This window comes from Cladophialophora bantiana (genome assembly GCF_000835475.1).
Source record: "Cladophialophora bantiana CBS 173.52 unplaced genomic scaffold supercont1.26, whole genome shotgun sequence".
Classification (NCBI taxonomy): domain Eukaryota; kingdom Fungi; phylum Ascomycota; class Eurotiomycetes; order Chaetothyriales; family Herpotrichiellaceae; genus Cladophialophora; species Cladophialophora bantiana.
In genome coordinates this window covers 1-69,257 of record NW_015971600.1, presented here as the reverse complement: position 1 = coordinate 69,257, position 69,257 = coordinate 1, and the positions used below count along the sequence as shown (strand labels likewise).

The 69,257-nt window shown below is 47.1% G+C and overlaps 19 protein-coding genes across 19 annotated transcripts; 9 read left to right on the top strand and 10 right to left on the bottom strand.

The window, feature by feature from the left end:
* Positions 1–7,829: 7,829 nt before the first annotated feature.
* On the top strand, positions 7,830–8,285 carry Z519_12111 (uncharacterized protein; the record flags this gene model as incomplete). Its single annotated transcript, XM_016769819.1, has 1 exon — positions 7,830–8,285. The coding sequence occupies one exon, from the start codon at positions 7,830–7,832 to the stop codon at positions 8,283–8,285; it is 456 nt and encodes a 151-aa protein (XP_016613878.1).
* Positions 8,286–9,992: 1,707 nt separating this feature from the next.
* On the bottom strand, positions 9,993–10,523 carry Z519_12110 (uncharacterized protein; the record flags this gene model as incomplete). Its single annotated transcript, XM_016769818.1, has 1 exon — positions 9,993–10,523. One exon carries the CDS (start codon positions 10,521–10,523, stop codon positions 9,993–9,995), a length of 531 nt encoding a protein of 176 aa, XP_016613877.1.
* Positions 10,524–14,433: 3,910 nt separating this feature from the next.
* Z519_12109 (uncharacterized protein) lies at positions 14,434–14,637 on the bottom strand (the record flags this gene model as incomplete). The annotated part of the gene is made up of 1 exon (XM_016769817.1): positions 14,434–14,637. The coding sequence occupies one exon, from the start codon at positions 14,635–14,637 to the stop codon at positions 14,434–14,436; it is 204 nt and encodes a 67-aa protein (XP_016613876.1).
* A 121-nt stretch (positions 14,638–14,758) lies between these two features.
* Z519_12108 (uncharacterized protein) lies at positions 14,759–15,634 on the bottom strand (the record flags this gene model as incomplete). Its single annotated transcript, XM_016769816.1, has 1 exon — positions 14,759–15,634. The coding sequence occupies one exon, from the start codon at positions 15,632–15,634 to the stop codon at positions 14,759–14,761; it is 876 nt and encodes a 291-aa protein (XP_016613875.1).
* A 615-nt stretch (positions 15,635–16,249) lies between these two features.
* On the top strand, positions 16,250–17,531 carry Z519_12107 (uncharacterized protein; the record flags this gene model as incomplete). The annotated part of the gene is made up of 3 exons (XM_016769815.1): positions 16,250–16,472; positions 16,520–17,109; positions 17,190–17,531. 3 exons carry the CDS (start codon positions 16,250–16,252, stop codon positions 17,529–17,531), a joined length of 1,155 nt encoding a protein of 384 aa, XP_016613874.1.
* Positions 17,532–19,204: 1,673 nt separating this feature from the next.
* Positions 19,205–19,459, top strand: Z519_12106 (uncharacterized protein; the record flags this gene model as incomplete). The annotated part of the gene is made up of 1 exon (XM_016769814.1): positions 19,205–19,459. The coding sequence occupies one exon, from the start codon at positions 19,205–19,207 to the stop codon at positions 19,457–19,459; it is 255 nt and encodes an 84-aa protein (XP_016613873.1).
* Positions 19,460–32,016: 12,557 nt separating this feature from the next.
* Z519_12105 (uncharacterized protein) lies at positions 32,017–34,534 on the top strand (the record flags this gene model as incomplete). Its single annotated transcript, XM_016769813.1, has 4 exons — positions 32,017–32,276; positions 32,371–32,578; positions 32,638–32,993; positions 33,085–34,534. 4 exons carry the CDS (start codon positions 32,017–32,019, stop codon positions 34,532–34,534), a joined length of 2,274 nt encoding a protein of 757 aa, XP_016613872.1.
* Positions 34,535–36,648: 2,114 nt separating this feature from the next.
* Z519_12104 (uncharacterized protein) lies at positions 36,649–37,683 on the bottom strand (the record flags this gene model as incomplete). The annotated part of the gene is made up of 1 exon (XM_016769812.1): positions 36,649–37,683. The coding sequence occupies one exon, from the start codon at positions 37,681–37,683 to the stop codon at positions 36,649–36,651; it is 1,035 nt and encodes a 344-aa protein (XP_016613871.1).
* A 685-nt stretch (positions 37,684–38,368) lies between these two features.
* Positions 38,369–39,547, top strand: Z519_12103 (uncharacterized protein; the record flags this gene model as incomplete). Its single annotated transcript, XM_016769811.1, has 2 exons — positions 38,369–39,185; positions 39,273–39,547. 2 exons carry the CDS (start codon positions 38,369–38,371, stop codon positions 39,545–39,547), a joined length of 1,092 nt encoding a protein of 363 aa, XP_016613870.1.
* A 3,486-nt stretch (positions 39,548–43,033) lies between these two features.
* Positions 43,034–44,406, bottom strand: Z519_12102 (uncharacterized protein; the record flags this gene model as incomplete). Its single annotated transcript, XM_016769810.1, has 2 exons — positions 43,034–43,925; positions 43,991–44,406. 2 exons carry the CDS (start codon positions 44,404–44,406, stop codon positions 43,034–43,036), a joined length of 1,308 nt encoding a protein of 435 aa, XP_016613869.1.
* A 2,138-nt stretch (positions 44,407–46,544) lies between these two features.
* On the bottom strand, positions 46,545–47,135 carry Z519_12101 (uncharacterized protein; the record flags this gene model as incomplete). The annotated part of the gene is made up of 1 exon (XM_016769809.1): positions 46,545–47,135. The coding sequence occupies one exon, from the start codon at positions 47,133–47,135 to the stop codon at positions 46,545–46,547; it is 591 nt and encodes a 196-aa protein (XP_016613868.1).
* Positions 47,136–50,373: 3,238 nt separating this feature from the next.
* Z519_12100 (uncharacterized protein) lies at positions 50,374–51,964 on the top strand (the record flags this gene model as incomplete). The annotated part of the gene is made up of 2 exons (XM_016769808.1): positions 50,374–50,811; positions 50,867–51,964. The coding sequence occupies 2 exons, from the start codon at positions 50,374–50,376 to the stop codon at positions 51,962–51,964; spliced, it is 1,536 nt and encodes a 511-aa protein (XP_016613867.1).
* A 27-nt stretch (positions 51,965–51,991) lies between these two features.
* Positions 51,992–52,261, bottom strand: Z519_12099 (uncharacterized protein; the record flags this gene model as incomplete). Its single annotated transcript, XM_016769807.1, has 1 exon — positions 51,992–52,261. One exon carries the CDS (start codon positions 52,259–52,261, stop codon positions 51,992–51,994), a length of 270 nt encoding a protein of 89 aa, XP_016613866.1.
* Positions 52,262–55,061: 2,800 nt separating this feature from the next.
* Positions 55,062–55,702, bottom strand: Z519_12098 (uncharacterized protein; the record flags this gene model as incomplete). The annotated part of the gene is made up of 2 exons (XM_016769806.1): positions 55,062–55,574; positions 55,628–55,702. The coding sequence occupies 2 exons, from the start codon at positions 55,700–55,702 to the stop codon at positions 55,062–55,064; spliced, it is 588 nt and encodes a 195-aa protein (XP_016613865.1).
* Positions 55,703–58,582: 2,880 nt separating this feature from the next.
* Positions 58,583–59,146, bottom strand: Z519_12097 (uncharacterized protein; the record flags this gene model as incomplete). Its single annotated transcript, XM_016769805.1, has 1 exon — positions 58,583–59,146. One exon carries the CDS (start codon positions 59,144–59,146, stop codon positions 58,583–58,585), a length of 564 nt encoding a protein of 187 aa, XP_016613864.1.
* An 811-nt stretch (positions 59,147–59,957) lies between these two features.
* On the bottom strand, positions 59,958–60,917 carry Z519_12096 (uncharacterized protein; the record flags this gene model as incomplete). Its single annotated transcript, XM_016769804.1, has 1 exon — positions 59,958–60,917. One exon carries the CDS (start codon positions 60,915–60,917, stop codon positions 59,958–59,960), a length of 960 nt encoding a protein of 319 aa, XP_016613863.1.
* Positions 60,918–61,286: 369 nt separating this feature from the next.
* Z519_12095 (uncharacterized protein) lies at positions 61,287–61,790 on the top strand (the record flags this gene model as incomplete). Its single annotated transcript, XM_016769803.1, has 1 exon — positions 61,287–61,790. The coding sequence occupies one exon, from the start codon at positions 61,287–61,289 to the stop codon at positions 61,788–61,790; it is 504 nt and encodes a 167-aa protein (XP_016613862.1).
* A 554-nt stretch (positions 61,791–62,344) lies between these two features.
* On the top strand, positions 62,345–63,217 carry Z519_12094 (uncharacterized protein; the record flags this gene model as incomplete). The annotated part of the gene is made up of 1 exon (XM_016769802.1): positions 62,345–63,217. The coding sequence occupies one exon, from the start codon at positions 62,345–62,347 to the stop codon at positions 63,215–63,217; it is 873 nt and encodes a 290-aa protein (XP_016613861.1).
* Positions 63,218–64,460: 1,243 nt separating this feature from the next.
* Positions 64,461–65,306, top strand: Z519_12093 (uncharacterized protein; the record flags this gene model as incomplete). The annotated part of the gene is made up of 1 exon (XM_016769801.1): positions 64,461–65,306. One exon carries the CDS (start codon positions 64,461–64,463, stop codon positions 65,304–65,306), a length of 846 nt encoding a protein of 281 aa, XP_016613860.1.
* Positions 65,307–69,257: the final 3,951 nt, after the last annotated feature.

Below are 69,257 nucleotides of genomic sequence, written 5' to 3'. Positions count from 1 at the left end.
AGAAATCGGACCATGACCTCATGTACTCGCTGTTAGGGATTTCTTGGCAAGGAGGCAGAATCTAGCGACAAGCGTATATATAAGGTACCCCTGTAGTATATGGTTAATACTGTGCACGACTCTAAGCATGAGAGGCAGAAAAGGACATGCGTCTCTCATGCTGGGAATACGCTAGTCATAAGATTCCCCTAAGTCATAAAACCACTTGGCTGATGGCCTGATATCTTCGCCTTTGGCGTTGGTTGATCGTCGATCCGATCTTCAGCCGAATCCGTAACAACTTTAAATAGATACAGCTGGAGAAAGTGACACTATATCTTCCGGTTTGTGACGATGCTCCAGTGAGTCGGTGTCGAAACCATTTCAACAGGATGCAGTCTCGCGAAGCCATGATCTCTCTTGACCGACTAATACTATCCCCACCTAATCTTGGTCAACGAAGTATAGAAAATGGCTTTTTTGAAGCAAGGAGAAAGAATTTGCAAGAATTCTGTGACCATATGCCTGCTTCGCAATCGGCGCTTAGACACCTGGAGGTATGTCACCGTTCAGTTTCAGCACTCATGCTTTGAGAATTACATTGCCCTTTAGAACCCTTTGAAATTCAAATTCAAATTCGTGGAAATTCAAATTCAAATTCGTGGAAATTCAAATTCAAATTCGTGGAAATTCAAATTCAAATTCGTGGAATAAGCAGGCTGACTGTCACATGACTTTCCTCTCACCGCCTCCTTGCCATGCTGAGGTCATGGAATATTTGGTTCATTAACCAACGAAGAAGCATCACTCTGACCGCCTTCTAAGTCGCCGGATCGTGAAATAGTTCTGCCATCTCCCAATCGGGACTCTTTCACCTCTTGGTGACATCCCGATACGTGAAAAATGACCGCCATCTCCCAATTAGGAAAGTTTGGTTACACAAGTTAACTTGCTGAATCACGGAAACTTTAATTTACTTCTGAATTAGGAAATAAATATACCGAAAACGGAAATCTGAATCAAGGTCTAGAATATTTCTTCGATCTGCCTTCGTTCAGGAAACCTAAGAGACTCATTGCGTCATCCATTAAATGTTTTCAACCCTCCCAGCATCTAGGGGAACCGCAAGCCAGACTCGCGGCTGATTCAAATCAGAAAACTGGGTAGGTAGAGCACACATCTCCCGAAAATGCGGGTTCAAATGTTCTTCCACAGCATTTTTGGTGTGCTCCGGGACGCAGCACCCGAGAATCATAACTCTCCTCCACAGCGAGCCTTGCCAGCAGTTGGAAACGGAGAGAATCTCGCGGAACGTCCTTCTTGCCGGTGCAAGGAAAGTGAGATCTAACTAATCACAATTGTCACCTATATGCAAATAGCGGGCACGAGCCCATTTTGAGTGATTTTCTCAAGATATATATCTGTTCCAGAACGCTGCACAGCTGCAAATCTCCCCAAACAACCACAGCAACAGTTACTCTCCATATGAAATTTTAGACAATTTTTTGCTGCCGACTGCGGACTTCATTTTGAAGCTCTTGAATTAAAGTATGAGGGATACCAAGGCCCGGTTTGACCCCCGGATAGACTGCAAGGAAACAAGTTCGCAAAGCTGCGCATGAGATCTCTAGCCTTCCCCTTCTAGAACTCAAGTCCACTACCGAAGGGTCCGGTCGTGCGCTGCTGCTCGCTTTATCTATCCTTACCAACGCCTCAATGAGCTGAGAGGGAAGATACTTGACAGTGCGATGGACTGTGCAGGTGCTCGCATCCTCACGCCAAGAAGTAGGCCGGCCGCAAAGCACAAGGACATTCTCACCAGAAAAAGGGTGAGCATGAATGGCTGGCAAACCAACAACGTCCCTTCCGCAACCCCATTACCTTGGTTCTCCATCTCTGGATCCTCCCAAACATTCACCCCATTTGACAACAACCGATGTGCAGATATCGGTGTGAATAAGACACGACGTAGTTTCGTCGCCTGAAACCTGTACAATTATCGTCCCATTTCCGAACCAGGCCAGTCGATTTCCGCCCGAGGCTTCTAGATGCTAAAGAAAAGAACTCAAACTGACAGGCTCCAGGGCGTTTTGTGTATGGACGGAAGTGCCTGGCCACAACTGTGATGACATGGCGTTCGTGTCTTTTCTCTCTCCAAAATTCGCAGGTTGGGCGCCCCTTTTCTTCAAGTACAGTCTTTGTTCGAGAAGTGTGTACCTGTATGCTTGAAAAAACCTCTCGTTGCTTCTTGACTGCGCATCACAGCCAGAATACACGCCAGAGCAAAACTGCTTTCATATTCCCGGAGCCAGAACAATACTCTACTCACGACAATTCAGGAACACAAGGGATAGGCCTGAGGGAATGACTCCCAGATGTCGGACAGAGAGACGTCTTTCAGTCCGCTGACTGGTGGTTTCTTAGTGGATGGGTCTGTTGACCTACAGTTGTCATTGATGCCCATTTGAGAATTATCCGGACCATATCCCACTAGCGACACCAAAGTTTCGCCTTGCACATTTCGGTTGAAGTAGAGGAACAATTCAAAACCCTGAAGAGCAGCCGCTAATGACTGCGATCTGTTTCCCTTAGGGTTCGAAGGAGAGTCACAGCTATTCGTGTCCCCCGAATGAAGAAGGACTCCTTTGAAATTCTGAAGCCAGGAGATATCAGGCACATTGACATCTATCGAGAATTCCGGTTGCCGCATTCTTGATTCTGGTGGATGACGATGACGGTTAGCATTCCAGATTTCACCAGTTCCAATATACATCACTCTGAACATCGTCGATTGACTTCTCTGCTGGCTTCGACTAGTGGTCCTGAATGCCGGCGGTAACAGCCTGGCTCGCGTTCCTGAACATTGGACTGTCCATGAGCGCCTAGGGCTTCTAAAAGCACATGGTACCCAAGCATCTTCGCGGTGGCACAAGTCAAGTATCTCGAGACGCAACAACTGGTGTCGTGGACACACAGCGAGTGGTGTGAGAAGATCGTCTCAATGCCACGCCTTGTCCTCGGATTTGGTACATCTTCACCCTACTACCGAATGCAACGCATGGCGTAGAAAATGATCACCGCAATGGAGGAGAATTGGCTGTAGTCGCTTCTCCGACGGTCAAGTATCGGCGCCCGTTCAGGTCCTTGTTGCTGATGGTTCTGAGCATTCAAGATCCACCTCTTCTCAGGTGGTTGTGTATGTATACTCCCTCTCTCGTTTTCCCTTGCTGATCTTGCGTTTGGATATCTCACAGGTGTTGTCAGGGGTCCGCGACTGTGTTAGAGAAGGCAATTAGAGAATAGACAAATCAATAGAAGTATTTAGCAGTAATATCCTTCGTAGACTCGATGTATATACAGAGACTCAAAGCCTTGAAGAGGGTTTGAGTAGAAAAGGGGGAGAGTGTGCGGTCCTTATACGTTCCTCCCACGTCAGCGTCTTAGCCTCTTTGCTGTGTTTGTTCTGTAGGGCTCTAGGATAATCGTAGGTATCCTAATAGACTGGTTCATCTTTAGAGAGCGTACAAACCCTCCGACAAGGGAACACGAGTTCCGTCTCCAGGAGCCGGCAGCCCTAAGACAATAAAGCGCCGGACTCTCTACTAGACCTTGTCAAGGGGTTTGGAGACGGTTTGGAAGGAGCTCGATGTCACAGAGGACGTTGGGATCATCCCAGTCTGCAATAAAATCGGGATGGAGGATGCGTAGGAACCGGATTGTAACAATCGAGCAGGGAAACGACCGCAATGGCCGAGTTTTGGTGGTAATACCTGGAATGGCTAATGTTCAGGTGGCAGAACCATGGGGCAGAATAGCATAATCTCTGTGACTGGAAGTAATTCTGTCTTTTTGGACTATGGACTCATGGCATAATATGATTTCCCTTAGTATCGTGCTGTTCTATCTTGAGAATCAAGTCCCAACCCGAAAGCCATTCAAAAATCTTGGCGAAAGACCAGGCCTGATGTGGTCAACTTCAAAACCTCCGTATAGAAGAATCTGGCATTTCATCATCTCAGACGTGATCATCCATTCTTCAATCTGCTGATCATCATATCAAAACTTGCCGAATCGCGGATCAGAGGCATCCAGCAAACTCACAAGCATTGCGCCCGTCGAGAGGCGTCAAGGATTTCGAACCCATCCAGGCTTGTCTGTGTCCGCGGCACATCCGCAACTCTGAGACTCGAAGTCATAGGTTCGGATCAGCTAACCATTCCCTTGTTTTGGCCCAAGTCATTATCGGTGAAGCTAACCCATTTTCTGTCTTGCCAAAGAGAATTATGAAGACGTATTGCTGTAAATCCCAGGGAATGTACCATTCCAAACATTGCACAACGTCCCGAGCATAGAATGGATACTCAATGAGTCCGACCGATCTGCTGCTGGGCAAGATAGTGTTTACAGAGTCATTGTTTCCCTACCATGAATGTCTTTCGAAATTGACCGTGAGTTCCTCTCCGTCTTTGATGTCCTTCCTGGTCACAAGCATTGCTCTCACCTTTCCGGATACTCTCATTGTCTCGCGTTTTGCGTTTGCGGCAGAATTGCAAGCATAGTTGACCAGCCGGAGCGGATTCCTCTGTCTTTGCAGTAGGCCGAACAGACACGAGGTTTATCGGTGCGATCGTGTGGCCAGGGTGTATTCTCTCTTATCGCATCTAGGTCCCCTCTATCTTAGATGAGTCCAATGGCGCCAGATCTCCGGTGTAAACCCCGATAATGTCATCTTTCTGGTAGGCAAAGCCCCCCAATGTATCTGCCACTGCCTGGAGGCCTCCGACCTTTCTCTCCGTAGTTCATGATTCGGGGCATAGCTTTTAGAGCGAGTTTGGCACAGTCACAGGTCTCCTTCTTACACACTTCGCATTGCAGCTGATCAGATTGTATCGATGTTGGGTCGGCGGGCCTGTCCCATGGCCATCGCACCGACAGGTTTGGCTCAATAGTGTCTCTCCGAGTCACATATTTTCCCTCAAATGCCCCGGCATTAGTTTCAGGTACTCGAGGAGTTTTTTCTCCGAAACTTTTTCCAGATAAATGTTTTTGCCCTCCTAGCAAAACTCAGCGTCCACTGTAGTGGGATTCAAAGATATTGAAAAGCTATTCTAGCAAAGCAAAGAAAATCTGTATAATCATTCCTGATGTTCGCCAGCTCCTCGGCCAAGTAGCGTTGACCGAGTCGAATTAATAACACCTGGAACTTCGACTTTTAGTGAGAGTCGCTGATATTCGCAGTGATTTGTTGTAATCGATTTCCGCTGACGCCCAAGCGAGCCACATTGAAGCTCTAGTCCCTCTTACAGGAAACAAGGTCGCGGAAGTGAACGATCGCTCCCCGGCTGTGGATTGCCGCTACCAGACTAATAACCTTTGGAGTTGGAAGAAGCGCTTCGACTGGTGGGAATTTTACAACGGGTCAGTCGTTCTGATCTGTCGTTCGACTTGTTCTAGATCTTCGGAGCTTTCAGGGGCGGGCTACCCTCGTTGAGCCTTCAGTCTCTTCGATGCTCTGTCCTGGAACAGTTTGGCTGGCAGTTATTTGTTTTCTTTTTGCCGCCTTTCCCGTCTGCTTTTTGAAGTAATACTGCCCGCACCCCAGGGCACATTCGCAGATCTTTGGGTGGAAATAGCGTGCCCAGAGGGGCGGAAATTGGTTGGCATCGCCACACAGTTAGTGACGTGGAAGACTGCGTAGCACTGTCTCCACGTGTAAAGAACAAATCACAATGTCCGGCGATATGGATGTCAAACTCAACTTTGGTTTTTGTCAGTCTCTTCGGATTAATCAGCAACATGCTGTGGCGAACAAATTGATCGCGACTATTGCATTCCCAGTTCTTTCGGATAAATCCTTCAAACTTCTGAGTTGACATCTCTCAAATCAAAATCCAGAGCTTCGGACCGTCGATCACGAGGTTGTAAAAGCCCAAATGTGGATCTTCACAATGGAATGTTGTTCCAGAGCTATGGTAGGCAGCATATAGCTAGACTGTATTCACGCTATCAATGCATTCAATTCGTGACGGCTCCCGGCTCGGAGGAAGTAGAGACCCGAACTTGGACTTGAATAGGACCATGAAAATCAAATGCATGATCCGCCACAGTAAGAAATTGAGCCGTTTAGAGGACTTTTAGTCACCTGATCGAGGTGGTTCGGGGCTTCCTGCTGCGAAGGTTTTGGTGGCGTCACCTGCGACGTGTCTGGAAACTGGAACTTACTGTGAGCTATCAATAACTGGACGACTCCTTCGACGCCTTGGACTTGAGCTTCGGAATATATCGTCCCTGGAAATGATGGTCTTTTGGTGGAGAAGCAATTGCTTCCGTCATTCCATCCCAGTCAGGTTCGTCCAAATCCATGATTGAAACCATACTGGGGCAAGTCTCGTTCTCCCCCAGCCGGGTAATATTCGAGGCAAGGTTAACAATCAGTGCTCAACGTGGTTGCGGACTCCTTCGCCCCTCTAATATCATGCAGAAGAGTCCTGCGTTCGATACGAAGATGCCACAAAAACATTCTCGCCGGAGGATTGAAGACCCACATCAAAGAAGCCGTGGTTCCGAATGGAGGATACACAAAGCGTAGGCGAACTGAACTCGTCAACCCTGCGGCCACAATCAACTCCGAATCGCATTCCACCGGACGACGACCGAGTAAAGGATCAGGACGACAGGCAAGAGGAGGGTGGCAGGGCATTCAAATGACCAATGCTGAGATGGAACAGTGGGAAATTTGACATGGATTTGTTGGCAATGCCAATGCGTTCTGATAACCGGTGGTGGTGGAAGGGGATACCGTACCTTTTGACGATCAGAGTAGAGCATCTGAATAAGCCAGTGTCCGAAACTAGGGGTCCGTCGGCAGACGTCGTCAATGTAAGCTATTAAGCGATGGTTTTAGCCTCTGAGCCGGCGTACGGGGAAGAAATCTAGTGCGAGGCCGAAGCACGCACAATCTCGGAGCTTGCGAAAAAATGCGGGACCCCAGTCCTCCAATTCACACTCATCTATGTGATCTCCTGTCCCCATCATCCAAGGCCAGGTCGCCCTGCTGCAAACTTCCTCTCTAGCAGTCCTCGTTCTCGATCAGTCCTCCACGCCGCTCGATGCGTTCCCAACAGGGAAGGTTACCCTATGTCTTGGCACTGAAAATATTTTCACACCGCTTGCCACTGGATACGCTGCTCTGCCAGACTCGATCAATCAATCACGCATCTTTCATGCAACGCATTCTCCGCCATCTGTGGGCTGCGTGGTTACTGCTCACTCATCTCCCTCGCTCCATCTTCTCCACTTCCCTCATCTCCTCCGCTCCCTCCGTCTGCTCAGGACTGTTTCCTCGAAATTCACATTGGGTCTATCAAAAACGAGTGAATATGACCACTCGAACTCTCAATGGGCTCCCTGTTGACGAGCATGGGCAATTTTACTTCCCTGTTGATGAGCACGGCCACTATTACTGTGAATCTTGTGCATTTGTAGGGGAGAGCCGAACGTTCAAACTTATCAGTGATTGGAGAAGGCACATGAACAAGCACGAGAGGCCATACAAATGTCGCGAGCCAGGATGTGAACTCCCAGGATTTGAACGAAAAGCCGGATTGATCAGGCATCAGAGGGAAGTGCATAACCTACACTTGTCAATCTCTTTCTCGTGCCCGTTCCTGGACTGTGAGCGCAGTTGGCGGCCTTTTAGCAGGAAGCAAACCCTAGATCGTCACCTGCAAAAGTGTCATGTGTCAATGCCACAAAGGAACCTTAGTACACAATGGACGCTACCTGTGGAATCAGCAAGAGTCACAACATCAACCGAAGTAGCAGTTGGGTACCAGTCCCATATCGAAGTAATGACCCAAGGAGAGTTTGGACAGCAGTTCCGCGTCGAGGCAGCGACTGGTCGAGAAAACCACCCGACTTGGCACCCCGGAGAAGAACTTTGGCGCAGACAATATATATTTGAGTTGGAGGACTCTATAGGACAACTAGCACAGGCAATGACACCCACCTCCTTCCAAGTCCTGAAGGATGATACGCCGACCGTCATGGACCCTGGTCAAGGGGTGTACTGGACCGCTCAATGGGATCTCTCTGACGACACAAGCGCTTCTACATGTTGGGATTTCACAGACTTCGAGGCATCCATTCTGTGTCCGCAGACCTTCCACTTTTATCAGCCAAGTCTATATGACACAACGAATTCTCTGAGGACTGAGGAGGAATGGACTGAACAATACATGCCAGATTGTACAGGGTATAGAATGGGCATTCCAACTGGGCGAATAGAAACTGAGACACTTGTATAGATCCATCACTGTGCTGAATCAACCAAACCAAGGGAAAACAGGCTCAATGGCGGGCGCGTCAGGACCAACTTGTTGAGAATATCAAATCAATGGCTATCCTTGTTAGGACCGAGTCCCTTCTGCGAAATCGTTCATTCTCCACTCATCACGTTCTCTTTCTTATAAAGGCAATTCACTTCAGCCGGTTAATAGATGAACCGCCCGTTCCTGTTCGCTTCACTAAGGCTTATCTTCGTTGCGGGCATTCGACGCTCTCTGTCTCTCTTTTCTCATATACAAAACACAAAAAAACACACAAAAGCACCAGCTTTTTTTTCTTGGACGGGAATCCCCCCAGATTCTTTCTCAATTCAATCATTTTCAGACTGGATAGATCCATAGATATTGCTACTGGCGAGTTCCCTGTCAGCAGGCCTAACATCAACAACAGCTTCAAGTCAATGGTGGAGATGGTTGTATCGAACATGAAGGTTTCGAGGTCAGCCAGTGTCGCAAGGCATTTGACAGACACTTTCACGATACCCGCAATTTCCGCAGAACTAGAGGTGATATTCTTTCAAGTTAGGAGAACGATGTCAGTTGATCGTGGCCGTCTAGTGTCGACGTCAATAGAGGCCCGAAGCATTGAAGTTGATCAAGGTCTTTGCGAGACGTGAGGTTTCGGACGCGTGTTTGGCCACTTCAGTTCGACCTTCTTAGTGTGTGATGGAATGTTCACTGGCTACCGAACTACGCCTTGTTCTGTTTCCTCTCTGTTGTCGCTGGGCTCCTTTGCATATCAGACTACTGTCTCTAGGCCAGGGACGGATAAGCAGAACGGTGAATGTTGCTGGGCAGACGTTGTCAACACGACCATGGTCGAGAAAGATGGGCTGAGCAGGGGGTGGGCGAGAATGAGATTCCTCACGAGCCACAAAGCACACACAGATTCTGCTTCATTTCCTGGCTTGCATATTCGTGACGTGACTTGAGGCTGCGACTTAGGGCTGGGCTGATGCACATCGAAGCGCAGCGCGTTTTTTAGCTATAGCAGGCATCTTCTCTGATCTTGGGTTCATCTCCCTTCCAGAACAGGTTCTGGATCTGCGGTCTCCAGCATCTTTGAATGTCGTGGCTCCGTGGACATCGAGAGACTGTGTCACGAGCCCGCCGTTGTCCCCAAGTACCCTAGCTCTCCACCCGAATCGGGTGGATGGTATAGGAAGAAAAGAATAAGGCAAAGGATGGTTGAAGCACAATCTAAGGAGAGCTTTAGCACAAGGCTATCGGTTAACGCCGCCTTACCCTTTTTCACGTGACAGAAAAGAGAGGAAGCTATAAGAGTTTCCTCTCACCCGATTCGGGAGAGAACTCTTCCTTTTTTTTTAAGCGTTGAGTCGTTAATACGACTACGTGATATAGAACAAGGCATTCAGCTACTCCAATTCTCTGTACCTACTGCGTTGCGTAGGTCCCTGATAGACTGCTCTTGTTCAGGCGCTGGCCAACGTTGGCTCTGTGAGACGGAGAACTGACACGTCGAGGACGCAAATGGATAACGGTAGTCTGTCTTCCCGACAACTTGCCTGTGTCAAAAAATGCCAACCTGAAACCTTTCCACTCAGCGCCATCCATGTCGATGCCGTCCTGCTGTAAATTGCGCCGGCGGTTGGACGGCGTTTGAAAGTGGCCTAATGCTCGATATTGGTCACTATCTCAGAGACTCCCTCATCTCGCAGCCGGATTGTCCAACCAAAGGGGAGGGGAGGGTGAGGGAGAGGCAGACATCTTCCTCAAACCAAGTGTCAGACTATCCTCAAGGTCCTCATTGATGTCTTGCGACCTCGAGTCGAGGAAGTGACTATTTTTGCCGCTGGTAGGATAGCGACGGAGGTGTGGATCGTCGGTAGGATTAGAGTATCCAATATTCTCACCGAAGGGATCTCTTGTCTTCTCGAAAATGCAGTGATGAGACACATCATGGCCGATGCATATTACCTCTGGGCAGGCGCTCAGAGCGACCTGTATGACCAGTCGGTATTGATTGCAATCCAGGTTCCCACCCCAGTTTTGCAAGGTCTCAAACTGCCACCCTGAATGAGATCGTGGGTTTGTTTTTCCAGGATTGCCACCTTCAAGCCTCTCTTTGACCGCATCGAGGGCGATATCGACCTGTGCCTGTATCCCAGCCACCAATAATGATAAGGTCGCATATTTCCGACGAGGGTTATCGAGGATGACTTGTTGAGGTGTCGGCATCTGTTCTGCTCTCGTCGTGATACAGGGGAATTCAGCTGAGGATGAGGTTTCCATCCTCGTCTCTTCCAGGACGCGTCATCATCGTGGCCTTGACTTCCTGTCGTTTGAGGACTGACAGGCACATGAAGCCTTGGCCACTTGCTGTAACGACTTCTCGGCAAAGCCAGGTATCCCAGCCAATCCTCAAACATTTGCAGCTTACTGACGGGCAGCCTTCGCCCACATCCGGTCCTCTTTGTAAAGGATGGAGTGCAGTGTAACTGAATTAGGGCTGCATGTAAGCATTGATCGATTATCACGGGTGGCGAGAGGAGAAGTGGAAGCAGGATGCCGCTGACAAGGCTGGGGAAGACCCAGCCCGGGAAGGCGGCGGAAAAGAAACACGAAAAGGCCAAAGTAAAGGCTGGTCGCTGGGTGTGCCTGAAGACGCAGAGAGACCAGCCTCACTCGCTGTCGTATGTTTTGCTTGGTGTTGAACAATCAGGGAAAATTCATGTATATACGGCTTCAAGTCCCGGAAAGCACGACGTACTCAGGAATTTCTCTTGTTCGTCTGTTGTGCAGAGAACATGTGGCTGCTCCCCGCGCGAGAAGAGAGCCACATCCTAGACCCCTTGGTATCTGGGCTTTTCATAGTCCTGCGGAGCACTCTTTGCTGAGCAATAACAGCTCACGATTGATTGTATCTAGTCTTCGGTATGAACAAAGCACTCGGTCACGGAACAACAAGAGCCTTCATCCAGATGACGGGTTGTGTTGACAGGGTCGCGAGGGCGCCACTGGGGCAAACCACCTGAGACGCTAGGCGTTTCACCAACTGCGCAAACTGCCTCAACCTCGTTGTTGTTGCAGACCTGTGATAGGATGGCGACGGAATAGGAGGTTTCAGGAACGATCTTATGGTTACAGGCCAATGTATATATAAACAGGCAGAGTCTCTCTGAATCGCCAGGGGGACAGAACACAATCAACCTGATAGATCCACAACTGTTCTGCGTTCAACAGGTTGGCCGTCCAGTCGGTCGGAAAGCGAGGTAATGAATCACTGTGAGACTCTGACCTCCTTGGTCAGTAACCCCACCGACTCTGTGTTTTCCGCGCAAACAGACCGGTTTAACAACTTCTCGTTGAACCGAACCGTCAGGCGGCTCATCCGGCAAAAATCAGGAGGGAAAAAAAGAGAAAGTCGAGTCCAGTCAAGGCGTGAATATCGTTCATTCATTGCATTATGTTGCGTTGCTAACGCGGACTGCTCGGCGCCTTTTGGTCTTGCTACTCAGAACAGAAAAATCGACAATTCAAAGACATCAAAGTCGTCTAATTGATCAAAATAAATCAAAGCCACGCAACGCAAAGTGAAGGAAAGGAAAGCAAGGCGAGGCACGGCAAAGCATTCTCAAGCTCAGATCCGAGGTCCAAGCAAAAACAAAGCATCTTTCACGATCCGAAACCGCTCATGCGCCACTCACACACTGCAGAAGCATGAACAGACACGCCAAATATGTTCCAGCCTGGGTCCCGCTCGCGTCAGTCGATCGTGGCCATCTGTCGGCGATGGAACGATCAAGGTGTCCTGAGAGACACGAGGCTTCGGACTCAGTTCCGCCAATCAGATCGCTCCATTTGCGGAGTTCACATTTGTGGAGCTCAATGTTTTTCATTGTCATACACGTACTTTTTTGCACAACTCTTTCCCACAAAGGAGACAAAATATCCCGGCCGTCCTGTCCTGTCCTGTCCTAGGTTGTCCATTTCCTTCAGTCTCTGATGCGTCGGCGGGGCTCACTACTCTGCGAGTAGGGATTCGAGCCAATCCGGCCGTTGGAGACCAGGTCGTTGAAAAAGGGCTCCCAGATATTTTGTCTCCTTTTTGGGAAAGAGTTGTCGGTATGTTGGCCTGTTGGTATGCCAGCAGACCAACAGACCGACATACCATTCTACATTGCCTCATTCGGAAGGCTCTCACAGGTATATAGCCATGCCTCCGCCCCTGTCCCAGTTATACTCTCTTCGTAGCCAATTCATGTTACCTACTGGACCATACTGTTCTCAGTGACAAGACTGCTCATACCTTGCATTTCCCTCACAGAGTTCATACTATCAAGGATCTGTTACTGAGGAGCCTAACCTGGTTAGGTGATAGGGCAGCAGCTCTAACATGTGTCTGCATCATCTGGGACTACAGCACTGGTGTCGCTTACCAGAACTGGCGCCCAGGTGTTACGCCTTCTCTCGATCCAGGGCAGTTCTGACCTTGCCCTTTGTTCTTGCGCTGCAGTGACATACTTTCCCAACAAGCGCTGGTCTCAGAGAGCGGCACTTCCGCGAGAGGCGCGCATACTGTACTCGGCCCTCTCTCTTTTGCGAGATTTTGGGCGTGATGAGGTTCTTCTCCACGGTATTTTCTGCCATGGGGCGATCCATCTCTTCTGGGAGAAAATCCTTGTTCTACAGGGTTGCAGCAAGTTCCCTCAATAAAGTTTCGCGCGTTTTGTGGAGGGGAAATTCTTCCAAAATCTCTCAGGCCTCGAGGGCCCACCTGCTCTGAAAATCGGTTAGCTCTTTGGGCCCAGGGATTGGATAAGCCGTTGTGTGTCTTACAGATTTCTCTATCCGGGGTCGTGGGGCAGTCCATGGTTGTCCAACGCAAACAAGAGCAACGAGAAACTTTGTAAGGAGCAATCAGAGGATGCCGGGGTGGATGGATGGAGAGGATCGACTGGTTGCAGAATGGAAAGACAAGGGGAAGGATTGCAGGGTGGACTGTTGGAGGATTGGGCGGAGGGGAAGAGGATGATGCATACGAGCTGACCGCACGAAGTGGTGAGTGGTAAGCTTATACAGATAAGATTGAGGCTAACAACCAGGCCATATGCGTGGTTAGTATCAAGCTTGAATCTGCCCAAACAGCAATGAGGCTGTCACGATTCATCATTTTGTGCCCATCTGCTGTCAGTTTGGCTCACTTCCAAGTGTTTTCCTGGTTTTTTTGCACGTCAAAGAGCTCAGCAACTCCTTTTCAAGCATCAATCAATGCAGATTCTGAAACAAGGCTAATGAAATTGCAACGATGGACAGTAAAACCGCTTATCTTGTTCATCTGGACTCGCCTCGTCGGCATCTTCGGGGACCGCGACGCGGAGATTGTGGGCCGGCACTGGGTGGCGGCAAGGGTGCGGGAAATGAAATCTCGTATTGCAAGGGATTGAAATTGGGCAGTGTTATTTCAGAAAGGCGGCGGAGAGGGGAAATACGGAGGTGGGATAAGAGGCCCAATGCGTGGAGAGCATATCGTATTGTCGGATGGAATTGTGGAATTATCTGATCTACCTAGTTCTTGGAGGCGCCGCGCTGTCGCATTGTCACTGCAACCTCGCCATGGACGTTTCCCTGTTTGCACCCCCTGTCCGCCCTATCAATACCCATTGCCTTGTTTCGCCCCGTCCAACCACCTCTCCCAAGTACGAGTTCAGCTCTCCGCAATCCTTAGGCACGACAATCATTCTTGGTCATCCTATCGCAGCTCATTGCCCAGCGTAAGCAGTGCCTCCTTCTGTTTCCAAAGCAAACTATTCTCAGCTGAAGTACTGGGGCGCCGTGTTGAAAGCGGCTTGTGCTGTTTGCCGGCCCTCCGCCGAGTTTGACCAGGAGAAATTAAACTCGCCACCGCCACCTATTTTTGTTGATACATTGTGCTGTTTTCCAGAGTTTTTCGGGGGAGGGAATTTTGAATTGAGCAGACTCGCCCAGCCAACGTAGGGAATGAGCTGGGCTGCACCAAGCAGTAGTGCGCAGTGCACGCGGAGCGCCATCTGCGTTGATCTCAGTCATGTAGTGATTTTGTGCAGCCATGAAGACCATTGCTGGCGCGGCAGGTCGGTGTCCGGGTTGTCTTTTCTTCACTCCAACATCACAGAATGCGGCAAAACTCTTGCTGGAATTTGATACGCTCGTCTTCACTGTCAAAGTGCAGGGGTTGGTCTTGCTTGGCTGCGTTGTGGACAATGTCCACGTCGGCTTTGATCGCTTCCCAGTCTACGAGACGGTTCATGAAGTCGCCGGCTTCAAGACTCGATTGCCATTTTTGTGTCGTAGCCATGCTCAACATGATCATGACTGGCGTGGAGAATCACAGACATGGCGCCATTGTTGCCCTGTCTGATACAACTCGGGTTGGAGGTACGGTCACTACAAAAGAGGTTCGTGACAAAAATAAATTCGTCGTTCTGGTAGAATTATGCGACTTCGATGGCCCCGCTGGCAGCGCCATTCATGGCCGTGCCGCCATGCCGCTGTGGTGATTGACGCGCGAAATGTTGATAGCGGAGAGCTTCAATCCTGGTTGGGGGATGCCAGGCCCTAATAGATATCATGGGGAACATGTTTGTAGCGTTTAGAGCCGCAATGGGAACCAATATCGGATGCATTTCCACACGACCGATGAGAGGAGAATAACTTTCCAACCGCTCAGGACCGTATTTGGATAGATCCAATCGCGGTTTTTGATCCTCCCTGTATGGATTTGGCCGAAGATTTAGGCTGTAGCTTTGGTGACTGAGCGGCAGGCTCGGGATCAGCTGTTGCTCGTCTGGCTTGTCCAGGTCAATCAGTCTCGTTGTGCGTGCAGCCATCTCCTTTAAAGGGATGGTCGTCTGGGTGATCCATCGGGCAAGCCCTTGTTCCTGACGAATTGCGTCCCCAATAATTCTCATCCCAGATATTGGGATAATTTGGTAAGAAGACTTCGGCGAGGTTCTTATGCGCTCTCTCCGCAATGGTGCGCCTGGCGCCATATTGAGGAAAAAGTTCTCCCATCCTTTGCTGCCAAATAGATACGTACGGCGGGTGATGTGATGGATATAGAAGTCGATGTCTGCAACCGTGTCACGCAACAATAGCTCCTTTACCGCTTGCAGGAATTGCAAATTGGCATCCAATGCTAAAATTGCCGCGAATTTCGCCTTGGTTGCTGGTGAGGGAAACAAGTCGGGAGTGCGAAAAAGTCTGAGAATCTCTGTGCGTAAAAACTGCAGCCGCTGGATTTGGTCATCCGCTTCATGGGGCCGGGCAAGCTTTACAAGTGGAAAGGCCTTTGCGCGAAGGACTTCCATGATGAGAGTGATGAGATATTCATCGCTGCAAACTACCAAAACCTCTCTACTAGCTGTTACAAAAGGTCAATGAGAATAAATTGCGCGATGAAAGGGAAACTCACAGTTCAAGACTCCTCTATGCTTTGCCTTTCTCTTGTACCGCTCACCTTTGGAACGAACAGTCTGCGTATCAGCCATGACATGGAACTTCTTGTGATGAGTTTCATCAGTCCACAGCATCAGATTGCAGAGTCATAAACTTTAAGCTTGAAATCCGAGCTGAAATAATTTGAAAAGAAGCATCTTCAAATGAGGATGTGACATGAGACTGGCGAAATTCACTGATTTCAGAATTGGAGAGGTTGGGCATGCAAGTGATGGTATTTATCTGGGGAACAATACAGTAGAAAAGGTGAGGCAGAATGTGAATGTAACAAGTGAATTCCTGGTGACATCGATGATGAAAAGAGCTAGATTTCAAACACTTCAGTCTTTCCTCACTTCGGATTCAAACCTTTCCCCTTCATTCTCTCCAATTCAACTGCTCTCTCACTCAATTATCAGTTCTCCCGGGAAGTTGAAACATCAGTCTCACATACCAGTTCCTTTGTTTGTTTATAAGACCCGTGCACGATGGCCATCCAAAGCAAGATGGTTGCGGACAATGACCCAATCCCAACCGTGGTCCAAGAATTCTTTCGCTCACTCGCGCCAGCCCAGTTGAGCTCGATCACCAAAGCAATTGTGGCTACTATCCCGGAGCGTTCGACAAGCGAAAATCGCATGTCCTTTATCGCACGCAACAAACGAACAATGTCACCGAAACGTCCTTTGAATGGTTTCATTGCCTATCGAGGTGAGCGCACCATTCTCGTCTGATCTCCTCTGCTAAACAATCGATAGCATACTACAGTCCCGTGTTCAAGGGTGCAACCCAGAAATCGAAAAGCGGCTGGATGAAGACCCTGTGGGAAGCAGAGAAGAAGAGAGCGATGTGGGGTTTGTTGGGACAAGCATACTCCGACATGAGAGACCACCATACCGAGTCGATTGCAGTGGACAAGTTCCTGGCGATTGCGGTGCCATTGCTCCCAATCATTCCCGTGGATGAATACCTGAACAAGATGGGGTGGATATTTGCGGTCGACAGCAGCGGCGAATCGGTACTTGTGCGAAGCCAAGAATTCAATGAGGCCGCTTTGGACGCCGAGTATCCTCCTGTGTGCAGGCTGTCCCTGCGTGACATTGTCGAGCACTGCTACCGTCAAGGGCTGGTGGAGCGCCGTCGCCGGCAGCGCACCCGTCAACACCCATTACGCGACGCGCTGGTGCGAGAGGGTTTGATGACGCTGCAGGCTGCGGCCTCCGCTGCTGCTGGTGGCGGCGGTGGTGGAACAAGCGGTGGACCTGCTGGTACCGCCGCCGCCGCTGCTGTTCCTCAAACTCCGCCACGCAGCTGCGGCGCTCTGACTCTTGCAGTGATGCCGCAATCGGTACGTTGGTCCCATGGCCCAAATCAAGCTCTCGTTCTCCCGACGTTGACCCAAGGCTTGCTGACTCTATGCCAAAACAGGTTACATCTCCTGCTACAAGCGAGCAAATCACGAACGGCACTCAAAACCTGGCATTGGCGGGATTGAGCAACGCAGCCAGCGCAGTCAGCACTCCCAGTCTTGTGGCCGACAACGAGCACAACGAGCTCGAGGCAGCCGATTTGGACTACCTGACCATTGAGCACGTCATTGCTGACCAGCAGTCGGCATATGGGCGCACCAACGGGCCTTCTCAGGCCGGATTGCATTTCCACCCAAGCATCTCTCCGCCCATTTTAGGCTTTGATCCACGGGTTATTCAGGACGACTTTGACCCATTCAACCTCAACCTGTTCGGGTATGACATCAACAGCCACACGTGAAGAGAGCAATGCCACTCCGACGCTCTACTCAGGTGTTGCTACGCCTGGTAAGAATCAAGATCGTGTGAAGCGAGCAAGACACACCACACATGGTGCGACCGGAGACGATACAAGTCTAAATTGGAAGTGAGCGGGAGATTTTTGAGTGTGCAAAGGCATACCAGGCTTGCAATCATAAGAAACTAGCAGCAGTCGCAAGCATTTCAGCATTCAAGCAATCACAAGGACGAAGTTGGGAGAGGAATATAGAGGAGATATCTTGAGATGGAGACTGCGAGGAAGGGGGAAGGGAAGGGTCAGCATCGGGTGGTTCAGTGTCTGCGGTGCTCCATGAAGGGGGGTTAGCATACAGTATGCACAAAGGCGCAGGCGCAGGCAGGTCGGAGTGCGCGAGTGCGACATAGTTGCCGACGCAACCCAGCGCAGCGCAGGGATGTGATATCGGGTTTCAAGGATTAAGGAGATTCAAGGTATGGCATGGGTGATTTATTCAGTTCTGTTCATAGTCTGATACAGTACGATTTCATCCACCGCTGCCATCAGGTCGTGATTGCAGCAGATCTCAACCACCAGACCGAGGCCTCGAGTGCAAAATGCCTATGTTTCTCGTTAATCTGGAGAAGATTGAACCTGATGATAATAATTGGTAAAGCTGGACCGTGAAGTGTTGTATCTGACACGACTTGGACGTCACCGCAGCTGAAGTAGGGGCTGCGCATTGGCTAGCTGCAGACATTGCCCTGCCTCTGTTGGGTTCTGGTTTGGATTTTTGGGTCGTGATTTGCCGATCGCTAGTCCTATGCCGTCAATTGGGAGCCTACCCCGCTGCTAGCTTATTGCCTAGGTTCCTTGAGCCTGATTGGACCACGAATGTCTTCCTTGCTTTTTGATGTCTCGACTTCCACCTCCAAAGAACTATCGACGAGGTTGGCAGCGATGAGCAGGATGGAAAATGGCCCTTACAGACATCTGCCCACATGGATGGATGCTGAATCATGGACAAAATGAGTGCTGTCGACAGCCGCTTGTCTCGTACGATGGTAGCTGCAGCTTCCGAGCCTGCGCCGTGCGTGCGCCGTGTCGCCTCCGCAGCCCGACAAGCCAATGGCATTTCTCCAAGGCAGTGCAGAGTCTTGCCTTGTTGTTGTTTGGCAGAGCGGGTGGTATTGCCGGCCGCCACTCGTCGAGAAACATTCTCCGGAGTCCTTTTGAGCTTTGGGCTTGAGCTTGAGCACAACATCCAGCCACCGTACTTGGCGCACGCCGGGCTGAGATTGGCAGTTTCACCCCAACTCGTGTCTCGATCGGATGTAGTAGCATTCAGCCTTCTGTCATGTGCATACTTGATAGCAAAGTCTGCAGCAACCTCCTCCGAAGCGGTCGAAAACTTGCTTGTTTCGTCCCAGGCGAAAGACAATTGCTTTCAGCCAGAGAAGGGGAGTGGTTGTGGACCTTGACGTTGGGTCGTCCCGGCGGTGAGTGGTCATGGCAACCCAATGGCAGCTGCTGGTCCAACCTGCAAAGTTTTCCACAGGCGAAGGGATGAAAATGTGGAAGTCATACACCGAGAGGTTGGCAAGATTGGGCAGCGACTCCTCTGTGGCGCTGATTTTCCTTTCTCGCTCAAAAGAGATTGTACAGATGACCGACGAGGAGAAAGGGTTCCGCCAGCGATGGCCATGACCACCAAGGCCTTTGACGGCAAGAAGGGCTTAAGCAACAAATCCGGTCCGGTCACAGACGAGTCTCAGCTGCTCAACGACACTGTCGTTCACCAAGACAATGGCACCTTCTCCAAACTGCGCCGGCGAGCAGCCCGGAGAAATTGGGCGTCGATAGCGAGGCCAATGACCGCAAGCGTAGTGTTAAGGATCCCTACTGATCCTAACTGGGTTAGGGTTCTCAGCAACAATTCTAGTATAGCATAAGCTGGTTATGGATCACGCGCGGTATGAGCGGTCCTATGTTACTAAGAACTGTATAGTCCAGTAGATAACATGAGTTGGCTACGAAGAGAGCGTAACTATCTAGGGGAGTGAGGGTGTATATATAATGTTGATGCTCTGTGCGCTCTATGCACTCTGTGCGCTCTGTTGATAGAGCCGATAGAGCCAACAGAGCCAGTAGAGCGTACCACATAACTTGCCCCTGTTTCCTTATGAAGGCTTCTTCCTTTGTGGCCAATGAGTGTATCCTGTCCTACCCCTCATGGCTCGTGACTAGCCTCTCCTAAGGCTGTGTCTAACACGTGGTGGCTCTAGCGTATATCGGCATCTGGGGGCATTCTGCTACTTTTGTACGTTGTCCCAATCCTACTGCTTACAATACTTCTGCACTATAAATTTATACTCGACGCCGTGGTAGTGGGTGTTCGCCCCAGTTATAGGGGTACTTACTCTAGTGTGGACCGCTATTTAAGCTTATTTAGCCTTTTTTATCCTGTCCTTATTCTACTCTTACAATTCTTTTTTTATTAAATATTTATGTTCCACGCTATAGTGGTACCCTAGATCGAAAAGGATACGGGCGGATGGGGTAGCTCGACTAAGGACCGGCTATCGGCCTAGGTGCATTCGGTAGTAGCCGCGCACTTAGGGAGTATTGTGCTTATTAGAATTAACTCTTTCTATCTCTCCGTGCCTCTCTTCGCCCTCTCTTCTACTTTCTAAATGTCTAGGCGTAATGGTGTAAATATTAAGAAGAAGTTAATAGGAGCGAGAAATACGTAAATAGTGTTAAGGATCCTTACTAATTCTAACTAGATGTTAAGGATCCCTACTAATTCTAACTAGGTTAGGGTTCTTAGTAATAATTCTAGTAGTATAAGCGAACTTATATTACTACTCTCCTCTAGAGTAATTTTCGTTAGTTTAGTGTTAGTCTATATTATTAGATACAGCCTTAAGGAAGCCCGACTACGAGCCGCACGAGCACGACTCACCACGTTCATTAGACACTTAGAGGGATCCACGAAGAAATAAGGCTGGGTCACGTGATATACCCTATTAGCCCTGTTGGCTCTGCTAGCCCTATTAGCATAGAGCGCATAGAGCGCATAGAGCGTAACAGAGCGTAAGCATTATATATACACCTTCATCACCCTAGGTAGTTATACTCTCTTCGTAGCTAACTTATATTATCTACTGAACTATATAGTTCTTAGTAATAGAGAACCCTACTTATACCTTATGTCTTCCTCAACTAGCTCATACTATATTAGGATTATTGCTAAGAACCCTAACCTAGTTAGGATTAGTAGGGATCCTTAACACTTTAGCTACCACCTCCGTTATAGAAGACAACCCCTATGAGTAGACCGAACCGACCCGCCTCACCTATAGACGAACTTACGCAACGTACTACACGACTATTACTTAACGATAATACGATGTCGATAACCTCGAGTACACTAAGGCCAACACTAAGCACCCTAAGGACTACGGCCAGTGCACCACCACCGGCGTATAAGATAAGTGTAGTAAGCTCATCGAGAGACGTGCTATTAATAGTTAGTAAGGGAAAGATTAGCAACCCACCTAAGCTCTTTAATGGCGTAGAATCTAAACTTATACCCTTTATTCACTATATAGATATATATATTCTAATGAACCTCACTAACTTCTAGAATAACTTATAGAAGATTCTCTTCATAGGAAGCTACTTTAAAGGAGACGCTAAGGTATAGCTTAGACCCTTCATTAAGAATTATATAAAAAATGAGGGAGACGATAGGGAGAATAAAACTATTAATCTATTCGAAACCTTCATAGAGTTTAAAGAAACGATGAAGCTAGTATTTAGAGTAAAGAATAAGAAAAAGGAAGTCTAAAAGAAAATAGTAGGCCTCCGATAGACGGAATTAGTTTAAGAATATACGATAAAATTTAGAACACTAAATATAGCTCTAGGTTAGTAGAATAATATTACTATCTCGATCTTTAGGGAAGAACTAAAACTAAAAATTAAGTGGGAATTACGATATCTTAAGAAGACCACCCTAGAAGACTAGATAGTCGCCGCTATTAAAGAAGATAACGATATTAAAGAATATCGGTAATAAGAACCATATAATCCTAGAAAGATATAAGCTATAAAGGCTCAATAAGTAAATATCTAGAAAAGACGTAAGCCGTACTACGGACCCTAATCTATAGATCTAAGCTAGGCGTAGAAACGGCGAAATAACTTTAGAAAGAATAAACTAAAGGAGCCTTCCGGAAAAAAGAAGAAAGTTACCTACTATAGCTACGAAAAACTAGAACACTACGTAAAGAAATATAAATAAAAGAAGAAGTAGATTACTGCCGTAGAAAAATAACTAAAGTAGGAGAAAGTCGCTAAAATAACTCTAGAAGCTAATATAGCTAAAGAAGAATATATACGCCTAGGCGACTCTATAAACTAAGAGAAGATAATCATTACGGAGATCACTACTAATAAGATCTACATTCGAACTAAGTACTAAATAAGAAAACTATACTCTAACCCGTACTATCTACGGCGAATTATGGAACATAATTATACGGTATATAAATTAGACGGATTATCAGTAGATATAGAGATAACCTTTAGGATTTATATATACCGAAGTTAAGAATATCTATGAGTTAACACTCACTCGGATTTTATACACACTCACTAAGGAGGAAACCCATAGGGACAATCGCTAACCTAGATTTCTTCCGATAATACGACGCCACTTAAATATAACATAGCTAATTCTAAATATAACTCGGACCCCGACCACACTAAGGAAAGCTAAATATAGGAATCTAAAGAATTCTTCATAGAGAAGAAAATTAGATAACTAATTCGAGAAGCCACCGAACGAGTTATAGCGACGGTAGCGTAAACGGAATAGATTACCCGCGAAGTAAGGGAGGCTATAGACTAAGAAGAAGTCTTCTTACGATTCCTCATTGAAAGGAATATTCTAGATATTGCTAGAATGACGAGACTTTTAGAAGAAGAGGTTCGCGAACGAATTAACTACATAAGGATTATAGATCGAGCGGAAGCCGGGGTATAGATAACTATACGCGCTTATCGAGAACGAGGAGTCCTAGTTCCGCGATACATTAAGACCTTACTTAATATACTTATCACCGAACTATTTCTCTATAATCGCGTTTATAGTTACTCTCTCCGACTAATCTCACACCTCTACGAGTAGTATCTCGACTACCTATAGCCCGAGAAGCTAGATATAACGGCCGTAGAGATATAGTAGACTTACGCTAAATTAACTTAACGATACGGCGACTATAACTACGACGTATTATAATCTTAAGATGAAAGAATAAATTATCTTCACTGACTAAAAAACTAGGTTAGTAAGAGAATTAGGGGCATCTATATCACCGAAAGTATATCTCTAGAAAACGTTAGCGCTAAAAGATTAATAGTAAAGGCGTATATCTAGTTAGAACTAGAGAAGAAAGACGAAAGCTAAAACTCGAAGTGAATACGGCTATAAGGTCTAACGCTAGGGCTATATTCCTTAGAGAGACACTTAAAGACTAAGAAATTAATATTCTAATAGATTTAGAATGTATAGGGAACCTCGTATATATAAGGGTAGTAGAGAAGCTATAAGACTAGAAAGCTCTAAGGCCGGAATTCGACCTAATTACTGGATTCGATGGAACGATTATAACATAACTTACGCACGAGCTGAAAGTAGTATAACTAACGATTGATAATCACTAGGAAAGGCTAGATCTTAACATTATAAATATGAAATACGATATAATTCTTAGAATACTATGGCTAAAATACCATAACTCTATTATCGACTAGGCTAAATTCTAGGTGCGGTTCGATAACTACGACCACGATAATAAAACTCTAGAAATAGAGATAGAGGCGGTATAAACCCACGTAAAGAAAACGGTCTGGGTGCGATCGGCACGGGTTTTTAACAACGCGACTATAGAATATCTATCATAATATACACACTTAAAATTAATGTTCGAGAAAAGAATAGAAACTAATACACTACTAGAATATAAGCTATAGAACTACGAAATATATCTATAGAAAGAAAAATAACTTATATTCGGACCTCTCTACTCTCTATCGGAAAAGAAGTAAATCGCCCTACGAGAGTATCTCGAGGAGAATATAGCGAAAGACTATATTAAACTATCGAAGTCGGAAGTAGAATACTCGATTCTATTCGCTCTAAAGAAAGATAGTAAACTTCGATTATATATGGACTACCGAAAGCTTAACGATATTACCATTAAAAATATCTACCCGCTACTACGAATCAATGAGCTATAAGACCGACTAAGAGGCGCTAGATACTTTACGGCACTCGATATTCGGAACGTATATTACCGCATACGCATAAAAGAAGACGAAGAATGAAAGATAGCCTTTAGAACCCGATACGGATTATTTAAGTATTGTGTGATGTCATTCGGGCTCACTAATACCTCAACAACGTTTTAGGCGCTAATCAACAATATATTAAGAAAGCATCTCGATATATTTTACGTCGTATACCTAGATAATATACTAATTTACTCCAAGATATATAAAGAACACGTAGAACATATTACGAAGGTGCTAAAGGCCCTTTAGAAATATTAGTTACCGGTTAAACTAGAAAAATATAAATTCCATAAAGATAGTATTAAATTCTTAGAATATATGGTCACCCGAGAAGAACTTAAGATGAACTCTAATAAGGTTAAAAGTGTATTAGAATAATCAGAACTAACTACACTAAAGAAACTATAAGCGTTCCTAGAATTCGCCAACTTTTATCGAAAGTTTATACGGAACTATTCGCGAATCACTATACCCCTAATAAACCTAACAAAGAAAGGAGTCGCGACCTTTACTTTAATAGAGCTTACTAAATAGACGATCAAGAATCTTAAGAAAGCGTTTACTAAGGCCCCGATCCTCACGATCTTCGACCCGGACCTACAGACACTCCTTAAGATAGATGCATTAGACGGCGCGATCGCTGCGATTCTCACATAGATAGAATAAGACGAGAAGACTAGGCTAGTCGCCTACTTCTCGCGAAAAATAATAGAATTAGAGCTTTACTACGACATTTACGATAAAGAATTGCTCGCTATAGTAGAAGCATTTAGATACTAAAGAGTTTATTTAGAAGGACCTAAATACTTAGTGAAAGTCTATTCGGATTATAAGAACCTTTTATATTGAAATACGACTAAAACACTTAATAGAAGATAAGTACGATAAGTAGAAACACTTACTATACACAACTTTAGGATTTACTATGTTAAAGAAAAGGAAAACGGCCGAGCGGATGCTCTTAGTCGACGACCAGACTATATAAAGGATATAAAACCGACCTCATTAACCTTACTACGATAAGAAGGGAAATATCTTATATATATATAACTAGCGCTTATAGCAGCAGAAGTAATCTTAGAAGAAGACGACTACCGATTCGATCTAAAAACCAATATAATAGAATATCACTTCGTAGATAGAGTGCATAACGAAGTTACACGCCTAGAGATTATAAAGCACTATCACAATGACCCGTTAATAAGATACCTAGGAGCTAATAAGATGATCGAACTCATTACCCGACACCATAACCCCTAGAAATACATAAGACAGAAGATTTAGGAATTTATTAATCAGTGCGAAGTATACGCGTAGACGAAGTACGTAAGATATAGACCCTACGGACTACTAAAATTATTATAAGTTCCCGATGAAGCCTAGATATCTATTATATTCGATTTTATTACGAAACTACCTAAGTTACGAGAACTCCTCACGAAAGTAATCTACGATAGTATACTAATGATATACGATAGACTAACGAAGTTCTTATACTTTAGACTATACCTCGAAAAATTAATAGTAGAAGAATTCGTATACGAATTTCTATGAATAGTCTTTACTAATCATAGAATATCTAAAGAGATTATTATAGATAGAGATAAACTCTTCACATCTAAATTTTAGAAGGTATTAATGAAGTTACTAATGACGAAGTATAAACTATTCACATCGTTCCACTCTTAAATAGACGGTTAAATAGAAAGAATAAACTAGACACTAGAATAGTATCTAAGGATGTACGTAAACTATAGCTAAACGAACTAAGTAAGGCTACTATTAGTCGCTTAATTCTACTTTAATAACTATAAGTTAGTAATAGGAATGAGTCCATTCTTTACTAATTACGGTTTTTATTCACGACTCGAAGAAGTTATAGATGAAAGCCCGAACCTAAGAGCTAGAAATATGGCCCTAACTATAAAGGAATTACATAAACAACTTAAATCGAACCTAAAATTTCTCATAGAAAGGATGGTAAACTACGTAAATAAGAAACGGATCGAGGGACCGCTCCTAGAGAAGGGGGACCCCGTTTACCTTTTACGAAAAAACATTAAAATAAAGCGACTAAGCGTAAAACTAAACCACACGAAACTTAGACTATTTAAGATTAAAGATAAACTTAGAAATATTATCTATCGACTGGAATTACTAAAGGATATGAAAATTTATAACGTATTTTATAAAGCACTCCTTGAACTAGTACCGCGGAACGCTAGAATTATTTAAACACTTTCGCTAGATAAGGAGATAGTACCTAAGAAATATAATGTTGAGAAAGTCCTCAGAAAACGCGTTAAGCGCGGCTAGTCCTAATATCTAATTAAATGGTTAGGATACGACGAGTGCGAGAATAGCTGGGAACCGGAAACTAACCTTTCGAAGGAACTTCTAAGGAAAATAAGGAAGAATTACCCTGAGTGGTTCCTAACGCCAATAAAGCATTCAGCTATTCATCGTCGAAGGCGAACTCACGAGCTATCGATAGCTTAGGTTCATCCGGTGTATACTCTTCTTCCTCGTTAAGACGGTCGAGTACTATATAAGCCCGGACCGTCATATTACTCTGAGCCTACGTTAACTTATTTAGTTAGCGCTCTACCTAGCTTAAACGAGACTACTCCTAAAGTAACTCTAGGAATTACTGTTACGCTAGACGAGCCATTTCCCCCGCATATCACTGGGTACGCTAAGCCATACGAGCCTAAGCCTCCCGCACCTTATTCCGTAACTTCGACTTTTTCCGCTCGATGCTCTAATACTCCGACTTAGAATATTAATCATTATACTTTATATTCTTCTTTAAATATTCTAAACAACGGGAGACTCCATACTTCATTACATAGATCGAGCGGGAGCGATCACAATTAGAGTAAGGTGCCATAGCACGGTAATCAGTGAACTAAACGTTACGAGATTAACGAAGGCGTTCGAGAGAACGATCGCGAACACGAGAAAGAGACTTAGAAGCGGTGAACTATAGACGAGAAGAAGAGAAAGGAGAAGATATCTTTAGACTTAGATAAATTTAAGCTGGGTAGCGTCCCGCTTTTATGTCATCGCTAAGACGGACTCTTAGGATAAGAGTCTAACCGGAGGGAGGATAGTGTTAGACATAGCCTTAAGGAAGCCCGACTACGAGCCGTACGAGCACGACTCACTACGTTCATTAGATACTTAGAGGAATCTACGGAGGAATAAGGCTAGGTTACGTGATATACCCTATTGGCCCTATTAGCTCTGCTGGCCCTATTGGCATAGAGCGCATAGAGCGTATAGAGCGCAATAGAGCGCAAACATTATATATATATCTTTATTACCCTAGGTAGTTACACTCTCTTCGTAGCTAACTTATGTTATCTACTAGACTATATAGTTCTTAGTAATAGAGAACCCTACTCATACCTTATATCTTCCCTAACTAGCTCATACTATATTAGGATTATTACTAAGAACTCTAACCTAGTTAGGATTAGTAGGAATCCTTAATATATATATAGACTAGCTCGTCATAGGCCGCGTATATACGTTTTCATCGAGTAGCGATTTCTACTATTTCTACGATTCCTACTATTTAGACCATAGAACCATTAGTTACAATATCTTCTTCTCTCTCGACGCCGCCTCATAAGCGACTATCGCGCGACTAACGTCGAGATATCTCATTAATGCGCCGACTCGGCCATTTCTATGAATATATCGTCTCTTTTTTAAAGATTTTATAGCGCGCCGTACAGTATACCTATTAAAAGTAAAAAGCTACTCCATAATACTTAAATGTAGGTCGACCTCTACGACTTTCTAAAGAAGAAGCGAATTAAGTTAAAGAGTTTATTACTCGCTTAAAAGCTACTAAAAGAATGATATATTTATAAGTGGTAGAGACTCTATGGCCTAAGGGAGAAGTTAGTGCTGAATCGATTCGATATACGCTTTATTAACGGGGCTATCGTCGACGATTAGCTCTACGAAAGCCACTAATATTAGAGATAAATCGAATTACACGACTTAAATGAATAAAAGAGTATATTCATTAGACATTAGAGTAATGGAATTAAGTTCTTTGGAGCGATGAAACGTAAGTGACTGGCCATAAATAACGACGAACTCTCGTTATACGTAAAGTTAGCGAAGAACTTAATCCTACTGTAATGGGAGAAGTTAGAAGTGATGAATAGCGTTATAATTAGCTAGGGCGCCGACCCTAGACTATGGTTCTTCTTATATAGTTCTAGGGGGACTATCTTTTATATAAGAGACAATTAACTAAGTTACTAATAGAGAGGACTTCCTCTAGTTAAGTATGCGCGTTAAGAAGAGACTATACTCACCGCCGTATAAGTTAATACTTATAGCTAGTAGTCTCGCCCTAGTTTAGTAATGCCACTAATAAAATCTTCGATGAATACTTATAGATGAGTATCTCTCTATGAGCGATGAGAGAAAATTATAAAAAATAACTAAAATAAACTACTTACTAAATTAATAGAACTAAAGAATTATCTACCTATCTATTTAACTAAATCTAAAGAAACTAGCTATATATATAGAATCGCTACGTAGAGTATACTATTTAGATCTCTAACTAAGTAAGTCTATCCCGCTATACGGAGCGATTTACGCTAGCTATTTATAAAGATCGCTACTCGAAGTATCTTTTAAGATTATTAACTATATATATTTACTATTACTATATAGAGTAAAGACTAACGACTTAACGACTATTTAGACTATCTAGAAGAAATAAGAGTAAAATATCTTCCGGAAATATAGGAATACGTTTAACTCTAAAAACTTCTAATTTAAAAAGCTTAGAAGAAGTTAAAGAACGTAGATTTACTTAAGAAATAATAAAAATAAGTAGTTAAACTAAACTCACTAAAATAAGCGAAGTTAGAGCGCTACTAACCGCGAAATAAATCTAAGATTTTAATGAAAAATATTAGTGAAGATAAGAAAAAAGCTTAATAAGAAAGTCGGTGAAGAGATAAAGAGAAGAAGAGAAGAAATAATAATAAAATAATAATAAAAATATTAAAAAATAATAAAATATCTAGATCTTTTAGTTTCGTTATTAAGATTTTATATTATTTCGATTATAAAAGAAGAAGTAAAAATAATTTAATAAAGAAAAATATCGTCTACGAAAGAATTAAATAATAAAGAAAAGCTAGAGTCTTCTATAATATTAAGTATTAGTTTATAAGATCTATCGACGTTAAATTCAACGATATAATCGTTATATATTTCTTCTATTATAATATTAATAAAGAAAATATTTTAGAGCTTAAACGAAAGTAATAATCTTCTATACTTTAATAAAAAGAACGCTATCTTTTTCTTTAAGAAGTTTAAAGAACTATATAAATATAATTAGATTATATTAAGTAAAGAACGTATTCATAGATCTATTCACTTTATATTTAAAGTAGAAAAAGAACGCTATAAAGAGCTTACTAAGTATAACGTAATAAAGTAAGAGAAGTTTAAAGAGAAGATCTTAAATAAATATAAAGATCGAAACGAAGTATAGTAAATAATAAATATTTAATATCTTTAGATACTCGCGAAGCATCGATAAAAGAAGTCTTAAAGTTTAGAGTTATATCTTCGTTAATTTCGTAAGACTATAACTTATCTAATTAAAATTAAAGTTAAGATTAACTATACTTACTATCGTCTTCTTTTATTAAAATTATTAAAAACTTATATAGATAAGATTTAAAAGAAATAGAATTTAATAAATCGAAAGTTAAAGAATTTAAATTTTTAGAAATACTAGAATTAAATAAAAGAACTATAGAATATTAATAATAAAAATAAGAAATTTACGTAAGAAGTACTTAATGAGAAGTTCTAAGAACTAGTGTACGAAAGAAAGACTTAATTCTTAGTCGTTCGAAAGAAAGAATCGTAAGAATAATGTCGTCGTAACGATCGTACGGATAGTAAAACGAAGTTCAATAGAAATACTTCGTCGCTAATAAATCGATCTTTTACTTCTAAGAGAAATAATTAATCGATGAAGAAATTATTTCGTTTAATAGAAGTACTAATACTATCGATTTAAACGCGAGACGCTATTACTCTAGACTTTATAACTCGACTAATTAAGATATTAAAGAGTATTTCTTAGAAAGTAATCTAGTTCTTACGCGGCTAGTAATTCTAGAATCGTTTAGTTTAATTTAAAAAAAAGTTATAGTACTACAATAGATAGTTTAGTCGACGAAGTTTAAACTTAAGTAATTCTTAAGAAAATTACTTTCTTTATAATTAGTCGAAATACGTACTACGAGATAACTCTTAGTAAGTATACTAAAAAATAATAAGAGCGTTATATCTTAATTTAAAATATAGAATCGCTCTTAGAAAGTTCCGAGATTAAGATCATTCTTTATCTACTCTACTAATTCTTACGAGAGAGATAAAGATAGAAAGATTAGAATAAGTTACGTAAGAGATTAATAAAAATTTAGAAGTTATATTCGAATAATTTTATAATATATAAGACTTTAATTTTACGTTACTAAAAGCGAGATTAAGTATTATTTACGTAGCTAAATCGAGATCTAATTACGCTACTCTAAACGACTTTAAAGATAATTTCCGTATCTCGAATACTATAGATCTAAAAGAAATTTATATAGATTAGCCCTAAAATAAAGCTTACGTAAATACTCTAGAAAAGCGCTTAGCCTCTTAATAAGATAAATATATATAAGCGAAATACTCTCGAATTAGAGCTTACGAATCTTCGATAGAAGAATTAAGACGATATATAACGCGACGAGCGAGATTTAATAAAGAAATTATATATAACGGAATCGTAAATAATTCGCTAGATTCGATTAGCTTAACTAATTAGAGATTAAGAATTTCTCTATATAATATATAGAATAAGCGATTATATAATCTAATCTTTTAGAATACTATAATAGAAGATTCACTAGAGCTTTCTTAATCTCATTAGATATTATTACGTTCTCGAACTATAAAAGAGACTACGTACGAATCGTCTAGACCTAGGCCTCTTTAAAAGATATTATTATAGAATCTAAATAGTACTAAAAAGATTATAAATTATCTATTAAATTAAGAGATCTTAATTTAAATAAAGAACTTACTATCGATAAAAAAGATTCAAAATAAGTAGTTCTTTCGTAAACATTAATATTACGACGAAGATAAGTAAGAGTCTATTCATTAGAGCTATATTTCGAGAGATAGCGACGTAAGACTTACGTAAGCGAAAGAGAAACCTATTACTAAAGTCGGTACGATGTAAATAAATCTATTAGTGAATTATTCGATTCGTCTAAGACTATACTATAGTAAGTATCTTTATCTATTTATAAAGATAAGAGACCGATATAAAGACTTCTTACTAAATACTAAAGTTAAGATTAATTTAATAACTCTCGCTTTAGTTAAAGAGATGAGACTATTTTAATATATACGAAAAACTAAGTTTATCTACGACATTATAGACTTTAACGACGACTAAGAAAAGTTTATAAAAATAATTAAAGATTTTATATTTAGTATCGCTAAGATCGAGATCTTAATAAATATCTATATAACGAGTAGAATATAGTTCGTGGTGAAAAAGGCTCGCCTTTTCGGCGACGTAGGGCGCCGCTTTTGCGAGTCCTCTACACCTGTGGCTTAGCTCTCTAGCCCCTCAGCCCCCTGAAGACCGACTTCTGGTGCGGCTTCGGCCGACCCCGCCTAGGCTCCCCCGGCTGGCCCCCCCCCCCCCCCCCCCCATTTTAGTTCTTTCCCACTTCGTCTCTCGTTTTCTCGTCAGCAACTTCCCTTCTCTCTCTCCACTCTCGTCCCAGTGCCCGCTACGTGCAGATAGTCACGCCGGCCAGCAGTCAGGAATCCACCAGTAAACCATCATGGATTCGCCTGTCGTCCCAGTCCTCCCTTTTAGAGAGGTTCTTGATGTCGTTCTCCCTCTTCTCTCTCTCTTCTACGCGGCTTCGACGCGAACAGCTCTCCGTCAACCTTGGCTCAGCGGATACAGGGAATCGACCGACCGGTCTATCCCAGGGCCCGCGAGGCCCTCACATTTTTCGTTATTCCAGTTCTCGCCAGGCGCTGCGGCCCTCATTCCTCTCCTGCGACCCTGGCGATGGAGGCCGGAACGGACTCGAGCGAAGGCTGGGGTGAATCGGAACCCGCTACGGACGTGGAGCCGCTATTCAGTGACGATACCATCACAGACTCGGCGTCTGAGGTCAACTCGCTCCTGGAGAGCGATAGGCGATCCCGTTCAGAGGAGGACCATCTCCTCGAGAGGGTCGCCTTCCACAAATCTCAAGGTCGAGCTCGGTCACGACGGAAGCCATGGTCTCAGTCGCTGGTGGAACGAGAACTCGACTTCTGGCGGCAGTACGTCTTCCTAAATGCCCTCTCCTCTAACCAGTAAACTACCTCCCCCTTTTTGATTTCTGCGTCCCAATTCTGACCCGATGATCCGCTGTAGATTCTGTGAGAAAATTAAACGCGAGCCCGTCGAGTGCCTAACAGCCTGCGAGGCCGAGACCATCAAGGCCTACCTAGAATGGCGGGTGAAAAATTTCCGGGTGAAAAAGGAGAGCACCATGAAGAGTTATTGGAAGCGGATAAGCTGCGCATACATTGACACCGCCGGCCGCAGGATGGACAACGGCACAGAATTGGATATTCGAGACGTAGGCCAATGCAGCCTCTGATGGAGGGTGAGAAACTGTCGGCTGACAAGCGCTCCTAGTGGATTCCCACGTACTTGACGCCGACGTACGGACTGGAGACGTCCGAAAAGGAGAAGCGCGCCATGTTCGTCCAGGAATTCTACGTGTTCGAGTATGCGCACTGGGTCGAAGATAGGCGGCCTCTCCATGGTCTGATACGGGTAGAGATCTGGGCGCTGCAACTGCTCAGCGGGGCCACTGCGTGTCGTCCGGGAGCACTGGTGGTGAGTGGCAGTGCGAAAGGAACAAACAAAGCGGTGTGGTTCGAGCACGTTGAGATTCTCAAGATCCGACACCCCGAAAATCCGAGTTGCACGGTGTTGGCCGCGAAGGTGAACCTCGTCCACATTAAGGATTCTGGTGGACAAGGAAGACGGTGTGTTCCCGAAGACTTGCTTCCTTTGTCTTTTACTTTACGGCCCGCTTCCTTGCCTCCCTCACTCTTCTAACTGAATTGGCGATGACAGGAAGAAGTTCGTCTTCTACGAGGAGCCGACGTACGCGTTCTGTCTCGTCTACGCGCTCGTCGCAGTGGCCTTCGCCCACGCCGCCTTCAGGCGACCCTTCAAGTCGGTACAGGAACTATTGAGCCTGACGGTACCTCCCAGCCGTCACGTGCTCCGCTTAAAGTTCAAGCGCGAGATTCTCAAAACGCCCTTTTTCAGGGATGTGGAGTGGACGGACACGGGCTACCGCTTATCTGACAGCAAGGCCTTCCCCTATCATAAGTACCGCGACCACCACGTCCATCTCTGCCGTTTGGTGGGGAAGGAAGAGCTAGGAGAACTTTACGATTTACGTCGCGGGTCGGGGCGGAACATACATCGTGAGTTTCTCCCGCCTTTCCAAGGCTTACTTCGATCCCCGATTGCTCACTGCAGACCCTTCTGCATAGATGCCCTGATCGCCGAAGAGGCAGATCAAGTTATGGGCCACCACGGCGACACATACCGGCGATTCTACCTCCCTGACCTCATCGAGCGCGACTTCTCGTCGATCTACTTTGGCACGCCGCCACAGGACGAACTCGTCCGCGCCATAGCGCGTATGAGCCTAACTTGGGACAAGCGGGCACCGACAGATTTAAGCCCACAGCAAAAACAGGAGGTGCGCAATCATCCGGAGCTAGTCCGACTTCGCCGCCGACGCGACCGTTACCGACAGAAGCTGAGTCGGCTCGGTTTCCATCCCCTTCGAAGGGCGGCCGGCCATCCCGACTATATTCGGTATAAGGCGGCGGAACGGAAGATCAACACCATGACGACCACCCTGAAGAATAAACGCCTCGACGAGGAGATTCGCCTCTTTCACGACACCATCGACGATCTAGAAATTGACCGTCAGCTGGACGGACGACCAGTGGCCGAACCGTACACTCCACGCGTCATGGAATTCGAGTCGCCCGAGCGGGCCCTCATAGCTAAGTTCATCTCTCTGTCGCTTGATGACTCTGCGGATGGCGAGGCGTTGGGCGGCAAGGCCGCTTTTATCGACGCCCTGGTTAACCTCTGCCACCAGCAAGAAGGTCGGCGGTATCCTGGAGAGTATGACTACCTCGTGAACCCCATGGATGTGGATAGCCGGTCACTCACGGGCCTCGACTTAGCGGCGCAGCCAGCCTGCCGGCGAGTTCAAGTGGACAGTACGAAAGGAGAACGAGAAGCGATGCGGCAGCACCAGGATTCTATGGGCCTCGTGGATGGTGAGGAGGCACAAGTTTCCCGAGAACATGTCTGCCTCCTCTGCGGGAAGGCGTTTAAGCGAAAATTCACGCTCAACCGGCATCTCGACATTCACGTTAAGGCAGGTCGCTTTACGGAGCCCTTTCAGTGTCGGGTGGCGGGCTGCACGACATGGTTGAAGGGCGAGGCGCACTACAAGAATCACTGTGCGACAGCACACGACGTTTTCCATTGAGTCGTTACGTTCTTCAGCCTTATGAGAAAGAAGCATTGCGGTACCAGGAGCTCCTGGCTCTTAGACGCCGTGGAGGACGCGGTGGCGTGAAGGCTGCAACGTTGCATGAGTATTGACGTCAGGAGCATGGTTCGAGTGCGAGTTCGGGGGACTTGCATCGATGAGGGACGGCCACTCTTCCACTGTATCATCAGAATCAGGTAGCTGGGTTGTTTCTAAAGAATCTGCCGATCCTGTAACTCGCTCCCACTCCATTCAATTCGAAGCAAAAGAAGCGAATTTTGCGGTGAAGGTATATCTTCGGCGGTGGCCGTGGCACGACCTATCGTGCCGCGTGAGGACTGGATCTGCCTTGTATTGAAACTTCCCTTTCGACGCCCGACCCGAGATTGACTTTTACTAATTTGTATCCCAGCCTAACACATAACCATCAAAACCCTGCCAGCGACATTATGCGATCATTCCTCTATCTAGTGTTCTTTCGTCCCTCACCGCCTATAGGAGGACGATTCTCGGGCTTACGTCCCATCTCTCTCACATTTACGGACGGACGGCAAAGTCAGTTGTCCCCTCAATCATTTTGCTCCCTTGTCTATCTTCGAGTGTCCTACCAGACCCGCGCTGTCGAATTTCCTCCTGTTCAACTAATTCAATGTCACCAGAGTCGAGTTTTCAACTCCCCCACAGCCCGAGCACGACCTTCGGAGTGGTCTGTCGTCAAATCATCCACGCCTTAACGACGACTGAACATCACATCCCACTGTGCATCGCTTACTGCTGGTTAACATAGGACATCATCGTCCACGGTCTCGATCAGCTTCAGCTTTCTCTACGCGGGAACTCGGGCCTCCTCACCTGTTCACATCATCACTACGAGTAACTGGCTTCTCCCGGACATTCCTCCATCCGATCGAGTGGCTGCGGCACTTACTAGCCATTTTCTGCGATGGACGGTGGCGTCCAGCAGTCTCAACCCAACCCGTGCTGAATCCCCAATACATAAAACCCTCAACGGCGCAGACCTTAGTGAAGCCACCAGCCTGACACACCTGAAACAAGTATTTCATCACATACCAGAAGAGCAGGGGGACAAGATTTTTGCAGACATTGAGGAGATGATCAAGAAAAACAAAGCGATTTCGAAAACAGCTCAGGAACATGTGATTTGGCGCTGCGAAAAAAAGATAAACGGACCGCATCATCTCACAATTGAGAAGAAACTATCCAGACGTCTTCACACCCCCGGCTGACGCCGATCAGGGACGACACAAATACCTTGAAAAGGTGCCATGGTATTTTCTCCACTACTAAAACGCTCGCACGGAAAACCGAAGCCGAAATGATGCCAATCCGGAGGGTCGTACGGAGCAAGACTCAGGTGCTGGGATCGGAGAAGGACAAGAATCACCTCGACTGCCTGACGTGCCCGACTCTCGTCCAGACTCGGGCTCTCAAGCGGGATCGTGTCGTTCAATCTTGCATAGTCCGTCACTCGGGAGACAGCGGTCGCCGACCCGATTCAGCGGATCGAAGCGGGCGAGTGGCGATGACGTTGAGGAACTTGAATCGCCAGAAGAGAGGTATGCTAAGGGCAAAGGCAATCCCCCAGGCTCGGTTTTTTTTTCAGCAGACTTCACTACGACACGAGACGAGTTGCTCTGCCCCGAACTTCTGGGATGGAGAATGAACCAATGTCGTCGCGGATCATCAGGGCACGCAAAAAGGGCTGTGTCAAGTCGAAGCGGATGGCATATGGACATCAACGAACCCACTCCCTCAAGCCATCGTACTTCAGCCGTCAAAGGACGGGCCCGGCGCGTAACATTTAAACGCACAGCGACTTGAATCTTACGTTTGTCCTCCCGGACGGAGAGAACATAACTTTTCCTACTCCAGCCAGACAATGTACTCAGCTATGGCATCAGCTCGACGGGATTACTTGCGAGTATCTGTCCTATACCTTGATGATCGGCCGACTGGCGAACGTTCCTCTCTCCCGACGCAAAGTGGTATGAATGTGTTGCGGTCGGTCGAAAACGAGAGTCGAAAATCGACCTCTACTGCAATCGAGGACCAGTCCTCTAAAGGACGAATCAACAGACTGCATGCTTTACTTAAATCTGACAACGAAGAGAAGGAGCCTTTAATGCATGCACCCACGCGACAGCTGCACGGAATTGTGCCTCCGTCATATCTTCCACATCTGGCAGTCCTCTCTGCGTCGGATAACCGGTCCATTCCTCCAGCTCAACATCGTACTCGCTCCACCACCTTGAAGCAGTATTTGCACAAATGGTGAGCACTTCTCTCAGCGACAAGAGCTCTTGGTAGGTAGTATCGTCGTTGAAACTGCTAGTCCTGATCTGCTCTAGCGATTTACGTATCTGCTGACGTTCCTTGCTGAGATGTGACGATTCTTGTTGCTCTTGCGTCGAGAGGCCACTCCTACCAAAGTACGGCTGTAGGAGCATCCATGCACGAGCTTCGTCGCTCTTCAACTCCTGAAACGTTGCTGGATCAGAAAGGTTGTTCAGCAGATATTCATCAATCTGTTGGTCGAGCGGATCAACGGCATTCCACATCAAATAGAAGCTGTCCCAATCTAAACCGCCTGTGCACCTGACGACAGCAGTCCTGCATGTGGTACATATACGCAAATTTGTTGGAAAGTTGCAGACTTGTTGCAGCCGCGTACAATGTTCACAGTCCTGCGCAAATCTGTCCAACTCCAGATCTGCCAGGGCATGCGCCATGTCCTCCTTCTCTCGAAGCTTCTTCTGGATCAATTCACCCATGATTTCGTATTTTTTCTTGTCATCTTCGACATCTTTCGATTGAGACCTCCCCTGTTTTTGCAATTGTGAGAGAAAGAGTCTGTCTGCGTCACTGCTCGCTTGGTTTAAAGCGTATTTGTGTTGCACAAATACTTCTTGCGTGCTCTTCAATTTGATTACTTTGTCGTTGAGGACGATTCGGAGGTGTTCGGCATCGGACCGTAGAGTTCTCAGCTCTCTTATCTTGTCCATGAGTTCATCGAGGTTGATTGGCGGCCAACAGGTATGACCACTCTCGGTGCAGGCGACGCATCGATCCCAAGCATCGTAGAAATATTCCTTTTCTTGCGCAACGCATTGCTCACATGCTTTCATACTGTCAAATAATTGTAGAAGAAACGCAGACCTGGTGAATCGTGGGAAGAATCGTGGGAAGAATCGTGGGGCAGTACACGACGAGGGGGAAATCATGCACCCAAGCTGACGAGTGATGGCAGCTTCGATTGCATATATAAGACCGCTTGGACAGGTCGAACTTGCTTACGGGAGTTCAAATGTCAATCATGGATCCAGTCAAGCGACGTTGGCAGTGACAGAATCGGGTCAAAAACAGAGGAACACGTGATAACCGCATTAAGGATTGGGTTGAGCGCCTGAAAGTTGTGCGGGGCCGCGATGTGCCCCGCGATATGCATGGTAGCCCGCCCAGGATTTTGACAAACGCACCTTAACTAGACAAGATAAATCTCGTCGCACAAGATCGATCCCAAATATCGAGCCAAAAAGTAAAGTGAAATTTGCATGACCTCGGCTTCGGCTGATTAGTCAGGACATTGATTCGTTGCCGCTTTTCAATATCCATTTTCCGGTTCAAAGGGATCAAACGCAGGGTAATCCATATTGTCATGTAAGCTCATGTATTCGGTCGAAATAGAGTTCATACTGATTGGCCTTTGACCTAAGCCACGCTTAAGCGTGTTTAGCCTAGACTAGTGGGACTACCTAATAAATATGGGGCTCAAATAATTGAGTGTCTCTGTAAAGATGAAGGAAGGGAAGGATGGACGAAACTGAACGCGTAGCGACGCGTAAATCTCTACGAAATTCCAACAAGACGTTGAAGGCGAGCCAGTTCGACCGAGAACGCGCAGAAAACGCGTGGGACAGCGGCGACGATGTCATTGAAGTGGAACCGGCGCTTCCCCGCACACCGCGGCCAAACCGCGTGCGAGGAAAGTCTAACTGCACAACGACAACAGCAACGGCGACAGCAGCTTTGGACAACACGAGCAGCGAAGCATACATAAACGGACAGGGCTGGATCTCGACTACCAACCTCAGCAGGGCCGAAGACTTGAGAAGCAACAATGGCGCCACGAACCAGATCATCGCTGAACTGCGCACCAACAACCACCAACTCAAGACGAACAATGAACAGTTGCAGAAAGAGATGGCGGAGCTCAGGGCATTCACCAAAGACCTGATGGGAGAGCTCACATCGATCAAGACTCAGCTCGGCGAGATGACCAGAGAATTGGCAACCGTAACAAGGACAGCCAGCTCTCTCCAGCAGTTGGTCACAATAGCGCAGAACTCTACACGCTCATCAGCCTCAGGCTCGGACAACTCCTCGATACGAACCTACGCATCGGTGCTGGCGAACTCGGTCAGTCCGTCGTCGTCAGCAAGCAAACATCGTACCTCGAGCGACCTTAACCAGCCGCGAAGCCCCGCTCATAGGGTGACAGTGGACACGCGACGAGTTAGGGACAAAAATAAGATGGCAGATGCCACCGAGATGGAGAGGAATATCCGACAGAAAATCCAGGTGATACCCGAAATCGCAGACATTGCAGTCACTGGCATTCAGATCCGAGGTCACCACGTGAAGGTTCTCACCCGCACCGAGGAAGACGCCGCACTCCTCCGCACACATGATTAATGGGTTAACCACGCATTTGAAGGCGCGCGTACGAGAGGTGAAGACTGGTATCCTGTTAAGATCGACGATGTGGTCAGATCTGCAGTGGTGCAGGAAGACGGACGCACCGTCCGAGATGACTTCGCAGAGGCGTTTTGTGTTGCCAATGAACTCACCGGGGTCAAGAAGGCATTCTGGCTTTCCAAAGGTGATCGCATAGCGGGGTCAATGGTGGTTTACCTAGCCAGCCCGACCGAAGCTCAGATGATCCTGGATCAGCGGACAGTCAAGATCGGAGGACAAATCGCTTTTGCTTAAGAATTCCACAAGATGCCACGACCAATCAGATGCTATAATTGCAATTAGTATGGACACTACCAGCTTCGCTGTAGCCTCGAGACAACGTGTGGTCATTGTGCACAAAACCACCGAACGGACTCTTGTACATCTGGAGAGAAGAAGTGCCCAGCATGCGGCGACGCCTATGCCGTTACCGATCCGGGGTGCCCGGCGTATAAGCGCGAGAAAGCCCGCGTACAGCAAAGCGGGGACCGGTAAAGAGGACTGAGTAGGACTACGCAGCGACATGCTTAAGCACACCGGTATAATGCAAGCGAATCTCGGTCGAGGAAGTGTGGCGCAGCTGAGTCTGCTGAACGACGAAACGACAAGAGACCTGGCGTTGATGCTGGTCACTGAGCCGTGCATTTTCGATATTGACGGCAAGGCGATCGTATATGAACACGCGATGTGGGAGACAGTGCGACCCACCTAGGTGGAAAGTGATCGAGTGGTTAGATCTTTCCGCTCGATGATCTATGTCAACAAGAGGTGCCAGTTTCGGCAAGTCGAAGTCCCGTGTTCAGATATTGTGGCCGGTGTGGTGAAGCTCGGCTCGGTGGAGCTGATGGTGGTGTCGGTCTACGTGCCATGCACCACCGACGGATCCAGATCTCGGGCAGAGAATCGGGCAGAACTGCGACATCGTCTTAACCTCATCCGATCAGCGAAGGTGGACTTCGAACAACGATCCAGGAAACGGATTCATCTTTTGTGGGCGGTGACTTTAACCGCCACGATCAGAGCTGGGGTGGGGATGCCGTTGCCTCGACGGCCCGACAAGGCGAAGGAACACCAATCCTGACATAGATGGTAGAGTTGGGCTTGGATAGCCTCCTGCCACGGGGAACCAGTACATTAGAGCACGGTAGCCACGAGACCACCATTGACTTGGCTTTAATCTCCCAGGAATTGAAGGACGCAGTCCTCAAGTGCGACATCCACGAAGTGGAACACGGTTCGGATCACCGAGCCATTCGAACCACGTTTGATGTAAACGTAAGGATCCGCGACAGACCGCGACCCAGGCAAAACTTTCGAAAAACCGACTGGAATGCGGTGCGGCGAGAGTTCGCAACAAGGCAGCACCACACACCAGTGATTACCTCTGTACCGTGGCTGGACGTCGCGTTCAAGTCTGCCGCTCTCCGCCGGCCTCCCGAGACACGGATGAAGAGTCGACTGGAGCGGCCTTGGAAGACCGGTAAACACCTCCAATAGGTCGATGCGGCCCTGCCAGGTCCACATGTCCATAGGCTCTACGACACGCTCACCCGCCGAGAAGCCCAGGTACTGGCGCAACTGCGGATAGGTCATTCCAGACTGCGAGGCTTTCTAGCGAAATTGGGTCTCGAAGACAGCCCAGCGTGCGAATGTGGCGAGAAGGTGGAGATAATACGCCACTTCCTGCCTCATTGCCCTCGCTACCAAGATCTGCGATCAGAGATGATGGAAGCGGCAGGAGACCGGTACGGGGATATATCGTATATGCTCGGGGGGAGATCGTGGAATCGCCGCCCTAACGGCTCATGGGTCGACGGGCCGGCCGCGACATGGACACCTAACTTGAAGATCGTCCGGGCGGTAATCAGATATGCGATGGCAATAGGCAGGCTAAGTGCAATGTGCGGGAATGAAAATGAGGCTGGTGGTGGAAGGTCGAGATAGGGGCTATGGAACCCTAACTGGCAAGATAGTCAAGGTAGGTCAAGGTAAGTATTATGCTTGGAGTGGGCTGTTGAATGAGTGCATGAACCCCGAGTGGCAAGGGGAAACATTTAGGAATTAGCGAGTGGTGGGGCTACATAGACACCTGTTCTGCACAGCCAATGGAATAAACTACAACTACAACTGTAAAGATGAAGCCGCTACTGCAAACGTGTTTACTACCCGAACGGTAATCTCAATCAATATAGAGATCATATTTCACCTCGTTTAGTGATACAATGGGGCTCACAGATTATAGAGTCCATTATTGTGATCCACGCCAGAGAGATTATTCATTCAGATCTGAATCCCAAACAAATTATGCTCGACGAAAATTTCGACGCTCGACTTTCTGATTTTAATGCGTCGGCTTGTCTAGGGCAACCCGCCCTTGGGTACGAAAAGACAACTCATTTTCTTCCAAGAGATCTAAATGATCCAAACACAGTTCAGTCCGATTTGTTTGCGCTCGGTTCAACACTCTACGAACTCGCATATTGAAAGCACCGTATAGCGAACTATGCCTTCAGCGACCTACATCTCTTAATTGTTAGACACAGCCTTGGGAACGGCCGGTCACGAGCCGCGCAGGCACGACTCACCACGCTCATCGGACACATGGAAGGCTCTACAAGTGAACGAGGCTGAACCACGTGACATGCCCTGTTGGCCGTGCTGGCCTGTTGGCTCTGTAGTAGCAGAGCGCACAGAGCCAACAGAGCGCGCAGAGCATCAGCATTATATATACGCTCTCACCCCCTCAGATAGTTACACTCTCTTCGTGTCCAACTCATGTTATCTACTGGACTATACAGTTCTTAGTGACATTGTTCTGCTCATACCTTGCGTGATCTACAGCCAGCTCATGCTATACTAGGATTGTTACTGAGAACCCTAACCCAGTTGGGATCAGTGGTGATCCTTAACATTAATCCAGATGCCTACAAATCCTACTGGCAGATTAAAGAATACAAAAGCTTTTTAGCCAAAGATATTTCCAGATGTGTCAGGATCTTTCTGTGGTGTTACAATTGGGGGTTGCTGGGAAGGGAGATTTGCATCGGCTGAGGAAGTATTCCCATCATACAAAGGCGAAACAATTTTATCTGGAGAGAAGTATCAGACATAAATGATTGTATAGCTTTGAGAACGAGCGATATCAAGCTCAACTGTCACTACGATCCGATTCCTATTCCATGAACGTCATCTCCAAGCCTTAGGCGTCAATCCGAACAAAAGGCTCTCAAAGTGCACCGCCTATTACGAGCACTCAGGTCCCTGATCACGCAATGAGAACCAGCAGGATAGGCCTCAATGCCTATCTGCACAGCATCAACAAAGCCAGCAGTGACCGATGGCTCTTGCAATCAAGGGCCACAAACAGTACAACGTGTTCTGCTGAAATGCCTGGACGGTGGAGCGACAAGACATGTGGGCAGGCAGCAGACCAATACTGTAGTCAACCTTTGGTCAACGACCCATCAAATGATGCTAAAGACGGGACTTCTTGAACAGTTCAAGCAAGGTCGATCCAACAACGTTCGGATCCAGCTCTCGGCACACGTTCTAAGGACATTCACGAATTTCCACGACAACAGCATCGCGCTGAGTAGGTTAGATCACAGTAGACCACACAGATGTGGGTTTCCGTTAGCCACAGACGGAACAGACCCCTCCACACCCAAACTCAAGCTTACAGAGTGGCCACTTCGTAAGATTGGTATGGTATGCATCCCGTCGCTCTAGCTCTGCGGTGATTTATTTTGTCCCTTCTGCTGATCTCATAGAAAACGTAGTTGCATCCGAGGTAGACTTAGAGGTGAGCTTAAAACCTCGCCCATACCGTTCCCGAAAGTCTGAACTTGGCTTGTTCCCCACTCCATCATTTGGAACGGATGGTGAATCGCCACCCGAATGTGGTGCTTCATTTCCGGTATTCCGGATGCTAATGCTTGTCATATCCCGTGATAATTGTTGGATGGTGAGATCACTGAGATGGCCTCCGACCTGCCTCGTTCTCCACCCAAGCCCTCGATTTGTTCCATGTATAATATTTCCGTCGGTCGAAACCATAAATTGCACGGCGTCGCCCGTAGCGTAGTTGTCGATAGTACTGATGGTTTCCTTTAAGTGGTTGTCTGCCTTGGAGCAGATATCCCTACACTGGCGGGCCGTCTCCCATTCTTCCTGCAGCCTTGCTAAATCGGCGATATCATCCTCGGAAGTCATCGCTGTCTTCGATTTTGTCACTAGTCGGTCCATTAAATCTTGTATATGCCTTTCCAACTTTGCCGCCGTACGAATGAGGCTATTCTTACATTCCTCTAGGCCCACATTGGTGACTCTTTCAGGGAAGGTATTTGGATCAATTATTCCGGGGGAGCTGCTACTGCGCTTGGGCGTGAGCTGAATCTGATTAATATGGTCGGACAACTGGGCACAGATTTGCAGACATCTTTGCGTGCTTAATTGTTCCTCCTTTATGAGTCGTACTTCCGTTGCATCCGCGTCGGATTCTGTCATAGTTTGCTTAAAAATGATCTCCAGCTTTTCATCAATGCTTTCAAGATGTGCCTCGAGATCAGTAGTGGCAATCTGGATAAGATCTTTGTAACTTTCGAGGCTTTCGGCGGTGACGGAGGATTTGCGACTGATCAGGTGTAGGAAAAACAAGGTCAGAGCTGCGTGAACTCACACGGAATAACAGAGACTTACAGGTTTGCGTCGGTGAGGGCAATATTAATGGTCAACTTATACCCAGCCAATAACCGTCTGAAGCCATCGATGTCCTCGCCCATGTACCTCAACTTGGCCCAGTCTCTAAAGCTCGTCCGACTGCCACCGGACCGTGACGAACATTTCTTGATTTCCTGCTCAAACTCTTTGCAGGAATTGCCGCATCGTAGTAAAGGAAGATCGAGCGCAGAGAGGTCGACATCAGTGATGGTACCGACTGTTTCGGTGAGCGGCCCCAGAACACCGTTCAAAGCCTGAAGCTCCTCTAGGAGATCGCGTACACGGGCGGGATGAGATTGAAAACTCTGGACCGTGTTGTAAAGGGTGATGCTAGACTGGAAGGCGAAGGTAGCCAAAGCCAGCAGCCCTGAAGCCAAGCCTATGGGTTCTGCCATCGGGTAAATCAGTTCGATACAAGCTATGAGGCAACAAAGGAATGAGCAAGAAGTTTGGTGCTGAAGAAGGAGAGTCGGGGGATCGAGTTGCCGTTTAATATCTGTGCGGTGCAACTCATTGGTTATCGCTCCAAGGGGCTGGTTACGTCCAGGGCTATTGCGCTATTGATTTTTGGAACGCTTAGGCGTCGGAAAAGCGGCAAACTACGGGCCAAAACGGACGGACCGAGCGGCTATTGGCCTAGAAATATGTACTTACGCGCCAGAAAGATCTAATTATATCTCAGAAGATCGCGTGATGGGTCGTTAGCATTGTTGATTTTGTAAAACGATAGCCCTCGTTCTCTTGTGTACCGTCTTTACCGATCAATCAGGATCGAATGGAAGAACTTCGTACAATAATCGCATTGGCATTGGTTCTCACACCAACTATACGTTTCGCGGCTGCAAGAAAAATCGCTTTTCACCAAAAAGTCAACCCGCCAAACCACTGATTTGCTTTCTAAGTTCTTATCCTCCTTCGAAACCGCCTCTTGGAGCAGGAAAGAGTGCATTAATGAAGCTCAGGCCAAAAAAGAGAAAGGAGCTGCTTTGAGTCGGCATAGGCATCAGCACTCACCCAGACGGCCAGCTTCATTATGGAAGACCTCATATTCGGCGAGATGCGACAGCCCCAAGCGGCACTTCGAGCCTCTGGAGAATGGCTTCTCGCTGCTCGACCTACCAACTGAAGTGCGGTTGGAGATCTTGAGTTGCGAGACACTGACCGACGTTCTGGATCTGAGCCAGGTTAGTCTGACCGTCACCCTAAGGTACACAAGACCTTTTACTTGGGACAATCCCGAGCGGCCGGAATCGATACTCGGAGCTCTGTCGCTCCTGCGAAACCTAAAGTCTGCTAGGGTTCGTGGTATTGATCGGCATCATGCTGTCCAGCTCGAGGCGCTGATGACGAAGTGTCAGCGCATCGAGAACATCTGGAAAATGAAGGCAGCTTTCCAAGATTGGTGTGTATACTGGACTGGCGACCCGCAGACATGGCTGGGCGGGGACGCGCCAGATGCTGTGTACGCTTGCGATGTTGAAAGATTTAAACAATGTCGATTAGAGATCATTCGTGGGCAGCATGCTGAAGACCACTTCAGCATTTCGAATGTCTTCCAATATGATCTGGACCCGACCCAGGAACCCACTGCCCGAGCGCTTCGCTGCGGAAATTCTGGAAGTTGATTTAATGCCGTGGCCTCTAACATATACACCGAGTTCCAAACCCAAAGAAAAGTCCCGGTGATACCAAAGTTCCCCGCCAAGCAGCGCTGCATATGGCATCCATCCAACATCCAACATATTCTTCAGATCGCTACAGCCTATGCGCCGGGTTGTGTTGGAGACAGCTAATCATTGGTCGATAGAACCCTATTGATGTCGACATAGGCAATGAACTTCAGGCTTGTCCGGTCTATCTGTGACACTTGTCAATGTCTGATGCGGGGGCCAGGATAGCTACTAATGCGAGTGGGAACAACAAATGTGAACGCATCCAATTCAGTCAGTCCAGGAGTCGAAGGTGATTAAATACCTTTGTACTGATACGTCTTGGAATCTCAACTATGCGTGGTCGGTCAGGACAGTTGGACATTGAGCCCCATAGGAACTTACACTTCGTACGTCTCCTTTGACTTCCAACTTCGAAGCTCGGGCTATCGGCATCCAGCTCTCCGGGGAGCAGTTTGATTTGCTTGAGGGCTTAGATATCGGCGGTATTGGTTCTCTTTAAGAGATCAGCAGCTGCGATGGATTGGAGGTGATGAATGAACGAAATTGAAAAATTATCGGATGTCGTTTCCTCCAGAAGAATCTCTAGCCTTTTTAATACTCATTAGGCTGGGTCAGTGATATATGTACGGTACATACATGGGCATCTCCTCACACGTGGTACGCTCTCAAGGGAACTACTTATACCCGCCTGGCCAAAGTCTTAAGATACGTCCCAAGCTTTCAGTACACCTACTGCTATATACCTATCTGTTGCACCTAACCACCTTCATCTTAACATGCCAACACACTCTGATATCGGGGTCCTATTTTAGTCATGTAAAAGTTGCGGTCCATGATCGTGATCGTGGCAACTACATGTACTAGTTAACGCCTATGTTGCGGCTGCCGTGCGAGTTCCTGGACTCATGCCAGATCCTGGTCAGCAGCTCATGTGAGTTGCTGTCAGTGTACTCGTCCATTTTCAGGATTGAGACGGGGCCCACCATAACGCGCTCGTAGAGAATCTTGATCGAGTGGCTGGTCGCGGCTGCAATTAAGTAGTTCCTCGCGCGCCTCCTCAAAGTCCAGCCCGACAGACCAATCACGGGCTTTTCCATGTTCCAGTCCATGTACATAATCGCATCCATGGACTTGAGCCCGCTCTCCTCCATAAGTAAGCCCATCCACGGGTTTACCCTTACCGCCGACTGTACGAATACGTCTCTGATCTCGTACATAGCACTTTCGTGAATCAGCTCCACGAACTGGTCTAGGCTTTGGTACATAAACCTCATCTTGCACAACCTATCGTTCTGGATGACGCACAAGGGGATAAGCCACGACTTATCCTCGGGGAGGCGCTCGAGCGTTGATGTATTTATGTATTTAGTCAACTCCGTGAACTCGATGTTGCTCAGCCCCATGTCGCTGCATCTCTGCCAGGCGTTCGTCGAGATGTTGCTCTCGCTCATATCCGTGACGCGATAAAGAAGACTGCTTCATATAAACTTAGGGTCTCAAATATCGATAGGCCCAAACTCTTCTTTTCGTACGTTACTTATATATTGTCGATTTTTTGAAGAGTTGACGATTTGGGTGGTTCTGTGGGTGTAGCTTGCGAAGTAGACATGCGCTTATGCACGAGGAGACGTAGGTTGGGGACTGAAGTGTTCGCCTCTCAGAAGATGCTTTCGTCTAGCCTGTTGTTGACAACGGAGCCTAGGGAGAAACGAGGTACGACCGTCGATCTACTCAGAGTCAACCTCCAAATAGAACCTGAAAAGGTGGGAAGATAGTTTGTCGAGAGATAAGAAGGGTAGTGAAGTACTAAAACCTGGGCGAAGGAGAGAGGTTTGAGATATATATTAATAAGTACTTTCATCAGAGAGGACAACTCCGAAAAATCTCTGAACTAAGAAGAGGGTTATGACGGTTTGCCCACCATATAATTTTTGGCATACCTTTCCATGGTTATCAAAATGGGTTAGTACCAAGAAAGTCAACCTGTAACTTTTACTAACAGTGCTCCTATGATTGGGGCATAGCCTGCTTGGGTAGAATATTTTTATTATAGATACAGCATTCTCGGATTTTTAGAGTTAGATCGATAGTTTAGCGAACGGCTGCTGGCAAATCGATAGAATGAAAGTGTTGAACCTCGGAACAAGGTTCGCTCGATATCACTCAATTACGTAGATATCTATTCAGCGTGAATGACAGGGTGGAAAGTCCTACCCGAGGCTCGGTATTTTGGCTCTCATGACTGAGGCGTTCCTGACTCATTATAGACCAACATTCAGCTGCTTCTCATAATTGTGGCAGCATCATCTTTGTCAGAGCTATGGAGAAAGACTGCTTTTAGCAATCATGGGGAGTTTAAAAGACTAATGCGCATTATAAACAGGATGTCATTCGCTGTGGGGAATGCACCTGGAATTAACAGTATCAATATTGCAACGTCCCGTATACTCGGAGACTGGAAAAATGCGGGGCCTGCTTTAAGCGCATAATACATAGCCCGGTCAACCTATCGGAAGCAAGTAGCGGCTTGTAAATGATTTACATCTTTCATAAAATCGTGCACCTTTGTCAGGAACTAAATACCAAGTTCACCTACCAAGAAAGCTCCTCAGCATCAGAAAGAATAAAAGAGTCGTTGTCGGAAACTGAGTATGACCCTAAAATTCGACGGGGCTCGAGACACCCATTTTACGGTCTGGTTAGTCGCCCCGACTGCTTGACGTGCCCGACTCTCGTCCAGACTCGGACTCTCAAGCGGGATCGTGCAGTTCAGTCTAAACGGACTGATACCGGCATCGAGAGCGTCCGAATCGTTCATGATTGACGGCATTTGTCCGTTGAAGGCATTGAGGAACGGGCTGGCATCCGGGAGGGATGTGTCTGGGTCGTTCATAGTCTCGTTCATGAACCACTCAAGTTTCGATTGAGCGAAGAAATAGGATGTTCGATCAGCGTTTCGGCGCCAGCTTGTCTATGACCCAGGGTCACCGTGCCTTCTTGCTGCAGAAGGTCGCTGTCTGTTATTACCATAGCACCAGCCGACATCGAGGTGGCAGCTATGAATCTCAGCCACTGCCACAATGAGTGCGAACCGGAAGAACTCTTACCATACATGCACGGCGCTGTTCCTGCATTTTCGAAAGATTGAGAGAGCGGGGTCGTATCCTGACCTGCCATCCCGAGGTATCTCCTGCTCATCCTCCGGCCTGATATTAACCTCAGTTTCCCAGGTATCAGCGCTTGACGCCAACATGTCGGAGCGAGAAGGGCTCCCCAGCAGATTCGAACTTATGACCAATTCCGTAGGGCCGGCTTGTGTGCTCAACCCCCTCCCCCCCGGTCTCCTCCCCTGGTGGTTGCTGGTATCGTCACTTTCGTCTGTTGATGTTGTCCGCCTCGCGTTCCTAGGCTCAAGACTGGCAGAGTGGGTCCTAGGTCCATCGTTGGAGTTTGCGGCGGGTTCCAAGGCATCAGCCGGTATTCATCGCGATTTCCCCTTTTGTGATCGTGCCTTTTACGGGTTCCGTCTCTTTTTGCCAGCGTCTCTAACGATATAGCGCGGGATTTCTATATGCAGATTGGTCACCATGTACTGCGCGTAGTTATCAGCCTTCAATTGTTGGACAAAGTTTCGGAGACCAAGGTCAAGAATTTTCGTAGATGTGTCTGCGATTTGTGGACGGATGTGCCTGTCACCAAGACTTCCTAAATCAGCCAGTGGCATCAGTAAAGGTAAATAACACTTACTTGTTACACCATTATCTGTTAAGTCAGGAGGAAGTGGAAGCACACAGCCCTAGTCCTCCAAGAGCATCTAACCGCATCAAGATGTTAGACACAGCCTTTCTACGACCAGGAGGGGGGACAACAAAGAGGGGCAGGTGTGCCGACCCGCGCAAATCCTACAAGCGCAAGACGGGCATGGCTGAACACGTGACATGATAAGTGGTGATCAGGGGGGCTCAGTATGCTCAGTACTGAGCGGCACTGAGCGGCACTGAGCGCAGGTATTATATATACACCCTCATTTCTCTCTAGATAGTTACACTCTCTCCGTAGCCAATTCATATGTTAGCTATTGACTATAGTCCTCAATAGTCCTTAGTAACATTGACTGTTCATACCTTGCGTTATCCCCAACCAGCGCACGCTATTCAAGGGTTGTTACCGAGGATAGCCTGCCCGGCTAGTACTTAGCGGCAGCTCTAACGCTGTAGTTGTGCAATCCTGAGCTCAGCTTGGCGATCCTACGGTGTCCCCTGAGTAGCGCGTGAGACCAGTCCTGAGCTAGCAGAGGGTCCCATAACTTGGCCCCTAGGTTCCCGGTTTTTGGTGTTTCACATATACGGAAGTTCCAAGTTTCGGGCTCCCTCGGTTATTATTGCCAGGAGTTCCTGAGAGACACTTCTCAGGCCACACTGCTGCCTGGAGGAGCCACTTCTGGGGAAAGCCGTCTCGGAGATGTTTGCAGTGTTTGCAGAGTTTTATCTTGTTTGCTAAATGAATACGGCGGTTATCCGAGGCTAATCGTGCTGCACCTTTGATACAAGTACAAGTACTGGGTAGACACAGGTTCGGCATACTTTCCCTTTGAACCCCTTCCATTCGAGAACTGGTCTAAACAATCTGCGGTTGTCAAGGGGCTCAATTCCTGCGAATGCGGACTCTTACCTTCCTCCTGCATTTGCAATGCCCGTGACGCTCCCCCTTCTGCGCGAAAATATCACATATGATGAGGCCAGACATAGAGAGACAAACATCCTTCTCCATCTAACATATCCTAGAGCGCAACTCGACTTCTACAACTTCATTAACAGGCGCCAAAAGCTAATCCAGGAACGAGTCGCTCATCATCTTGGCTTACCCTCTCCTTCGCTGTGTCGTGTCGCACACTGGTCTGATTGGATGAGTGGAAGCTACAATTTATGCGTTCCGGTGACTATCGCCGACTTGAAACGAGTCCTCATTCGATTTCCGCTGCCTTACCGTGTCGGTGATAAAGTACACCCCGGAAATTGTGATGAAAAGCTTCGGTGTGAAGCTGCAACCTACGCATGGATGCATGACGAATGTCCAGATGTGCGCATCCCTCATCTCTATGGATTTGCGCTTTCAAACGGACGATGTGTATGTCACTTTTAGCCTCGGGCGCAGAAGAAAAGAGCTAACCGGCTTTCATTAGTTTACCGCAGTTGAGCACCGCCCTCTTCTTGTCCGCTTGTATCACTACCTTCGAAGTCAGTTCTTGTCTTGCCTTGGTCGTCGTGTCCCTTCCAATCTGGTTCCACATCGAAGCGGCCTGTCGAATGAGTTGGGCGGATACCTAGTCATTGAATATATCGACCAGGAACAAGGGCAAATGCTGTCAAAGACCTGGGAGACCGGTCGGATGGATGATCGACTCAGAAAGAATCTATTTCGCAGTCTGTCACAAGTTATGCTGAGAATTGGCCGAGTCTGTTTCCCTCAGATTGGGTCATTTATCATCGACGACCAAGGATTCATACGGTTGAAAAACAGACCTCTCACCCTGGAGATACAAGATTTGGAGAACAGTGGAATTCCCATTGGAATTCCGAGAGACCGTACCTACAATACTGTCGACTCCTATGTCAATGACCTCCTGTCCTGCCACGATAAGCGCTTATGCTTTCAACCCAATGCGGTCCACAACGGGGCGGACTGTGCAGCCCAGATGTCTGCTCTGACAATAATGAGAGCAGTACGTCCAGAATTCTTCAGACCCGAGCTTAACCATGGACCTTTTTGCGCTCGGTTGACGGATATGAACGCCAACAACCTAATTGTGGATGAGAATTGGAATATCAAATGTCTCATTGATCTCGAATGGATGGCAATTCTCCCTCAAGAATTCATGCAACCACCGAGTTGGTTAACGAGTCAAGCTGTGGATGAGGTGGATATTGAAGAATATAACAAGCTACGAGAGGAGTTTATGGCTGTCTTTGAACAAGAAGAAGAATGTCTACGCCAGGTGGAAAGCGGGCTACGCTATTCGCCGACCATGAAAACCGGCTGGGGAATTGGGACTTTCTGGTACGTACTCGCTCTGAGGAGCCCTACTGGTCTCCACTCCATCTTTTACGACAGAATCCAGCCGCGATTTTGTAAGGAACACAACGACGATGTGCACTTTTTCACATCCACTTACCCATATTGGACAAGTAACGCGACTGCGTTCATGAAGAGGAAGGTCCAGGATACAGAAATATATGACAAGAAGCTTAGAGAAATGTTCCAATCGACCCCGCATTGCTAACTAAATGCTCTTCTGTCCATCGTGGCTTCATTTTGTCGTTCCACCAATCCCTGATCTGTCAATGTCATTTCCGCCTGTTTCGGCAGATGTAACTGTCACTTTCTCCATTGCTCTGTCAACCGCTTCTTCCAATGCCCCTACCGCCTTTTGCTTCCTGACGTTTTTGGCTGCCTCAGCGGAAGATGAAAGTTGGTTATACGATTTCGGGTCTATCTTCACACCGACGGTAGCGTCTTCAATAACGGGGTCACCGTAATTTTCCGAATTGATAGAGGGACCCGAATTTCGGTCCGGCATTGGGGGCAAAGCCTTTCCTGCCTCGTATCAGCCACGTCTTCGAAGGAGAATGAATATGTCATTACTTGGCAATTGAATGTCTTTGTATATAGCTCAAAGGACGGAAAATTTGTTTTCCAAGGAGATTCTTAGCTATTGGGTACGAAGGGAAGATAGAATAGGCCGTGGCAGTCGAAGATTTGCTGCAGGGCATATTGGAACTTGTCTAGTATAACATTCAAAGCCAAAGAGCGGATGCCAGGCCGAACACACTTATCCGTTGAAGCGAGGAGTGATGGGCAAGGGGTCGACGTGGCAGAGTTAGCAACCACGAGAGAGCCCTCCTCGCAGCAAATCTGCCAAGCAATCTAGCTTACCCCTCCTTCCCCTCTCTTGTTATTCCTTAATCCTTGCCTTAATTCTTCAATCTACTCAGGTCCTCCTTCAATCCTTTCTCCTCACTTCTCGCCTACTACGAAAATGACTCCTATCGCGGAGTGTCTACTAGAACATGTCCTTGGACGACTAAATGATTTGAAACGTTTATCAAAAAGTTTTCTGCAGGCATTGGAGAATGTCCGGGCAGCTGAAGAGGGCTCTACCGGCAAGATATTCTTAAATGCGGGCTACGCGGCTTGCATTGGGTATGCCCTTGCAAGAGCTGCTGTTGATAACAAGGACACGTTTGATGGCAAAGCAGTTTTGCGTTCCCGTCTTGAAGAACTCGACAGGTTATCACCAGACGTCCGACAACTGATATGAGCGGAAGTTGCGAGCCGAATAAATGCCGAAGCACAACCGCAAATCCAGAGTCTTCAACCAAGATTGGAAGAAATAATGTCGCAGCCGCCAGCTAAGAGGCTTTGTCAGTAATTCCTGGCATTCGCTTTTCCTTTCTTCTCACTGAATCAAGGTACGACACACGACATTGACTCTGGACCTGTCTCATCCAGCCCACCCGAGAACTCAACCAGGACAACTGTGGATTTCTCTCTTCTCGAGGAGACTGCATCTGGACAGGGACAAATAAACCCGGTTCAGAAATTATCTTATTTCCTACAAGACCATTACGTGGTGGTAGACGCGTCCCTCCGGGCAGCTACACGTCTTTTCCCACCGCTCCTCTCAGAGGCCATCAGAAGAGACCCGCATCCCAAGAACCAGAATATGTGCGTTGCTGCTATCGATATGAGATTTCCAAACGCTCCAGTCATGTACAAGTCAGGGTGTGAGATGGCAATAAAGATCACGGAAGACAAAGTGGAGCACCTTGCGTCTGAGAAATTTGATGTCCATTTACGAACAACGTAAGGGCTCCGGTTCCTCTGTTTGGATGACGGCACCAAAGTTCTACCCTATCCGAATCTTACCATTCGAGGATGCCGACACGAAAAGATTTTACCCATCTTTGGCTCAGAAATACATCGTGCAGTCATCGCAAGTCCTGGCTACCAGGATGAAGTCAAACAGGCACGCGTTCGCACAGACAGCATCTCGATGCCAATTCCACATCAAGCTTCGTATGGATCAACGATCCTAGTATCTCTTGGACCGAAGGAAGGAACCTCAATCAAGATTACATTGTATGAGTGAAATGAATTCGTGTATACCCCTCGTGATACCTTCTGGGTACTCTCATCATTGCTTCACTTTTCCTCCCCTGCCGCTTAAAAAAACTTCAGTTCCTTTCGGTACTGTCTCTTGCCCATCGCATCTTGGCTCCGTCATTGTGGGATTTTGCACATTGCCATTCTCGTAGACTTCAACATTGTAACCTTGCCAGTATATTCTTTGTCCCTTTCCTATGATCCATTGCGGAGAAGTCTGTGCATCTTCAAAATCCACCGATCGACTGAGAGGCTCGATTGTGAACGTCTAACGAAATAAAGTCAGTCAGGGTTTCGGACTGTGGGTAGAGGAACGGACCATCGAGGAAGGCGAATACGTCCTTGTATGGAAGAGATTGCCTTGGAAAGTGCGATCCTCGTGAATATCGAAATCTTGAGGCGTGCTAGGGCTCCTATGCCTGTTTACAAAGATGATTTCATTTGAATGCCACATTCTTTTGATAATTGCAAAGCATCTGAAGGATTTGATCCTCAGTTGTCCAAAAGGGAGCTTGGTACGAAAGTGAGGAGACTGCGAAGAAAGAGGATAGAGGAAAGGGTTCTGAGTACGTGTCTTCTGTGCAGCGGTCCCAAATCTACCCAATCAAGTCAATTAAGTCGGGCATGGATGCCCAAGCTAGTCGGGATGGCACTCACAGAGACGAGGGGAAGAATTCCAGGAGTAGTACGGGATTAAATGGAGAGGATTAAGGGAGAGGATTAGATGGAGGATTAAGAGGAGGGAGGATTAAGAGGAGGGAGGATTAAGAGGAGGGAGGATTTCTAAACATATGTCCCGGAGGTGGATCGCATGGGTTAAATACAATCTCCTCTCCGTGTCTGTTTCCGTAGGTCTTGTGACTCCCTTGTTTAAAGGCTTCAATCCTCCCGGGATTAGTGTAGAGGTTCCGTTCTCGGGCGAAGATATCATTCAACTGCGGGTGGTGTGGTGTAGACTCTCATTCATGTCGTGAGTCGAATCTTCATGCGAGGGAGGGATTTAATCGTCGCAGAGTAGAAGAAGCGGAAGAAGATCATCATCCGGCGTCAGCCAACACTAGGCCATTTTTCAGTCGTTGCTGAACATCATTTCTTTTTTTTCTTTCCATCCCCTTTTTGTGGTTGAGTCATGGACTAGGTCTAGTTTGTGGTGCTGCGGGATGCTGTTGCAATCAGGCCAAGGCTTCGTGATCCGCTGCAGGTCAACACCGCATCTAGGAATCGAAGTAACCCGCTATCGGGAGATACTTGCCGAATCTTCTGCGAAGCACCTGCCTGGCCTTTATGCGCACCCGGTTTAAGAAGTTGAGAGGCAGCTCTTGGACCAGTGTCGGCGCCGGATGATTGACAACGAATCGGCCAAGTAGGAAGTTGAATGGCTCTCGGGCGCTATAAGGACGGAAGGCCGAAAAATAAAAGTAGCCAGCTCCAATCTGTAAGGCCTGGTTGAAACCATCCTCGTACGAAGTCGAGTGCGGATTGCCGTCCGACATGGTCGCAACTAAGGCAACGAGGCCCCTTCGGCGGTTGGCGTACTCTTGGATAAAACTGAAGGTTGGCACGGACATAGAACTGAAGACGAATATCACGGCGTCGCAGTCGGGAATCCAAGAAGGGTCGCTCTTGGTCTCGATAATCTCCACCATAATCGATTCAGTCTCGAGCTCGACCAATTTGCTATAATGGACCGCGTATCGGTGCGCATCAAGAACTCGGCCAAATATATACTGCATCGACAGTTAATAGACCGTGGGCCCCTCGGGGCGAAGAGTTCCTTTACCTGGTGGATGAAGGTTGTTTTGCCAACTCCCGAGGCGCCAAACACCCCAATTCTGAACCGACTTGTTGTGTTCATTTCGTTCTTTCTTTCTTTTTTCCTTCGTCCTATGCTACACACCGAATGCTTGACTGAATCTGTTTGTAAGATGAGACCGAGAGGGGGAGGGGCGGGCTCTCCGTCTATATCTATATAAGGGAGAGAACGGCCCAACAATGAATATGTCGTCCGTCCGCTAGTACAGGCCTGTAATGGGGAAAATTGGTTCGTCCAACTTTCGGTCAAGGGTGGCGTAGAGTCTGAACAGGGTACACTATGGTAAGTTGGAGTCGATCCAAGATAATCAGACTGGAAAGTTCCTGCGCAGACGTACAATGGCCCTTGACGATGCCATGTAGTGTCCGAGCTTGAGACAAAAGACAGCTGTCACAAGGTGGAAGGTGGAGATGAGGCTTAATTAATTGAGCAAGAGCTGCCAGAGCAGCTTCCCGATCAGGCGGATGTCACTTCTCTAGGGACCACTGAGTATACCCTTGAACATACCCTTCAGTGCGTAACGAACACTCCAAAGGTAGAACAAGAGCTCTCCATAATAATCTAAGTTGAGAGATATCGTACCAGTACCTAAGAGTAGTGGCGGAAATCTGCTTCGAGGGTCTTGCCGGAGAAGGCATAGACGTTAGCAGCCATGCAAGGTTTCCAAAAGTTCAATATCCGGAATATTAACTCAAATCTCAGCAACTCCAGTACTGTAGCATCGGGTTTTGAGAACATTGTTTTTGGTTGCGCTGGGCACTTTGGGAAAGCGAGGGATAAACTTCGATGGCAATGGTGGTATGAGATCCGTGGCGGGAACAACAGCCATCCGAATATTGTCGTTTGGCGTTAGGATAGTTGGGCTAGTTGACGCGCTCTGCACGTCAGGCAATCTGGAAGATGTCGCCCAACACCTTGATCTCCGGGAAGTGGAGATCCGAAAGCTAGGCATCAGAACTCGTCCATTTGTTGACAGTTGGTTTATGGGGACTGGCTTGAGCTTTGGTCCGCTCATACACCGTTTTGAGCAGCAACATTTGCGGCTGGGATCACCAAGTTGTGTTTCAAATCATCTTTCTCGAGTTGGTCTATTGCCACAGTCCCTCGTACGCAGTAGCCTAATTTTGGGCATGCACAGTGCTGCTTTTGGCCGTCGAGGCTGCAGCCAAGGCCCCTAGGGAGCGCCACTCAACGCAGCAAAGTTGGGTGGCGCGGAGATAGCCCGTTGCAAAGCACATGATACTGTATCTAGCTAAGCATGGACACAGAGATTGCAATGACTCGGACATCCCACTGTTCACGGAGGTCGAACAAGACTTCTCGCTACCCGGGCTGGTTGGCATCTACTGGGGTTTTGGCATTCATTTTAGAGACCCGGGTGAATGCTTGCCGTTAAGGCTCTCAATCAGCCCATCTTTTTTGACCGGCCCAATCAACTTTAAGCAGTGTGTCAAGGTAAAAGACAATGCCGTCGTCATCGGGAGCGCCATCGTTGAAATCAACGTCTTTAGCTGAAACAAGAGTCGATCTCGGGGGAGCTCGGCCTATAGGTTAATGGAAATTCCTATACCCATTGAGTTTATTTGTCTTTTCCGGGGAGGGCTGATTAGATCGAGATGACGACGTGAGGGATAGTGATCCTGGGTGAACTTCGGAGAATTGCATCACGGTCGACGGGAGGGCCAGTCTCCCAAACCAATATCGGACTATGTCCACACCTATATACTCGGTCTTTATATCGGATTCTCAACTTTAGCTTTGTCGTCCAGTCATGTCATATTCAACCGTCTGTGCTTCAAGAGCTGAAAGGACTTCGTCACCCCCTAGAATCAAAGCTTTTGCCCCGTAGGAAATGCAACCCAGTCGATAGGGTCAGTGTTGGTCTTCAAAAGAAAGCCGGCTGCCCCCAGCTAGACCTCCCTAGTCCTTTGCATCCATCCCACTAGCGGATCTTAATCATCCTTTACTTAGCTAGCTACATCATTCTCGTCGCGTCAGGGTTCGACAGAGGGCATGTGCCCCCAAGCCCGATCTGATATCACATTTCGATGTTGAACAAGCCTCTTCGGGTTCAGGGAGAGATATATCCTTCGGGCGGTGGGTCCCCCCTTTTGGACAGGGACGATCGGCTCGATGCTGGTGACTACTGGATTCCAAAAGCCAGGGAAAAGACAGCGGCCCCCCCTTTTTTGCACATCAAGCTTTGAATGCCCAAAACCTATCCATACCGGCTGTGCATGCCTGCCAAAAAGGTGACGTAGCCTGCAGTCAAGATCTCACGGTTCAGGCGAAAGGACAACAGTTTTCTCCAACGGCTTTCACCTGGTGACTTGTCAACTCCTTTCTGGGCCAGAAGCATAATGTGCGATCATATCTAGCAGTCCCCACTCCCCTTTCGGTAGATAGTCCTTTGCGCACAACCCCTTGCTCTCTCCTTTCCGGTAGTTCGACATGATCTTCCTCCCTATGGCCCGTTCAGCTCATCAGCCGCCCCAGATCGACCGAGTGGTGCAATAGTCACCGAATGGTGATTACATCCGTGGAAACAGCTCTAGTGCTCCGCTTTACCCGACAGCCTATGGAAAGACCAACTTCTCAGAGAAACGCGCTTTACTCTCCTTCTTGGGTCACATTAGAGTTAGTCCTTAAATCGACACAGGACAAGAGGACGTCTTCTGGATTTGTTACACCGATGATAGAGGAAATTACGCCGGCTTTAATCCTGAGAAGGCGGAATGCACCGTCTCTGCGGAAGAGGAAGTCCAAGAACGGCCTGGCACTTCATATAATTCGCTGTTGTATAGTTTATGTCCGTCCAAGAAGAGTATTAGCCTAATTAAAGCCTCTGACAAACTCCAGCGCTTTCGCCACCATGAAATTCTACATATTCCACCATTCATCTATTGTTCAAGTGCTCGAATATCATCCGGGCACGAAGAAATTTTCCGGATGGCGCGTGTCAAGAATGATTGAGAGACTGACGCCCGGGGATAACGCCCTCGTCATAATTTGCTGGCATTCATCACTGGTAATAAAACCAGCAGTATTGAAATCCAAAGGACAGATATCCTCATTTTCATCGAGTGCTGAACACCGACCATGACCGCTGTAATAAAAGATCAAAGAATCTCCAGGTTTAGCATCCTTGACCAACCAGGTTATTGCCCTCAGTATATTGATCTTTGTCGGTTTGGAAATCTCGCGCCGCTGGTCGTCAGTCAATATGACCATATCTTTTTTGTCATATCCGAAACAAAGGTTGAGATATGCAGCCATGTTCTTGACGTCGTCAACACAGCCGCGCAGCTGTCCACGTTTGTTGAAATAGTTGATGCCAACTAGCACAGCCTTCTTTTCACCCCGAACACCGAATTTGGAGCCCGTGCAGTAGTATGTTGGAGGCGCCGTTGGAGCAGGAAATGGAGTTGTATGTAGGTCTATGTAAGGGGATGGAAACGTTTTTGGCCGCTGTTCCAATGGTTGCATCGGAGTTAACTCAACGTCGCCTATGATATTCGATCCTTTTAAAGTAGAGCAAGTGGGAAACTAGGGACTTGCCCGCTGGAACGGGAAAGGAGTTTGAAAGGTAGAAAGAGGTACTGTCTGCCTTAACTCTTGATGCTGTAAGATGGGGAAGGCCTAGTGTTCCATAACAGTCTGCCGACGTTTGAAGGCCTCAGTTGCGCTCAACACACTATGCTAAATGAAGAAATGATCGCATCCGGCCCAGGCTCCAATCCATTCGAATCTATACAGCAGACCCTGGCTTAATTCTGTCCAATTACAGTCGTTTGCAGTTGCAGCTTCACCTTTGCAGACACACTCAATTATTTGCGCCTCATATTTCTTTAGCAGCCTTAAGATCTAGGCTAAATACGTTCAAGCATTGGTTAACCTACAGGCCGATCCGGCATGAATTTCATTTCGACCGAATACATCGATTTACATGATAATACGGGTGTCGTCTGACTTTTGGACCAGAAATCGTGGACACTTGAAAGCGGCAACGAATCACTGAATCCTGCACTGTGCTGTGCGTATGCTTGTCTCTTTCCATGCCTATGGCGCCACCAGCGCGTGGACGTGCCTCAACCTTTGTCTGTCATCCATCTCTCACACCTGCTGGAGCTGTCTCTCAGCCGGCCTACGCCAAACGGAAGCGCTTGCAAAACTCTGAAGCTGAAGCCAATGACGCAGAAAGACGTGCGCTTTTCAAGACACCCTCGAAGAAAACGTCCCTCCGAACTCGAGCTCTTAGAGGAGCAATTGCAAGCAAGGATGCCCGTCTTTCTCCCTATCAGCCAAGGATGAGTTTCTCGATATCCTCGTCCTGGGTAATCAGGTCACCGTCCTTGAGGTCCTCATTTCCCTCTCTCCAGCGCCATCTCTTTCCCATGATCTCTTTAAACCATTTGACTTGAATCTCTCCAGCGAGGATCTTGTCCGAAAAGTTGACGGCCGGCATCCCTGCAACCATGGGTTTTAATGCGACGTTGAGATCTGGAGCAACAAACAGGACGGCGCTGAGTCTTCGCGTACCCGGTTGGCGGCGGACTCGATGTCTGACTGCGTTGAGTTTGCCGCCAGAGATAATATGGGCACACCAGCCGCAGAGGACGACTGTGGCATCGGCAGGGATGGGTTGCCAAACACCGGGATTGGCTGGATCTTCGATCTCGAGGCCCTGAATGCCGTCTTGGAAGATGATGGTGAATGTGCCGTAGTCACGATGGGCACCGCAGCCGTTCTCGCTGGTGGCACTCGCAGTGTCGGGTGTGTAATCACACAGGCGGAAGTTGACATTGTGAGATTTGTGAATGGCGCCGAGATCGACATTGATAGTGGCAGAAAGAGCCCCGAGAATGGAGTCCAGGTAGGTTCCGGTGACGGCATTGAAGAAGTCTAAAACCTCGGTCAATCCATGAGGCATCAAAGCAGCCTGAAGATACGCCGGAATATGAGAGATGCGATTTGGAGAGAGATCGATGGTGAGCTTCTGATCCGAGATGGGGTTGGTGGTTGCTGCGTTCTTGAAGATGCCGCGAGTTGGGTAGACCTGGTTCAAGCGGGCAGCAACAGCAGGATTGGCCCGCAAGTAGTCAAAGAGTTTACCGATGGCAGCAAACGGGACTTGGACATTAGCTTGAAGGATGGCGATATCAGGCAACACCGTAGGAACTTGGAGCGGCTGGGGCTTTACTAACACCTTACTGACGACGGTCGTTGATGGTAGGGAGACGACTACTGTCGTTGCCATGTCTAATTGATCACCTTTCGAAAGCGTTAAGAAATGGTGTGATCCTGCCGACATTCAAGAAGTCGCTTAAAGTCCAAGAGAGATGAAGACTTGAAGATCGAATTGAAGAAGAGCAATGATGAGGTCGCCACAAGGTCGAAAGGCAGGCGCTGCAGGCTGGCGGGGTGCATCCCTTGTTGGAGAGGTACGTGGCGAAAAGGCGAGTTGGGCATTCCCTCCTCCTACCCCACTTCTGCCCATCTTGTGGGCATTGCTGTGTATCCCGTGCGGCACCTCTTTTGACACAAGAACCAAGACAAACGACCCGAGCAAATATACTGTTCTAGACACGCTCACAAGGGGACAGCATTTCAATTGTTAAAGGTGAGCATGCATCCCGAACAGCAGAGCTCAACTGATTGTGTCCTTGCGAATTGCGAAACTATCTTCGATCGACCCGTAACCATCCTTTGCCAGAAAGAAGCCGCTTTCCCGAAGTATATCGCAGTAGCTGCAGGCCTTTCAGAACCCCAACCAGAGTCTGGTCGACGCTTCTCCATATTACTCAGTAGCGGTGCCTGTAGCTCTGCATCGTCGTCGGTAGAATCACTCTTGTGTCTCAGTGCAAAGCTGCTGCAGCGCTGCTTCACTACGGCTGATGGCGTGGCGTATTTGCGGACAGAGAACCTGGACGTCTTGGACGAGGACGGTCCAGGCCATGTGGAGTCAAACAGCATGGCATCCTTCTTAGATCAACAGCTGAATACAAACAGGACTCCCGCCCTCTACGGAGACAACCGAGCCGACGTTGGCGAATACCGCAATACTCAGCGGCGAATCTTGACCTCTCCAAAGTCCATTTCCGTTTCCAGACCTGAGCATCCCGCCATTTGACCTGAGCCATGACCTAGCCACTTCTGAGCTGTGGCTGAGCAATCCTGAGCACGACTTGGCGAGCCCTGAGGCGTACTCTGAGCAGCGTGAGCACAGCCGCGAGCCAGAGCCAGGGCCCACAACTCGGCCCCTAAGTTCTCAGTTTCCGGCGTTTCAAAGCTTCGGAAGGGCCTATTTCCGGGCCCACATACTCGGTTATTATTGTCAGTAGTGTTCTCAGAGTCAGCCATTTCCAGTTTGGCTGCTGCCTAGGGCAGACTCGAGTTCTTCCTTACTGGGCTGTGCGCCCAGCTGGAAAATCGCGTGTATTAGGGTAGTGGCGAATGGTCCCTGCGTTTTGTGGCCCGTCGCTCGCAGTTCCTTCATCCCAACTTTCAAAGAGCATGAAAGCATTGGAGCCATGAAAGGAGCCATCAAAGCTAGGAGCACTACGATACACCTATCGTTTCCCTAAACGATGCTACATCCACCACCATAGCCTCAGTACGACGCTCTTTCCTCCCTGCGCTTCCCGAAAAGCCCTTCAAATACACCCCGTTACCGTCGAGGGAAAGATGCTGTTCGATCTAGGACCCTTCCTGCGCGCTGCGAGATCCTTCCTCTCACTCCTCTCCATTCCGAGGGCGCTTTACACCAAATGCCTTAAAATACTTCATCGTCCAAGTAACACAGAGATTGATTCGATATCATTTGAAGCATTACAATTCCTTGCTGCCGGGAAATCAGGAATCGTCTATGGGGTCGATGACAAGAGAGTCTTAAAAGAATATCAAGAGAGCGACAGAGGCGAAGTTGAACGTCGAGCATATCACCGTCTCGGCTCGCATCCTAACATTGCAAAATTGCTGGGCACCCGGAAAGATGGTTCCATTGTTCTCGAACGAGGCGAAGTCCTTCGGACAATCTGTCGATCTCCCTCCGCAACTGAGATTCCGATCCAGACGAAATTGAGCTGGCTGAGGCAAGCTGCAGAAGGTTACCAGCATTCACATAACTGTAATATTGTTCACGGTGATGTCGGATGTAAGAATATGATTCTAACAAGAGAAGGTTGCCTAAAGATAGTCGACTTTGAAGGCTGCAGCATCGATGGTGAACCAGCAGATTCCTGTTACGAATGGTTCAGTTATCGACCATCAATACCCAGGGTGAATCGGCGCACGGACATTTTTGCATTTGGTTGTGCAATCTACGAAGTAATAACTGGAAGACCACCACACCATGAGCTCGAGGCATCAAACGACCGATATCAGCAGGTTGAACAGCTATACACAAACAATCGTTTTCCCGACGTCACATCTCTTCCTCTGGGTCAGTTAATCCAGAGCTGCTGGGATGGCGACTTCACCTCTATGAGTGAGGTTCTTCGAGAGCTAGAAACGTTTCAAGCCCATCCCATACTCGTGAAATGGAACGAGGTGTCATGAGCTTCGGGACAGGAGGTTACTCTTCTATCACTCCATAGCTACCTAATGTTATGCGAGCCAGTATAGTCATGGAAATCCTCCGATCTGCCCGTAGTATCATTTCAACTCATTTGCCATGACCTTCGCCCAAGTTCTGCTCAGACTTTATTACTATTCATAAGTGACGGAGTCTAGCCGTGTAGATCCACCTATCATTCATCGATGTTCAGAGCGCATGTATATTGATAAGAGTACGGTTAAGCTTACCCATTTGACTTGATAGATTTCAAGTGATATCCCCGAATCCCGACATGCTGGGCATGCCCCTCCTTTCCTAGAAGGGAGCTGATCTAGACCTGGGTCGTGCGTGGGATTGTCACAAGGAGGGCCTGGCTTTGGCGAATTGGCGCATCTCTTGCGCAGTCGTGTCTCTATCTTATGTTGTGGTTGCCTTGTGCACTCCCCTCGAACAGCATGGGTTATGCCGTAAGAACACATGACGAGGTATACTCGGTGACCCGTCGAAGGCAGTATGAAAGGGTAATGTACACCCGCGGAGGATTTGTTGATGGGTGAGTTGACAAATCCTGCTTGATGTTAGAATATATCTAAAGCAGGCATGTGGCATGTGACTTCATCTAGACTTGGTAGTTGCTGTTTGAAGTCTGAGGGCACACTCAGGTGTCGGTTCCTAGAGAGCTTGTCTGTTGTGTATATGTATGTGATAGCAAACCCATGCATATAGTAGAAATCGGGTAGATGGGAAGCCATCCCCTCAGTCTGTCGCTTTGCGTGCCAGGGATTTCTTTAGATAAATATATGCGTAGGTGTTTTAGTGTTTCCTACACGTTGGCTCGGCTCGCACGTAGGATGCAAGAACCCCGGACAGACTCATGAGCAGAAGTCTCAGTAGATGTGTAATGCGCTTTGACCGAAATAAGTCGATGATGTGACGGAGTCGCGATTATCGGCCACGGTTGAACACGGAAGTGGAGTTGTGGAAAAGTTCCCAGGCAAGAAAATAGTGAGTGAGGATGGCGCTAAGGCCAAAAGTGCTAAGCGTGCGCATGCAGAAAGATTCTTTCCACCCAGAACCTATCACAGCCTATGACACCCTGTGGTCACACCCTCTATCACACCCTATATCACCCTATAACACCCTATGTCACCCTATGTCACCCGCGTCACACCCTATGTCTTCTATATCATACATTGTGTTCTTTCTATGTCTTCTAATCTCTTCATACTTACCTCTCGCATTGCCATGAGCTCGAAACTTTCTCAAATCGACAAGGTCTCGAAAGATCTTAATAGGAATAAGACGGTACCCTTCGTCTATCTTCGTACCCTTGAAGAGCGCCTAGTCCTACTTTGTACCTTCTTTGAGCGCCAACCACGGAGCGCAGAGAGGCGACCAAAGAAAGAAGTTAACTCTGTTTATTGTTGCAAAAAAGCTCAAAAGGTTTATTTTGAGGTCCTCGAGACGTATCCTCACGTATTCCTTCCTTTCATTCTTGCGATCTCTCCACGCTCTTGTCTGTCCTTTGATTTGTCGCAACTCGGTCATTACAATTCACCGCCGGACGGCTTTCATTGGAGCAACAATGTCAAGGAAACCTTTGCAAGCATAGGCCAGAAACGAGAGATCAGCGAGAGCACTTATTACAAGAAAGTGATTGAAGTTCTATTCCTAAGTTGGCCTTCCACCTTTACACAAATCTTTAAGGAGAGGCTAACAGGAGCAGATTGTTGTCCAAAACCTGTCAGCACTGCAGAAGCAGATAAACATTTGGCGTATCATGCTGCTGAATTGGCCGCGATTGTCGCTATCTTCGGCAATCGTATCTACGGAGGTGTCGAAATCTCCTCCGTACGGCTAAGTGAAAAGGCTAGAAGTCGAACACTCCAAACAACAGAGAGTGTCCGAACGAAGTTTCCTCTGAGGGACCTCACTGACGGCATCATATATCTCGATATTGGATGCGCCGCTGAGTATAGCAGTGTACTGTTTCCAGACGAAGGAGATGTGACAGGAGTACCGATATCTAGAACCCGTGAGTGCACGAGCTATACAGCTAAGGGCGAGACATCTAATCCAACGTACGGTTAAACAGAGGATGATATCTATATTGTCTTGACGAGGGCTTCAATTCCAGCCATTGCTTCATTGTTTAGTCCGCGCATCTGTGGGGCAATTGAGAACAGCCAGCTACGGGCATGGGAGAAGCAGCATGACATGCTCCATACAACTAACTGTATTACGATGAGAGTGAATCGCAGGGAACCTCATCAAGGTACTTTGTGTGTGCGCATTGGGTATCTTGTAGGCATTTCGATACTTAATGAATTGTACGCGGAGCTCCAATAACCCCAAGTCACCCGTTTCGTAACTTTCCTCTGTTAATTAAAATGGATACTCCTCTTGGAACGAGCATTTCCCCTGCGCCCACTGTGGACCAAATATCCTCTCCTTTCTCATTCCGAAACATAATGTCCTGGCAATCAAAGAAGTAGTAATATCTCTCGTAGTTTTCTGCGGGGATATAGTTGATTGGGTGTCTCTTGCAATCTTTGAAAAAGTCTGGTGATACCGTGAGGGGTTTGAAGCTATTGCGCTGCGAATATGATAAGCCGGTCTCGATTTCTTTTTCGAGATTCGGAAACCACCATACCAAGAGCTCTGCTGTCACTGTCTTTTTTTCCGTCATATCAATCTAGACGGGGGACTGAGCGCCTCGTAATTGTCGACCAGAACTTCTAGATTCGATTCTCGTCTCGGTCAAAGGGTAATGGCTTTGTCTTGCCTAAAGCAGTGTCAGTCTCAAAGCCTGCATAGTTCCAATGTATATTACCGCTCTTCATTAAGTAGGTAGCCGAGATGGTTGGATTCTGACCTGAAGTATCATCGTACGGAGGGGTTTGTTGATGGCATTAATGTGAAGTCGGGGTAGCGCAGTCTTGAAATTCCTGCCCAACTGTGGCTGGAACAAAACGCCACGACATGTGGCTCACCTCAGTATCTGGGCGCTGGAATCACGTGAGTTCCTTTGTATGGGCGCCGAAGAAAGTCCTTTCCATTGTCCCGTGATATCTCTCGATGTCGCGCAAGATCTCCAAGATCACCCAATATCGCCAAATCACCCAATGTCGCCAAGATCACTCAATATCCCCAATATCACTCAATATCGCCCAATATCACCAAAAATATCCAGCGCTCCACAACTCCATGCTGGCTCTCTAGGAACTAGAGCGCGGTGCCAAACGTAAACTCCCACGAGGCTGGGGATGGATTGGCATGGATTCTTTCGGCAGCACATCTTGTTCATTCTTTGATCACAATAACTAGACAGAAAGCCAATCTAGTGCAACATCCCTAAATCAGTCCGTAACGATCCTCCCTTTCCGTTGTTCTTTGTTGGCACGTATACAATGATTAATTATCAAATCCATATCACTATCAGCCACTGGTAACCCTCAGACAGACCGTTCTCAGGAGACGTACATCATCAAGTTAGGCCCTTACTGGTGCTTTAGGACAGGAACATACATTTATACCGAAGGCGTATGGATACAGATGCGCGAGGATGCACAGTCCTGCGAGATGAAGACCTCTAAGAACAGACATTGACGTGGCCGAGGCGTTATGCACAGGGAAGGCCTACATACAGAGTATGTAGATACTAAGTCTCGGTTACGACATACACTTGATGAACGTATCATGCAAGCCAAGCCACTTCAGAATGAAGTACGTACTAGTGTAGGAGTCGGAAGGGCAAGAACCACATCCCTCATTAGTTACTGCCAATAACAATATGATCAGTTCTTACCGTTGGCCAGGGAGGGGCCAGGAACGTACAGAACCCCTTGTCGTATAAGAGGAGGTTTCGAGGAGATGCCACTTCCATTGATAGCTATATGAATCCCCTTTCCCACCTTTTCTGAAGACCTTATCCGTCCGCCTCAGCCTCAATTGGCGTCATACAGATTGGACACATTGGTCCTCGAAATATCTCCAACAATCTTCTGTAGGAGGGCTCTTCACATTTCTGTTCTTAGCGCCTCTGAACTCTTGTGCAACATGCCGGCCGACCGAAAAGACGATCCTAAGACCACTCAGAAGAAAACGGAGAAAGAGATAAACGGCACTTCTAAGCCCAGCACCGGGAAGCCCGAGAAACCGTCTAATTCAGACGGCACAGCGGGAGAGCAGAATGAACGGGAAGATGACATGGCCATGGTTCGGCCCTTCACTACGGACCAACGCAAATAAATACAGGTATCACTCATTGATTCTTTTCTTAAAACTTCTGCTTATCGGATTATAGAGTCTATGTCTGTGCCCTCTGATGTGTTCTACATCCTAGCGTTTCGCAAGTACTAAGTGGTGATATTAGCTCTGTCTATATTTTCGGAATGGGAATGTGCTTAATATGGCAGGGATGTTTTGAAGTTTCTATGGCGGTATGATGCAAATTATCAATGATAACAATCGATGTAGATATCAGGGACCTACGCAACGCAGTAGGTACAAAGGAATTGGAGTAGCTGAATGCCTTGTTCTATTCACGTAGCCCTATTGACAACGACTCAACGCTTGAGAAAAAGGAAGAGTTCTCTCTCAGCCGATTCAGGTGAGAGGAGACTCTTATAGCTTCCCCTCTTTCTGTCACGTGAAAAGGGTAAGGCAGCGTTAACCGATAGCCTTGTGCCTCAACCGTCCTTTGCCTTATCCTTTCCTTTTCTTTCTATACCGTCCACCCGATTCGGGTGGAGGGCGTAGAGTACTTGGGGACAACGGTGGGTTCGTGACAGTAGATGTATAGCTGAGAGAGTCACAATACGAAGCCACATTCCGTCGCAGTCCATGTAGCTTGCCTTCATCTTGAGAATACCATTAATCTAGCTATTTCCTAAGAGTTTTGAGAACCTATAAGCCTTATACGTTTCGATAGGTGCTTTATTCTTAGGCTCAATCGATACCGGTTGGCAGGAGTTCGAGGTGCGTAGCAGCAAAAAGGGTTGTTTAGACACTGTGTAACTCCGTCCAGATTTTGTGATAGTTTTCTAGGAATAATGGCGGTACATAACGGTTCTAGACCACAGGGCCTAAACTATTAGATTTGATTTATCGACACTTCTTGTGGCAAGATGAAGCACGAGAAAGAATAAAAGAAGCAAAACATGCATGAGGTCTCTTGGGACTACCTACGCAAATTCGTGAAACACTCCGCCCAATTGTGTATGGGAGTCCTACGGAGAAGTGTTTAACGGCTGATTTGGCCACTAGCGCCCGGGTACGGTGCAATTTTGGGAGCCCATGTGATCGTGAACCTGCACCAAATTGTAGATATTTTTTCACAGCCAAGAGCTCCGAAGTCGATTTTGTGGCACCCGTGGTACCATCAACCCCACATTATTGATTCCTCATTTTTCTAGTCATTCTGCAACCTCAAAACATGTATTAATCGCAGTTCGCGTTGAACGAGTTGAATAGAAGGCAATAAAATACGAACTTCGCGCCTCGCCATTACCCATTGTGAAGGCCGTCTGTGAGACCTCTGTCCTCAGTATTTAATACTGCTCTATCTCATCTTTAGGCAGAGCTACGGCTGCCACTTTCTCGATTTTTTTATTCTTTTTAATTTCACTCAATTCGCAACATGTATATCACTTCGGCAAAGAATCTGCAGAGCGCCGCCCGGCAGGTCCATCTCCGTCTCGAGGATTTGACTCGGATAAAAGAGTCGAGGAAGTGGTGGGAGATACCATTCACTAAAAAAAGTGACCTGCCACCATCGCTGCAAGAACTTCACTCCATATTCGAACAAACAGTGGTACGTTGGGATGTTTTTCAAGACGGAACTGTATTAACTAGGTGCATAGCATAAAGAAATCGTCAAAAGAGCCTCCGACGAAGGACTCAATATAGTTGTTGGACACAGCCTTAAGAACCTGCGAAGGACGCACAGGGAAGGAAACTCAACCGAAGGGACAGCTTCGGGGAATGAGGCTGAAGGGATCACGTGACGTCCAAGAAAGGAAGGAGTTGGCCTGTTGACAT